Below are 72,089 nucleotides of genomic sequence, written 5' to 3'. Positions count from 1 at the left end.
CTTTTGTGAATACCATAGGAGCTGATTTCAAATGAAAAGGCAGAAATAGCAAATGAAAATTCTGACCACTCGCAGGAAAGCGAAGGAACTTCTGATGATCTTGCATAGAGGAATATTCAAATATGCGTATTGCAAGTCCAGCTTCACCATGAACTACTCGGGTTGTACTAGAGGCATGATCCTTTGCAGCCAGTCCAATTTGTAATCAATAGTTGACATCAACTTGTTGATTCCTTTCAAATTTAGCAGAGGACAAAAACCTCCTGCTGCTCTTTCCACTAGAAAGAGAATAATGATAAATATTATTCAATTTTATTTGATTGCATAGTTAATTAAAACCATTGAATACAGTTATAAATAAATACAAGTTCTTACAGTGACTAATATGCCCCCTTGCCTCCTGAGCACGCAAGGGTTTTAAAAATATATACCTAATAAAGGGGCATATGTAGGTAATTTCCATTTTGCGATTCTCAAATAGCGATTTTTAAGGAATCGCTATTTGAGAATTGCAAAATGGAATGTAAGTAATAAATCGCAATTTTTTTGCGAATCTCTAAAGTTCCTTAATTGCGATTAGCAAATTGCGAATCGCAATTAAGGAATGAGTGTCCCATTCATTCCTATGGGCCAAGAGGCCCGTAGGAATGAATGGGGATACATTCTTAAATTGCGATTTTCCATGAGAAAATCGCAATTTGAGAACCGCAATTCCAAGGGTGCCAGGGTGTCCAAAGAACACCTGTTGCACCCCTGGAATGTGCCTGTAAGTACTTGTGGCGCACATACGTGCCCTAAGGGCATGTCTGTGTGCCACATGGCACTTTGAATTTTAAAAAAATATGCATTTTGACAGGAAATCGCAAAATACCATCTACTTGGAGTAGGTGGTATTTTGCGATTTCTTAAGCCAAAATCGTAATTTGCGAGGCACCCCTACAAGGCATTTAAGGAATTGCAAAATTGTGATTCCTTAAATGCTTGAGCAAAATAAGGAATCGCAATTTTTGTGATTCCTTATTTTGCTATGTGGCCCATAAGTACCAAAACGCCGTTTACGATTTGTAAATGCCAAAATTCTGCGAATTCCAGCGTTTGCAAATCGCAAACGGCTTTCAACATATGCCCCTTAGACATTATTATGTAACAAAACCTCGGTGACCTTGGTTCTTGTTTATCTTAATTATAAAAGTTGTTTAACTAGTGCAAATACAAGACAAGTTTTAAAGTGCAAATGACTTGTGCTAAGAGAGTTCCTAAAAATGTTGCCTGGTCTTGCACCTTCTCTGTCCCAATGCCCCTCAGTTCCTTTGGAAGTCATTTTAGGATGCTTAAACTTTAGCTTTGTCCTCTTGAAACCAGTGCAAATGGATTTCCTTGACTGGTCCCTGGGCTTGTCCCTTCACTGGCCCAATGCCTCTCTGTTCCATTAAAGATAGAAGATTTCTTAAGATGTTTCCTGTTCTTGCACCTTTTCTGGCCCACTGCCCCTCAGAGCTTTTAGCAATAGTTTTAGGAATTGTAATCTGTGGTTTGTAGCATCCCAAATTGGTATAACATGAACTGTTGCTTTCAAGCGGGGGTAAAATCAGCTTGCAAATATACCTTGGGTTTCTGGATCTTCTTTGAATTAATTACTGTCGAGGCATGCCTTCTCATTGCAAATGAGTTTTTGTCTGTTATCTGCGACAGGAAATGAGTTGAGGAGTAGTTTACCCAGAAAAGGCTGCTTTTCCAATGTTAGTGGCCCACGCCTCCTGAATGCCAAGTTTCTCTATTGTCTGACTTAAGTATTCTCAATTCTCCCCATGATCCATTGTGTTTGTGGTTCTGCTGTTCCTTGATTTCAGTCCAACGTAGACTACTTATAGAACCACTCCCAGAGGCACACAATTGCCAGCATAATTTAAGGAAAGTGCACATTTTTTGTAGTAATTGATTTTTTAAACCAAACTCAAGATGAACATGGGCAAGAGATGCTGTTTTTTAAATGGAAAAACTGTAATTTTATACTTTTGTTTGAGGTTTTTTGAGTGTAGTTGTTTCTCTTCCATGCACGATTTCCATGCTGGAAGCCACCATTGGCATTAGCTGTGCTGACATTACGACGAGTAAATGGCTCCATGGTGGACAGCTGTGTTTCTTTTTCAATACTTTGATTTCGAATTTTAGTGTCTGTGCTCTGGCCTGCAGAGCAGCTTAATGATGTTTAAAAGTCATGTTGTGTTCCACGTTGATGACGAGGTATTTATTTGTGTCCAAAACCTCCACCTTTTGAATTGGGTATCAGGGCGCTTTACATAGCACCAGTTGCATTACATGAGGACACATATTCATTCTTGTTAGGCACGGGGAGAGCAAGTGATTTGCCCAGAATCACAGGATGTTTAGCGTCGTTACCAAGACTCGAACCCAGATCCCCATTCTTCCAATAAACGTCCACTGAAGGACCCGGTCGAAGGCAGATTTGGGGTCAACGAAACAGAAAAATAATTGAGTTGTTCTCCAGTTTGGCTTTCTTCGCTAGAATGCTTAGTGCTTGTAAGTGCGTAAGGGTCCCCATGCCTGGTCTGAATCCAAGGTATCACGGGCCTCATTTATGAGGCCGTGCGTCACTTTTACGCCGCTGATGCGTCACTTTTTGTGACGCACCAGTGGCGTAAAAAATATGCCTTGTTGCGTCATATTTACAAAGTGACGTATCTAGGTAGATGCGTCACTTTGTAAACCCCTGCTCTACATTATACCTGCGCCAGGTATAATGTATGCAAGTGGGGCGTATTGACGCAAGAAAGGGTCCTAGAAGTGACGCAGTGAAATCTATGAGATTTCACTGCGTCACTTTTAGGACGCTGTTGCGTCAAAATCTTGCGTCTGCCTCACAACAGGCGTAAGACTGTCGCAAGCCCTTTCACATGGGGCTTGCCCCATGTGAAAGGATGCATTGCTGGAGTTGCTTCACTTTTGTGACACACCCTAGCAATGCGCTTACAGATATGTCAGAAATACTGACGTATCTGTAACTCCTTGCGACATGATGCGTCATACATTAAATATGACGCACAGGAATGTCGCAAGGAGTGCGCACTGAGAAGGGACGCATCGCTGCTTTCACGCAGCGATGCGTCATTTCTCATAAATGAGGCCCCACATTTTTTCATTAACGCATGATCGTAAACACTGGAGTAAACAGGATGCCTACAGGTTTTCTTCTAGGTCAATGAGAGAAACTAACTGATAGTTGTTTGGAGAGGCTGTAAATAGGTTGAAAGATTAAATGAAATACCTGTATTTGTAAAGCCACAGCTACCTCCGAAGTGATGTCCCAGCCCTGGGGGCCATCTGGAAGATTAAGCAAGCCATTGCCCAGAGTCACATGGTGCTGGGCTAACCTGCCGCTGGAGCTGGGGATCAAACCATGAACCCTTTGGTATAGAGTCAGGCACCCTGGCCGCTGCGCCACACCTCTTCAAAAGATGTTATTGTTCCATGAATTTAGGATGATGATTGTGCGAAAGATTTAATTGAAGAGCGGCGAAAAATAATAAGCCCAGTAGAATATGCCCTTTTTAAAGAGGGCATTTGGAAGCCCACCCTGTCCTATTCCCCCTTCTACTTCTTCAAGATGTTTGCTAGTTGTTCGATTTCCCTAATTAAAACCGCTTTGTTCTGATGGTTACTCGTGAGGCTCTCGTTTTCCCAGGCCACCCTGGGTTTTGGATACTGATTTTGCCTTTTGTGTATCCTGGATTTCGGCTTTGCCCTTATGGCCTTTGTCCTTGCCTTTGATGGCTGGCAGGGCATACATTGCTCGAATGTGGGGTTACCAGACTTACCCAGCGCTTTCATGTCTAGCCTTCCCAGATGGCAGTCCATTTACCACATGCCAGAATCCTTTGCTGTTTATGCTCTTGCTGGTCCATAGGAGCTTGTTCCAGATGTCTTCTTCATATTTTCTTTTTGCTGTCCAGTAATCCTTTTGATATTGCGCTTTCAAGGTTCACAGAGTGGTTTTATCAGGTCGCTTCCCTTTCTCTGCATCTGTTGTTATTTTTCTCACTTCTATTGTGATTTGATTTTTTTTTATTGCGTGGTCCACAACTGTACTAGCTTTGCCTTCTTGAACCCACTTTTGTATTCATAACATGGGGGATCTTCGACGAATGTGCTCTGGATGGGAATTTTGTGAGTAAAGTCAAAATTAGTGTTGACCATGCATTTTCCCATTCACCTACTGTGCTTTTTTCTTCTTCAAGGTTTGCTGTTCCTCCTTTTACATCTTCTAACGTTCCTACAGAAAGGTAGACTTCAGCCATTATCTTCTGTATTCCAGGTCCATGCCATTTTAAACTTTTTTAGATTGTCAGTGATTGGGGTGGTGATTAGATCATTTGTTGAGTGCACCTGGTTAAACTTAAAACCTAACTGGAGGTAGATGATTACTTACCTTTCGTGGTATGATTTGAAATTCGCGCTCCAGGGGCAAGGCTCCCTCTCTTATCGGCATGAACTCAATTGTTGAACTTGTTCTTCCACAAAGTTTGGCGATTGACGCTGGAATGTCCTCCTTAGAATTGCCATTCAAGATCTTAAGAACTAATATTTCCATTTGCTTCTGTAGATTAAGGCCACCAAGTTGATCGCCACCTTTTTAGCTTCTTTGGTGTAAATTTGTGGTGAAGTCCCCAGAAATTATGAAGACTGAGTGCTGATGTTGATTTTTTAACTTCTTTACTAATTTGCACAGGATTGTCATTTTTTACACTTTCCTCTCTTTGCAAGGATGAATACAGACGTTTATGATGAAAAGTGACTTCAAAAAAAATATCTATACAAGCATACATAACATTTAGATTAAAAGAGTATTATTTGTATGAATTGCTTTTATGATTTTTAATATGTGAAAATCGAATAAAGCGTTGAAATTGAAATTGACTTCAAATTGGGCCTGTCTTTTTTGTGTACTCGCTTGGGTGCTTGTGTCCAATTTGCTCCACAATCAAATCTTCCTAAATCCCATTTAAACTTAAAGGAGAAATATGTGGCCAATCATCGCCCCCGATTCCTGGAAATTTGAGAACTTTTCAACTGGAATATGATGTTCCACGTAACCAACAATTGGTGCTGGTTCTAGGCTCCGGGACCACCAAAAACCCAGGCAGAGGAGAAACCGCGTGCAGGGAGATCTGAAAAGCACGCTAAGGTTTTTATAGGATTGTGTATATGATTGTGCCCATGAAAATAAATATAGTGTTCAGAGGCTGGGTCAACTAGAGCTGGTGTCGTCTTGCAAATATTAATTATGAGCTGGGCCACTGGAATGATGCAACCGCAGAGGACCACATTATGCAGCAGAGCTCAGTAATTTATGTAGCAAGAAAAGGCAGATAATGCTGCACAATTTAGTGACAGTATTACTTGATTATTGCATGCTTTACACACATTTAACACTATCTGACCAAAAGTTACAACTCGTTAGTATGTGTAACACCTAAATAGAGCAATCAGCAACAGAAAGATGACCAGGTAAGATTTAAAAGGTGTTTACTTTGAGCAACAATATGCCTGGTAGCATTGTAGCACCTTTTGATTCATTTGAGCCACAAATACATTGTTTGCTAACATATATAAATTATGCAACAGACGATGAATTATGTGGCAAGTGTGGCAAGTCCATAGCTATACGGAAAATGCTGCAACTGTGTGATTGCATAATTCCACTAACTCTGTTTATCAGCCAAAAGGGGGAGTTGAAAGACAGTTACTTCTCTTTTCAGATCCGAAGAGACGCTACACCTGGGCCCTTATTTATGAGGCCTTGCGTCAGTTTTGTGCCGCCGGTGTGTCACTTTTTGTGACGCACCAGCGGCGTAAAATATACGCCTTGTTGCGCCATATTTAAAAAGTGACGCATCTAGGTAGATGCGTCACTTTTTAAACCCCTGCGCCACATTATACCTGCGTCAGGTATAATGTATGCAGAGGGGGCGTTCCCCCGCAAAAAGCCTCGTAATAGGGACGCAGTGAAATCTATGAGATTTCACTGCGTCACTTTTAGGACGCTGTTGCGTCAAAATCTTGCGCCTGCCTCACAGCAGGCGTAAGACTGACGCAAGGCCTTTCACATGGGGCTTTCCCCATGTGAAAGGACGCATTGCTGGAGTTGCGTCACTTTTGTGACACACTCCAGCAATGCGTCACTTTTGCGCTTACAGATACGTCAGAAATACTGACGTATCTGTAAGTCCTTGCGACATGATGCGTCATACATTAAATATGGCGCATCATTGGTGTCGCAAGGAGTGCGCAGTGAAAAGTGACGCATCGCTGTTTACACGCAGCGATGCGTCACTTTTCATAAATGAGGCACCTGGAATGTGTCTACTGAGTGAGTTACTGAACTCTCTGAGGGAATGAGAGCAAAGGAAAGGAAGAGGGCTGAGAGACAGAAAGAGAAAGAAAGTGTGATCGGGGGGGACGAAACTGAGAAAAAGAGAGGGACAAAAAGACTTGGAGACTACGAGAAAGGGAAAGTATCTAGAAGCAGAGAGGGGCATGAAGAGAAGAAGGAACAGGAGGGATTGTGTGTGAGAGAGAAATAACCTTACATCTATGTCTAGGTGAACGACACATTGTTAACGTTAAAACTGGGTCTAAGTGTAAGAAGATTCTTTGAAACATACCAGGTGACTCCGTGGCAGTGCTAGGAATGGGGAATAAGGCACTCAGAGTCGGACCAGCCACATTTGAGAGGGCTGGCGGAAAGGCTGGGGTGTGCTACAGAACATCGTATTTTATCATTCCTCGCTGCAGATATTATCTCTGTATATCTGTCTCTGTCTCCTGCCTATAGTCTTTATATAGCGCTTGCTACATCTGACTATCTAGCGCTTGCTACACCTGACGAGGCGTTGTAGCGCTTTGAGGGCACGTGGCACACTACTCCACTGAACACAACTCTTTTGTTTATAGTCTTAGTTATAAGTGTTGCAGGTAGTTGAATGCTATTCCGCATTCCTTTGTTTGAGTTGATATGCAGATTAGTTGCACGTTATATCGCTGTTTCCTCAATCTCCCTCCTGCACCTTTCTTTACTCATATTTTTCTCTTCGTTCGCCCCCTTCTCTAAGACTTTTCCTCACCCGCTCTTTTCTTGTCACACAGAGAGCTAGGAGCAGTGATGCATCATAATTGGCTTTGAACTTAAGACGTGGCAGGATCGTGAAATATTTCCATAAGGTCACACAAGGGGGCGCTGGAGGGAACCTTAACTGTTGCTTTTAAGGAATCTACCGTGCACCGGCACCCCATCCTTTCAGACCAATATGAGTTAGCTGTAACAGGATCATTTAAGCAAACACTGTATTTGCAATTCACAACATCCTAAAATTAGTGTAAATAGATTTTTTTTGGGGGAAAAAATATCATCTTGCATTGGCCGGGAATCGAACCCGGGCCTCCCGCGTGGCAGGCGAGAATTCTACCACTGAACCACCAATGCTCAGATGAAGAAGGAGCTGCAGAGGACATATACATAGATCTTGAAAAAGAGTGTGCACCATCATCGTATATCATTGAGATGAGAGAGTAAGAACAGAGCTTACATGCACCCTAGTGCCAGTAGAAGTGTCAACCTTAAAAGCAACAGGAGTGAACCACTAATCCTTAGCAGAGCCAAGGCTTTCACGTCTATGCAAATCCGCATCAACCTATCAGACCCCGAGAGTAGTCAATGTAGAGCTTACACAGAAAAACACAAAGAAACGCTAATGCTAATAAGAAGAAGGCAGCTACATGAGTTCCCCCAGAGAAGTGAATGGAGCACGGAGGCTTTATGACTGGAGAGAGCGCGTGCAGCTGAGAGGAGTGTTAGAAGCAGGTGTTGAAGGCATGCGCGCCTCAGGCACAAGACTTGTAGTGTCGTATACAGGGGGCCTAGCGGGACACAATGAACGCACACACTTTCTTGGTTAGTGGCCAGTACTCTGCTGAACCACGCCCAGGTCCCTGGGCTCTTTATTTCTTTGCTAACGTGCTGGCCAAGCACACGCTGGGCCAGCCTAAGTGGGAGACGTTGTGGGTGTCTGCAGGGACCACCCCCTCGCAACACTGCTTGGTGGGTTGGTCCACTTGGTACAACATTACATTCCTCCTTTACTAGCAGAATAAAAGAAAAGAACACAAAGGGAACATTTCAAACTTTAAACCAGTGACTATCAGTCTCTGACAGTGAAAACATTTTGGAACAATCTTACTTGATCAGCCAGGATCTTTCTCTGCGTTTTCGCCTCACCGGGGTCGGCAGCGGGCTACAGAGTCCTGGTACCTCTGGGACGGCTTGGGATGAGGCCACAAACTGTACCGACCCTGACTGCCTAGACTCGAAGGGGTCAGGGCCGCACTCAGTGGGTCCTCCTCCATGGGCGCCAACTGGCTGCTTGGGGGTTCTTGACCTTGGGATTCTTCAGAAGCGACGGAATTTTGGCTACCTTCTCCTTGAATGACTGAGGGCTGGCTGCTGCCACCTCCTGGCTCTTGATGGCTGTCTGGTTCTGGAGGGTGTGTCACGTCGGGTGTTGCGAATTCTTCAAAGTCGTCGGCGAGGATTTTTTTGAAGAAAGACACATTCTGGGTTACTCTTTCGGTACCCTGCGAGGCTACTATCATGGTGCCTTTGACTTCTATCACAGTCCACGGGTCCAATTCAAAAGGCATCCTGAACTTTCCTCCTGGGTGGCGGTCACGCACCAGTACTCTGTCCCCGACAGCTATGGAACTGTCTTCAGCTCGTCTTCGCCCAGACACATCCTGGTTGGTTTTGGTGCACCGCGCCATGGACTGATTCGGAGGATTTGTACACTGGGCCCACACTGGGTGATGCGGGATGGTATCAGTTACTGTTCTGCCAAAACAGAGACGGCTCAGGGAGATCCCAGTGGTGCAGTGCGGTGTGAGGTGATATTCTCAGAGGAACTGGTAGATTGCATGCTCCAGACTCCGACCATCAGACATGGCTATTTGGATGGTCTTGTTTAGTGTTCGCATCAGCCTTTCTACTTTTCCGTTCTCCTGTGGCCACCTGGGAGTTATCTGGCGATGCTTGATTCCAGGAAATGAAAGATACTCGGAGAGTTCTGCGCTAGTGAAGGGCGGTCCGTTGTCTGTCCTGAGTTCCTTCATCAAGCCGTGGGTTGCCATTATCTTTTCCAATTTTGGGATGACTTCTCCTGCCGCCGTTGAAGAGATGATTTCTATCTCGGGGTATTGTGAAAAGTCATCTACTACCACCAACATGTATTTCCACCCTGGGAGACAGCCAAAATCTGCACTGGCCCATTCCCATGGAAACGATGGACCCACTTCGATGATTATCGGTGCCGGGTGGCTGGGAAGGCCGGTTGCTAGGCACACCGGGCAGCATTGGATGATGGACTCCACCTGTTGGTCTAGGCCGGGAAACCACACATAGCTCCTTAGGCGGTTTTTTGACTTCACAATTTCCTGGTGGGCCCCATGTGCAAGGAGTGCTGGGTCAGGCGCTTGGGCAGGACAAGGCGAGGACCTCTTAGGAGGCAGCCATCAGGGGATGCTGACAGCTCGTTGCGCACTTGGTATAGGGCTTTTAGCGTGTCCTGGGCTTCCGTAGTGCAGAATGACAACGGGCTTTGGAGTGACTTCCAATCTCCTGAGGAGAGCGCTCTGATAGCCAACTGGAGGCAGTCATCATCTTTTGTAGCTTGTACGACTTCTTCTAGGGAGATGGGGAGAGGCCTGGACCTTTTCGACGATCATCCGTATGTATTCTTCCGTGGCTGAGGCTTCGGCTGCTTCCGGCTTGGTGACTGCTCGAGCGTGTCAGGACAAGAAGTCAGAGGGATTGCGGGTGTCCGGCCTGTATTCTACCGTGAATTGGAATTCCTGAAGTTGCAGCATCCATTTCTCAATCCTCGGAGGGGGCCGTGAAGAGGATCCTTGGAACAGTGGGATAAGAGGTTTCTGGTCAGTTATTACCATGAACGGATGTCCATACAGGTAGATGTGGAAGTGGCGACAACTCCACAAGATTGCAATGGCTTCTTTCTCGATTTGAGAATAGCGCTGTTCCACTGGAGTAAGGGTTCTGCTGGCGTAGGCGACAGGGGCCCACTCTCCACAGGGCTGCCTTTGGGCCAACACCGCTCTGAGGCCTGTGGGACTGGCATCCACCACCAGCTGGGACTCATGCCATGGGTGGAAATACGCTAAGGTGGTATCGGCGGACAGGGCTGCCTTGGTTCTCTGGAAAGCCTCATCTTGTTCCGCTTCCCATATCCAGTGGCTGGTGGTCTTGGTGAGGTCCCGCAGAGGGCCTGTCAGGTCCGCCAGATTTTTAATGAAGCATCCACAGTACGTCACCATGCCCAGGAAGCTGTGGACTCTGGACACGGACATCGGGGCAGGAGCGTTCTGAATGTCTGTCACTTTGTCTGTATCTGGCCCAATGCCTTTGTCTGAAAACTGGTACTCAAAGAAACTGATGTCCTTTCATAAGAATTCACACTTTTTGCTGTGGAGTGTGAGGCCGCTGTCTCGGAGGCGGGTGAAAACTGCATGAAAGCGTTGGATGTATTCTTCCAGGGTAGATGTGGGCACGAGAATGTCATCACTGACGTTCAGAACTCCGTCCAGCCCTTGGAGGACATTCTTGATGATGTTTTGGAATACCTCTGCAGCACAGGGGATCCCAAAGTTCAATTGAGTGTAACGCTACAGCCCTGCATGGGTGGAGAAGGTCGTGACAGGGCGAGAGTCAAGATGAAGTGGGACTTGGTGGTACCCAGAGCGGAGGTCCATTCACGAAAACCACTTGGAGCCTGACAGCTCTCCAATGATGTCGTCGACCGTTGGGGTCAGGTGATGTTCGCGCTTGATGGCGAGGTTGGGGACCCGCATGTCCACATAGATGCAGACCGCGACGGGTTGCTTTGGTTTCTTTGCAACGACGATGGGTGACACCCAGGGGGTGGGGCCACGCACTTGTTTATGATCCTGGCTCTCTCTAGCAGGTGCAGCTCCTCTTCGGCCTTGGGGCGGAGATGAAATACAATTCTCCGGTGGCGGAGCGCGAAAGGGGCAATAGACCGATCAATGTGCAGACGGGTTGCTAGGCCTCTCAGGCATCCGATCCCCTCGAACAGGCTTTCGAACCCGCCCAGCAGGCTGTCCAGGCTGTGGGCATGAATGGTGAATGCGAAGTGAATCAAGTTGTGGTCTTGAGCAGTTCTGCAGCCAAGCAGGAATCTGGACCCTTCCTGGGACACATACACTTTGGCATGCTGGTGGACGGCGTCATGGGATTGATCGGCCGGGAATACCCCACATAGCGTGAGTGGAGACTTGGTGCCATAGGCGTAGACTTGTACTCGGGTGGGGCGAAGCGCTGAAGGGTTTGATAGGCTTCTGTATACGCTAGCTGCCTTGAGGTTGATGGTGGCTCCCGTGTCTGTGAGGGCGGCATCTGACTGGTCTTGTATTTTGACGTCACACATTGGCGTGGCAGGCCGGGTAGCTGAGAGGGTGTTTAACATCCTAATCGTGTGCACAGTGGGGGCATCTGCATCATCGTCATCCATGTCACTGCTGGCGGGACCCTTGTGTGACGGTTCAACAGCACGTACTCTCCTTGGTGGGCCACCAGGTCTCCTCCTCGGCGTGGACCAACATACTTTTGAGAAGTGATTCACTTTCCCGCAGGCACTGCAGGGTTTCCACGTGCTGGGCAGACTCCGTCGTGCGGTGATGGGCCTCCACACCAACCACAGGAGCGACTGCGGGAAGTCTGCGAGTGTGCAGCAGTTTTCGCCCGGGTGGTTCTGGGCCGCTGCTCCTGGACATCCGTGCGGAGGGCGCACACAGGTTCCTCTTTGACAACAGCCGTCAGCTTGGGATCCAGGTGCGCAGCTCTGGCCTTCGACATTTCTTTGGATCGGCCAAGTCTCAGGATGTCCCTCATCGGCATGTTGTCCTCCTGCAGGATGCGTTCACGCAGCTTGACCGGCGCGCAGCCTTGGATGAATTTGGTGTGAATCTCATGATCTTCATCGGGAAGCATGCAGGTACTTGCTAATTCTTTCAACCTGGCATAGAAAACGTCCACAGACTCCTCAGGCAGTTGGCGGGCTTGGCGGAGTAGGAAGCGTTCGTAGTCGGGGCTAGCGAACGGCTCAAAATAACCTGTAATGGCGTTGCGCAGCGTGGCGTAGTTCCTGGGTGGGCCAGTCTCTCTGATGCATTTGGAGATTTCATGAATTTCAGCACCACCTAGGTGTAGCAGCATGTGTCTCCTCCGTGGGGCAGCGATCTCAGCAGTCTCAAAGAAGTTCTCGAGGCGTGCAACCCAGTCTTTCCAGCACGGGCCCAGTGGCGACAAAAGGTTCCAGTGGGGACATCGTAGCCATGGTGTTGATGGTGGGGCGTGGTCAGGCGGAACAGCCAACACGCTGTGAATGGTCCGCAGTGGGCCTTCAGGGTAGGCCCACCACTTAGCCGGGCAGGCTGTGGTGGCAGGCGGGGCTGCTGCAGGTGAGCGTGCACTGGGTGCAACTGTGGGTGAGGGCCAAGCACCCTGTGTGGAGCTTGGTGCAGGCTGTCGCTTATTTATGCCAGTGAAGAAAGGATGGGTGAAGGCACAGGTGATGCTTAAGAGTGTACAGTCTAGAGTGCACCGGCACCACATGGATGAGCAGACTCACTTGAGGTGTTGTGAAAGGCCTGGGGCACACCGCGTATTGCCGGGCACAAGCTATGGGTGAAAAGCGGAGAAATGCCCCAAATCGTCTGATGTGTCCTGCGCGCAGTGTGCACTCACCGGGTCTGGCTGCGAGCAGTCGGAGGTCGAGGCTGCAGCTGTAGGCCGTCGGCACAGGCCGCGCATGCGAGGCAGTGCACACCAGCGCGTAGGCCGTCGAGGTCCGCGCACTGCAGGAGACTCACACCGGGAACCAAGTGGCACTCCCGGGCAGCACTGGGCGACGTCAGGAGGCAAACCTCGCAAGACAGCAGGCTGAGGAGCAGCCACACCCACGAGGATCGCGGGCACTGGACGCCGACACCCAGGCAAGGCAGACCAAGCAGGAGGCGCAGCAGGGGCGCTCCTGCGGCGATAGTGCCAGCGGCTGGCACAGAGGTGGCGATTAGGTTCGGCGAGGTGGCAAGCAGACCACCTCATCGCCAATGTAGTGTCATAGGCGGGGGGCCTAGCGGGACACAATGAAGGGCACACACGTTCTTGGTTAGTTGTCAGTACTCTGCTGAACCACGCCCAGGTCCCTGGGCTCTTTAGGTTTTGCCTGGCGAAAGCTGCGCTCTGCGCAGCTTTTTCGCGCAGGCGAAAACCTAATGAGTACTGTGTGTGGGTTTGGGTCGGCCCTCGTCATTCATTGGCTGGCTCCATAAATGGAGCCTAGCCATTGGATGAGGGGCCTGTCCGTCAATGCCGGACCAGACACGGGGGCGTTCCCGAGATTCTTTGGCTTTTGCCGACGTCACGCGACGTCAGGCGAAAGCCGGGAACGCCCCCGAATCTGTTCCGGCATTGCCGGCACCCGCCTTCCGTCGTCAGCGTCTCTCCTCCCCCTTTCCCGCCCCCTCCCGCTTGTTTCCTAGTGCCCGCCTTCGTGCTCCGGCCTCTCGTCCCCCTTTCCCGCCCCCTCCCGCTTGTTTCTTGGTGCCCGCCTTCCCGGCCGTCGAATCTGTTCCTTCGTGCTCCGTCTCTCCTCCCCCTTTCCCGCCCCCTCCCGCTTGTTTCCTCATGGCCGCCTTCCTGCTCCAAGGCCGTCGTCGGCCGTCGTCAGCGTCTCTCCTCCCCCTTTCCCGCCCCCTCCCGCTTGTTTCCTCATGGCCGCCTTCCTCCTTCCCCGCCCCCGGAGCCCGGACACAGACTCAGCGCGGCGGCTGCACTCCACCCGGACCCGGCTCCTGGCCCCCTCACCCTACCGAAACGGTTCCAGCAGGTTTCTGGGGCCCAACACCCCCGTCCAGCAGGTAAGAACGGCACCCCGGGAGGGAGGCGGGGAAGAGACTCGACCCCACTTGCTTAATCTTCCCGACGGCCCCCAGCGACTAGGGACCCTTATGGGTAAATTGTGGACGCTTTACAAACGTGGATTATTATTTGGTATGGGTCGACTAGAAATTTCTAAAATGGTAAAGCTAAATTAGGGGCCTTACTGTCTAGTCCAGAGTTTAGCATTCCCTCAAGACTCACCCAGAGGAGGCCCCGAGCATTTATATATAGAACACGAGGACATTGCGAGTCACGAGAGCTGTCTCCGGTAAATCTTCGGCTGAGAAGGTTTGGGAGCCGCAGACAGTGATAGCTACATCTTATTGTGGCAGCCGTATGACTATAGCACAGAAGTGGGGAAGTATTGATTCCCCCCCCCCCTGCGATACATTTAAAAAAAAAAAAAAAAAGAAACACTTGTTTCCCATTCATGTTTTGGGAGCGAGCCTAGCGCCCCTCATCCGTCATTTCTCACAGCCATGCGCCTTCTCAATACAGGCATTCGAGACGGAGGTCGCGTGGAAGAGTGTCCCTGTGTGAGAGGACTACCCCCCTCCGGCGTCGCCGGCTGATGGCAGCGCCCAGCGCGCTGCTCTATTGTTGTAGAATGTGCTTTATTAGCCCCCTACCAGGTTTGTGCAGCACTACTTAAACACCAGCACTACACATCTGCAATGGGCAGAGATGGAATAATTAAGTGTCCGTAGCCATAGCGTGTCCAGTACAGCTGCCCTTCTAATGATGTTATTTGCACTACAGCATTTTTCACGGGAAAAAAAACTACAAACTCAACAATTCAATGAATAAATAACATGCGTGGGTTGTTCATTTACATACTGAAGCTGCATTTAACAGTTCCCGTTTGTTTTTGCCGGTGTTCTAAATCTTAATGTGGCCCATGCTGGTAGGAGATAAGTTTAGGCGCTTCACCACACTGGTGGTTCAAGCAGAGGGCCTCTGTAAGAAAATCTCCACCCTGGCCGAAATCAGTCAAAGATAGGCCAGCCAGTGGGCCTTCCTGCTTGAGGTTGTAGGAGCCCTATGTGCTACTAGTTTTACTCACCGTGGTCTCCTTGCCTTTGTTTAAAATGTCAATAACAGCCTTTACAGTTACCTCATTTAATGATAAGAGTGTAATATTGGTATGGAATACATGTTCTATCAGGAGAGAACGTGTCGGTGGAGTGCCTGAGTGTTCTATCTGGTGAGGGATAGACAGAATACGTGTGTGGTGCTTGTGGTGTCCGTTCATGTCATCACGCATCTCAAGAGCACATCAGGGTTTAGCAGTCAGTGTCGGCCATCTTGGGGGAATAATGAAAACAAAGTAGGTGCAAAAAGAGGTATTCCATTTCATCCAAGTGCTGGTAGAGGCTCCAAATACACCATCTATTTTCACTCACAAACTGTTTTTATTTTGTAGTATTATTTTTAAATATGTGAAGTTCATACCTAAAGGACCTCGGCAAGGTTTTGCCTTTTCAGGTCTCACCTACATACATCTTTACATGTTAGTACTCTAGTACCTACTAGCCACAATACAATACAGAGTGGGCTGCGGTTCAGACACTTGGTTAGGATTGCATGGTTTTCTTGTCTATCTCGAATCCCTGATCCATATTCTACGCCTTTCTTCCCTTTTCTTATATCTGTCCGGCCCCAGGAGCAATTCTGCTTCACTGTGTTTTAAGATGGAGGACTTGCAACCTTCCACTGTTGAAGTGAGGGGACGAATATTTTTAGTTGGGTTTCAGCACTTCATGCGAGTGCATCACTTTCTCCCCCCCACATGCCCACTCACTACCACCTACTACTCTTTCAGTGCTTCCCGACACTACTGACAACCTGCTTCACTAATCTATCTATCTATCTTTTCAGTTTGTGCTTGAGCTTCAGTCTGGCCCAACTGAATGCGAAAAAAGGCTACTCGAATTAAAAGCAAAAAAAACAAACAGTCAAGCAAGCACTTGCTCAATAGACAATCTTCTTCACAACAGACAAAGGGCGAGGGACGGGTGGGAAGAGTGTAGTGTAAGAGGAGGAGACCGTGTGGGAAGAGTACTAGGGGAGGGAATTGAAGGACGAGAGTGTGCATGAAGAGCAGTGCTTGAAGAGTGCCAGGGCATTCCCCGGTAAAGCCAACAATGAACACTGAAGCAGACCCTATGGGGCACTCTACTTCCGTCATTTGCCAGCTGAAAAACACGACCTTCTCGTATGTCACAGGCTAGTGATGCAACTCGATGTCACCACAAGTGACCACACATTCATTTCATTATTGATACTTCTGTGAAGCGCTCTGACACCTTCGGGTAAAGTCCGCGCTATATAAAGTTGCATAAATAAATAGATAAAAACACAGGGACTGAGACAGGCGGCTACGTGTGTTTACCATTGGTGTTCCAGGGCCTAAAGCATTATTTCATGGCAACTGAATAACTAATGTACTCAAACTTTTAAATGCCTCATGGCGTAATTGCTTGTGGTCCTGCGTAAAGGTGCTATGTTTGTGGTAAATCCATGAATATTTGGGACTTGCATTTTTTAGGTTTTGCCTGGAGGGGGCTCGCAGTGTGTGTGGGGGGCTCTGTGTGGGTGTGTGGGGGGCTCTGTGTGGGTGTGTGGAGGGCTGTGTGAGGGGCTCTGTGTGGAGGGCTCTGTGTGGGTGTGTGGGGGGCTCTGTGTGGGTGTGTGGGGGGCTCTGTGTGGGTGTGTGGAGGGCTGTGTGGGGGGCTCTGTGTGGGTGTGTGGAGGGCTCTGTGTGGGTGTGTGGAGGGCTCTGTGCGGGTGTGTGTGGGGGGCTTTGTGTGGGTGTGTGTGGGGGGCTTTGTGTGGCTGTGTGTGGGGGGCTTTGTGTGGCTGTGTGTGTGGGGGGCTCTGTGTGGCTGTGTGTGTGGGGGGCTCTGTGTGTTTGGGGGGGCTCTCTGTGGGTGTTTGTGTGTGTCATTTGCGAGAGATAAAGCTAGTGGCATTGTAAATGACAATGCCATTTATTTATGTTAAAAAACCCATAAATAAAAATAATGTCAAGAGCAATGCCAATAGCTCTAACTTTAACAAAGGCAAAACCATTGCATTGTAAATGCTTGTTATTTCTTTGCTAACGTGCTGGCCGAGCACACGCTGGGTTAGCCTAAGTGGGAGACGTTGTGGGTGTCTGTAGGGACCACCCCCTCGCAACGCTGCTTGGTGGGTTGGTCCACTTGGTACAACATTACAAGGCTCAGGTACATCAGGCCAAAAACTCTCCACCCTAACATGGGCGTTGCCTTCTATTCACTCCAAAGAGCCGCGCCATGCGTCACAGGTGCACATGCATTTAAAGTCTAGCTAAAGGAAGTGTTACAGGGCGCCCTGTCACCATCGCTGTACTAGCATCTCTCTCGAAGCCGACAAAAGCAACTCACAAAATGGGACACATCTGTATCTGTAAGTAGGGGTGCTGTGGCCCGTCCATATATCTCTGATGCACCCCAGGTCAAGAATTAACAATAACGAGGCCTACAAACGGTGTCCTGACAGGCAGTTTTGTGTGACAAAGTGCTGCTAATTATTTTATCACTGGTCGCTGTGTTTACTAATTCTTTCTGCCCGTTTCCGGTATTTTGTAATTTTCACAAATTTTACTCTTTCAAGGGTTTTGCTGAGCGGAGAAGGCCACAGTGTTCCAGAGATTTGCTAGCACATACAAATAAAGACATGCTTGATTTATAAAGCAAGTCAGGTGATGTCTTAGCCAACACTCACTCGTAAAATTGTTCCAGCACCGCTCTCTGCACTGAACAAATCCTGAGAAAAAGTACCAAGTTGCAAGCTTCACACCACCTCATATGAGACGGTGAAAGCTGGCCTCCGGGGGGCAAGGACGCCCCTGCGTTCAGACGCCAGGGCCTTAGGGTCTCAACCCGAGTCAAGAGTGGTTCATTCATAAGAACCACGAATGACGCCAGGAGTCCTTCTTCTGTGTTGTCTGCCTAGGGCACCTGGCATCCCTTCAGCTGACATCTCCTGTCGCCTCTCCTTACAATGACTCAAAAGGCCCTGAGATGGTTTCCTCGAGATACCAATGCTGCCTCGAGATATTTAGTCCTAAGACCCTACTGGACACATGTTCGCTGCTTTACACCGCCCTAGTTGATTGTTTTTATTTTTGGAGCCAAAAGAAGTGACCACATCACACCCTTGTTGTCTTCTCTTTGTTGGTTTCCCTTTGAGCCAAGATCAATCTACAAAACTGCCTGTATCACCCACAAAGCCTTGCGCACTTCGTCCCCTCGCTACCTGGGGAATAAACTGAACATCTCTGGAGGCTCTAGACCATCTCGTAATGTGGAAAAACTACTTCTTGAGCCTCCCACTTTTAAAAGGGAAAGATCGATGGCTCAATCCTTCTCTGGCAATGCAGTGAGAATCTGGAACTCGCTTCCGGCACAGCTACGTACCACCACCTCTACCCGGACCTTCAAATCTGACCTCAAGTCTCTTCTCTTCCAGAGACACTTCCAGAACTAATACACGCCCTTTCAAGTCCCCCAAGGAAGTCCTTTCACTTTTGTAAATTTGTATTATTTCCCTGTACAAGTGTCCTCCTAGTGTGTTTGTGAGTGACTGTCATCTATTGCTTTTTTTATACCTCTTCTTGTAACTCGTTTACCTTTGCAATATGTACTTTTGTAACACTCTTATGTATCGTAACTGGTCCTTTTTTAAAGCGCTCTGGCACCTTTGGGTAAAGTCTGCGCTATATAAAATTGCATAAATAAATAAATAATTGTTTACATGGTTCCCTACACCTTGTGTACTATAGGTATTTATAGCGCTTACTACCACAGACGAAGCGCTGAATCACTTTGAGGAGGTTAACATTCTACTCCATGGCAGGCCAGTGTTGGCGATTTAGCCATGGTTGATGGTTATGATTTGTGATGGTTTGTTATGGTATATTACACACTTTCGTGCATTATTTACTCATGGAAGTTTACTGGGAAGTTTTACAGAGAAGTGATTTGGACAATAAGATATTTTGTCACATGGATAGTTTTACACGTAGTTGTAGTTTTTGCACGAGGATATTACCGCTGTGTTGATTAAAGTTTATTTCTCATGCTGTTAACTAGAAATTTTGAAACAGTCATTTTTAGGTTGGGATTCGGGGTTAGGTAAAAGTGAGACTTCAGACATTGGGGAAAGCGTGTTCATAAGGTTATATTGTGATTAATTACCTCATGCAAGGAGTGTTTTATGTGGTTCTTTTAAGCACAACCTCTCCAAGGCATAACACTGTCGCACAGATTCCCAGGTACACATTTAGCTGCAGGGTTTTATAGGGTATGCAAAGGTACTGCTGATCCAATGACCTTCTATTTGCTTTGATATTCCTTGCAGTGGGTCAATGTGTCTTCTGCAGTTTTTTGTGTGCCATCTTAAGGTTCTAGCAGAAGGTTGTGTCTCCTTTGTATGGTTGTATGCTTCTATTTGTGTTGGATGGTTCATATCTAGCAATTGTGTTAGCACAGCATTGCTGACACCGTTCTTTGACACTGAGGAGGGTCAAGAAGTTTCTGAAACTTTGATCTCTCTCGCTGTTAGCTTGTGATGGGTGTGCTGGGCCATTTCATTTTGTCACTGTTGGCAGCATTAGGGTCTGGCCCCGGTAGACGTCTATATGGGGAAGTAGCAGGCGCCACAAAGAATGAGGGGGTTCTGTCTCCCATTTGGAACTCCGCAAGGTACATACCAGCCCCCCACACCCCCTGGTTATGAAGTCCAGATTTTGGACCAGTACTCCTGCAAGAACTGGTACATTTTCAGTTCGAATTGTTTTACTGTTTGGCTGCAAGCCTCAGTATCTTCTTGAGGGTGCACAAGGATCCTTCGAATTTTCTACCCTGTAAGTGATTCTCCTGCAGTGAATTCTGATGGATTTGAAATAATGCAGAAAGTCACCACCTTGGATCTGGTCCCCATTGCCTGGTTTAATTTCTTGGAGGATGTCAGAGTTGAACTATGTCTTCTCTAGATTTTAGAGCAACTCCTTAGTGGAAGTTGGTCTAACAGAGTAACCCTTGGGTACCTGAGGTCTGTCAGGGATGATCACCAAGCATTATGTATTTGAAGGCACAAACACATTTAGTGTGGCCAAAAAAGCATAATTAACCAAGGAACTTAAGAATTGTCATCTATGTCAATGTGGGATTGCCTAGCTGATGTGAATAAGTGCCTTCAATCAATTAATCAAACAGGATTTGCATAGCGCTGCTTTTCACCCTTGAGGGTATCCAGGCCCTGGGGGCCTTGTGTTTTTATTTACAAAATTCCTAATTTAATGTAACCTTCTCAGACTTTGACTACTGATGAAGTGAGCAAAGCAACATGGTCACTGCTTAAGAAATATGTGTTGCACTCAACCAGGTCCATTAGCCATTACACATTTGGTAAAACATTTGCAGAATACAAAGATTTTGCCAAGTAAACATATCTCAGCTGATAGACGGCACTAACAACCTCATGTCCCTAGGCCGCCCTTCGCCACCAGCATTGATGTGTGCCAGTGAGCCATGCACATATCACAACATCTCTCTCCTACCTCTTTTCACACACCACCTCTCCTGATATCTCTCTATATATATCTCTCTCTCTCTCTCTCTCTCTCTCTCTCTCTCTCTCTCTATATATATATATATATATATATATATATATATATATATATATATATATATATATATATATATATATATATATATATCAATTTAAACTGCAGGTCATACCCAGCATTTTACATCAGAAATGTATAGTTTTTTGGCTTCTTCTGTCTAAATCATTCCTTACCTCCAGTACAATGCAATGACTTACCTGCTGGTCAGACCTTTCAAATCAGGGCACATAAAAATGAGTGTAAAATGCTGGCCAGACCCTTCAATGAACCTGGCAGGCCAGCTTTTTACAAACATCTCATGTCAGCCCTGAAACAATGAAGGAAAATGGGCCCAGATACCTGTGGTTGGGCAGTAAAAAAATTGGGCAGTAAAAAAAACAACATTACTGGGGTTCAGTGGGCCAGTAGATGCAAGGGTTGGTGTGACCTCAGTTACTGAAGCCTTGTCCAGTTAGGACAGTTTTAACATCCAAACTCCGCCTCATGCTCACATAGTTCTACCCGCCCCTTCGGGTCATCATTTCCTTTGTGTTGAAGCCCTTTTCACTTCATTAACACCATGCTCTAGGTTCCGCATCGAGTATATTACATTTTCATAAATACAAGGCCACACGTCCATTGTTACTGAAGAATGCCATCATGCACATTAAATCAGACAATAGTACCTGGGCAGCAGGGTGGACTCTGATGCCAAGTTTATCTTTTCACATTCCATCCAGACCAAACTGCAAAAGTTAAGCCCCACAGTAACCCTGTAACGAATCCTTTGGTTGTTTTTGTTCGTTTGTATGTATATGGTATTTCTATAGTGCAAACCATGCTGTTACATCCCTCCCTCTTCCTTTTCTCACTTATTCAACGTGTCATGCATAACTCCTTCTTTCCCCTGCCTCTCCTTTGCCCCATCTTCCTCCCACAGTTTTTCCTTTCCCCTCCCATGCCTATTCTACAACCCTTTCCTCCCCACTCTCTTCACCCACTCTTTCTTCCCTGTGCACAGTTAGTATTTCCGCCTTAAAACTAGAAAAGTGAAATGGGAAATAGTGATAAACCCCCTTTGAAGAAGGTGGAAAAGATTTTCATGAACAGGCCATTAATTCTGCCTTTTCAAAGACACAATTGGAGCATGCTGAAAGTTTCCCTATGGATGCATGTTTCCCATTGCTTACCATTGGCTTTGTGTTTTGAAACTCACATTTGCTTGCTTTCTATTTGCTGGTTTTGTTTGTTTTAGGCATCCAGCACATCTTTGTCCCTCCTGTGGAGCATACCAAAAAGCACAAAATTTCCCCTGGTAACAAAATAAGCAACCAAACAATCAGTCATTCATCAAACAAAACAACATATCTAACCCAATATCATGGAAGTTTGACAAAAAGAAGCACTTTTTTAATAGTTTTCTTTAAAAACAAAATCTTATATTTAAAAATCTCATTGCTCAAAAACACAAATACACCAACACAACACATATACAAAATATATACAATACAAAAAGGGGAGAAATTCCAAGGCAGTCCTAATCGCCTTTTACAATAGACGCACTTCTACTACTTGTGTTACTGGTACTAATTAAGTGCAACCAATTCTCAGGCAGTGTTAATAACTGCAAAAATGACAATACAGTTAAGCAATACTATCATAAAATGTGCCGAATTATGCCACAAAATATGCCTTTTCCTTATACATAATTCACTCATTCCTGCTTCATAATGTTACCCTCCCCTGCCACATAATTCCAGTGGCCATGTTTATTGCTGTGCTGTTCCCTTTTTGGCAAGATTAGGTGTATTCTCAAGTAAAAACTGCTAGACACCAAAAAATTTTTTTATTTGTGAATATTTCCTGAGAGAAGGGAGGTGCCGAGACACCTAAATGCAGACACTGGAAAATATACAGCCTTTGTACCAAGTAGCAGTGTAATGAAGTCCTGCTAGCATGTGTAATCCAGTCCTGGGTCTATTAATTTAACAAACTGTTTGATCCTGGGCAAATAACACTCTCTTTGTGCATTGTCCATTGATCCGACAGTACAGCAGCACTTTGAAACAGACTTGATATGAGAAATAGAACCCAAGGGAGCACTCCCTGGCTCTGGCTCAGCTCAAAGTCCAGTTTGAACCACAACTCCATAAAGAGCCGAGCTTTTATGTGGCTTCTGCCTGCCACCCTCCACATAACCAGGATGTGGCATTACGGCTAGAGCTGCCGACTTTGCAACTGGAGAACTGTCATGTGTTCAGTGTATGGCCTATTGTAGTTTTTCCAATTTTATCCTAACTGTGCACGATATAAGCCGCATTTGCTTTGCCCACGTTACTATATAAACATGCTTATTTTTGTGCCACATTGTATTTTCACACAGAACTTGCAGTTGTTTTTGCATTGTGTTCTTTCCTGGGCTTTAGTCTCAACACAGTAGACAAAGTCAAACAACAATGGGGCATATTACCAACAACTAGCGATAATTATCGCTATGTTGGCTTAACGGCAATATTTTTATCGCCGAGTTGCGGTGATTTTTATCGCTTAGGAACCTTGCTATTATCAAGGTTTATCTCCTAAGCGATAAAAATCGGCCGAAATGCATGAATATCGCTGAAAAGTCCGCGATATTCATGCATTACTGAGCTAATGCTCTTAGCCATGTTATCCACCTACCATTGGATAACATGGCTAAGAACTGCTCAGGGGCAGGTGTTAGCTTTTGGAGATAATCGCGCTTAGCGCGAATATCTCCAAAAGTTGGTAATAGGAGAGAGCGATGTTAGCGACTGTTTCCAGTTGCTAACATCTTGGCACGCCCACTTTGCATGTCATTAGTGATAAATTTCACTGACATGCAAAGCGGGGCCCAAGATGGTCGCTATCTCCTACTAGCTGTCGCTAACTGGTGTTAGCGACAGCTAGGTAATAGGGAGATAATTTTATCTCCGCTTTCTTGGCTTTTAAAGCCAAAAAAGCGGAGATAAACCCCCTTGATAATATGCCCCAATGTCCCTTGTTATTTTGTTCTGGTCAGGCACTAGCACCTAGATGGAATTCATGAGTGCAGCTGTTGTTGGTGAGCGCAGGAGCCTTGTCATAAAGGTGTGCACAGTAATGTAACACAAATAGAGAGCGAGACTTTCTGAGAGGAGGTCATGGCTGAACCTGAGATGTAGAACGTCCACCTGTGTATGCTAAGGTACGTGTCCGCTACAAAATCCAGCGATCTTTGTTGTATAATCATTCTGCTTCTGTAGTTGGGCGGGGGGGGGTTAGGCTGATCTGTCTTATAACATGACAGGACTTTTCATTCTATGTGGTTTACTGACTTTGCTGACTGTATTTCCGTTAGGCATTTCTTTCTAATTGTGGCACAAATACTGCATTTTAGAGCAGGATAGTTTAAATAAACATTTCTAACATCCTTTGTGTCTCTGTTATATCTTATTGTGGACAAGTACAAGTGTGAGAACGAAAGGGGATGTCCTGTTACGGTGATCCCTGAGGGGGTTGGGAGTGTTGTGTTCTGGGGTGACAATTCTCTTGTCTCTCTGGATATGGTTAGGAGGGCAAGTGAGACACTATTTCTAGTTGGACTGGGTCTCACGGTTACTGAGGTGGTATGATGACTCAGTACCTGCCTACTGACGTTCTGTGGTTCCAATCATAGTTCTTTTCCAGAGCAGAATCCCTGCAACAAAACCAGGTTCCAGTCTCTGTGTTAGTTCACGAGCCTGTGATTTTTGGACTAATCACTTAATCTCCTTATGCCTAAAAAAAATACCTTCGGGTCGCATTAGCGCTATACAAAACTGCAAAAAATGGGTTTAATTCCTAATTCAAATCTGTTTGCATCTAAGATTTCTACCTTGCTGTGTTTCTACCTTGTTCTGTTTCAATTCCACAAAAAATAAGCAAAAATAGACAAATCAACTAAAGCCGTTATTTTAGCCCTTATCTGTACATAATAAAAACAGCAAATATAAAAAGAAAACACATTTGAAAGTGTTCCAGAGCTGCAATCAATCCCTGAGTAATAATTGAGGTAAACAAAGACAGAAAGCATTGTCTGGTCTTTGCAAACTCCTAAAACAACAACAAATGGCCTGGATGTTTCTCTTGGAAAGGCAGCAATTATATTTGCATCCCAATAGTTGATGGTGACCCTGAACCTGTATGGCACAGGACGTCCCCCTCTCAGACACTGACCAGCATCGCTTTCACAGCTCAACAAGGGCTGAAAGAGTAAGAGTTGATTGTCATTTGAAAGAGACCCTTCCCCTAATGCTGGCAGCACTACACATGCCTGCGAGGCCCAGGCAAGAAGTGCCCCTCCCCTGGCATCACAGTGATGGGGCATAGGTGGGAGGCCCAGGTCAGCAGAGACACTGGCACGCTGTCTCATGTTGGTGGGATGAGCGCGCTGGCCTTGGGCACCTGACTGAGCTAACAGAATTCTGAAATTTTGCTTTTATTTATTTTCATTTTTTTGCAAGTGTATATGGTGCGGACATGGGCTGAAGGCATCAGAGCGCTTTACAACAAGCAGAATACATGGGTTGCAGCGGTTTGCTGTAATAGTAATTGAACTTGGATGTTTACATTGATGGATTTGTGGAGGAGTTACCACAAGAGACAGTTACAGCGGTTGGACATAGAACATACACAGTTAAAGCATCGATTTAGATGGTGGCGGCTTATAACAAAGGTGGTTCACATCACTTTGAAGAGATACTTATGTCTGATTGTGGGTGATTAAACAAGATGTCTGTCAAATAGGAGAGCTTGAGGTCCTTTACACAGCCAGAAAGAGAATGCAAGCCAGCTCTGGCAAATAAGTCGTACTGGCGGGGGTGGGTGGAATTTGGAAACACTGCTGCTGCTTTTGTTATTTTGTTACATGGGGCTGATATTGCAGAACTGCTGCAAAACTGGCCCCCAATAACAAAACAACAGGCCCCAATGCACCAAAACTGGTCCCTCCCTCCCGACTCACCGGGAAAATGCCTGGTGCTCGCCACAGCCAGTCAGGCCCTGGTCCTTTTTGAAGATGATTAGGCAGGCGGTTAGATGGAGGGAGGGAGTTCTAGATTCTTCTAGTTGAACTACCAGAGAAAGACTGGTACATGCAGCATTCATGACTGGAGGTGACAGGTTCTAGGAGCAGGAATTGGGCATTTCTGGAACGCCTATGTGCTCAGGAGATTTTCAGTTTCTCGTTTAGATAGGATGGTGAAGAGGAGTGCAGGGCTCTGTGGGTAATACAAGTGATTTTAAATTGAGCCCATGCTTCAATGGAGAGCCATTGGAGGGTTAGCAGGGCAGGGAAAATGTGGTCAAATTTCATGAGACCTAAAATGGAGTGTGCAGCAGCCTGTAGTGTTGTTCTCAGTCAGCCTAGGTGAACTTTGGGAATGTCTGAGATATGGGTAATTCCATAGTCAAGTCTCGAGAGAACGAGGGACTGCACCACTGTTTTAAGGTCTTGTTCCGAAATCAATTGTCTGATGCCCCAAAGTTGCCTTATTTGGTGTTGTGTGCTGTTGGCCACGGCTGCGATGTGGCTGTGAAAATTGAGGTGATTATCAACGGTGATGCCGAGTGATCATACACACTGGACAATGGCGGGGCAGCTATCTAGGGCGGGAAGATTAGCCATCCATTCTTGTACTGGAGGTTTTGCTTTCAGCGGTGAGATAAAAAAATTCTGTTTTAGTTGGTTTGAGTTTTAAATGGTAGTTGGATACCCAGTTGTGAATCTTTAAGAGCGTTTTTGAAAGCAGGGCAACATCTTCCAGGGATGAGATTTTCATGTATATTTGGGTGTTGTCGGTGTAGAGGTGAAACAGTATCCCAGAGTTTCTGAGAATGACCATTGTGGTACCAGGAAGAGGTTAAAGAGGGTTGGGGAGAGGATCGAACCTTGAGAGACCCTTTGGTGAACGCTTACTAGTCTTGAGAACGAGTTGCCCATTTTCACAATTTGAGATTTCGAGAATGGTTGGATGGGTTTGAGGAGAACCAGTTGAGGACGGTGGCTCTACAATGGCTCTACATCCCATGTGTCATTTCAGAGTACAAAGGAGGTCCAGATGGTTGACAGTGTTGAATCTAGCGCATAAATCCAAAAGAACCAGGAGGCAGGAGTTACCGGAGTCAAGGATTCTGAGGGAGTCATCGACTATTTAGAGGATCACAGTTTCTGTACTGTGACCCTTGCGTAAACCTGATTGGAAAGAGACTAGGAGGATGTTTTTTCAAATGTGTGAGGTGAGTTTGGTTGCTACACAACTTTTGTTGATTTTGTCTAAAAATGTGAGTATGTAGATTTGCCGTAGTTGTTTTGGCTCTCTGGATTGAGATATTATTTTTTCAAGAGAGGAGAGATTTGTCCCACTTTTAGTCATTCTGTGAAGAGGCCTTGCTTGAGTGGAGCAAAACTGACACTGGACACATCTAAAGCAAGAAGGACCAAACAGTGGATGTTTATAGGTTTTAATATGACAAATATTAAGTGCTGGGCCACAAACCTTTCCAAAGAAGCTGGCACTGCAGAAGGTTGCGGTCATGAATACCAAAGCTGAATAATTTTGATTCCCCCTTGTGCATTTTATTCCATCACCTGACACTCCCTAACCATCTATCTCACTTCTGCACTTTATTTGTCATCCTTCTTTTCTCCCTTTGTTACCAGTTTTCTGTCTTATTCTTTCTCCTTATTTCTGACTTTTCTGTTTTTCTCTCTCTTGTTCTGGGTCAAAGTCTGATGAGGGAAAGTATGTGCCAAAGCCCAAAAATAAGTGCTGGCTCGGATTAAGCACTGGTGTTTATGAAGCATCAAATTAATATGAAACAGCAAACGATTTCATAAATATGAAAAAAGAACAATTCACAGCAAGGAGTCTTTCTCTGTGGCTTAGTCTCTGTATCCCTTCTTTTGACCGAAATGCTCACACATAAATACAACGGTACTGTTGAAGCTGTTCAGTTGTTTTCATCTGTAAGGTGACTGTAGTGCATTAGCCGGTGTTTTCCAAGTTAGCTGAGGTCTACTGTGATAATGACACCTTTGGACTACAGTTGGAAGGGATAACCAGCAATGTAAAATCAAGAGTTGGGCTTGAGCTGAACCAATGACCCAGATTGTTCCTGAGACCTTAAATATAAGCTGAGCCACCAACATATTTGGGATTTTAATCATTAAGCTCACATCCAATACATATGTGATAAAGACTCTTCAAACTTCAAAATATTGTATTTCTTTATAATGCTGTTTATTTAATGTAAGTAAATTAGATTAAATCATTGCATTGACTGGCAAAAGTTAAAAGTTAGAGATTCTAAACATAAATTTAGGATCATTCATGGCCCCAGTCCCACTTCCCTGAAGATGAATCCATTATTAAACCAAGAGGCAGGTCAGTGGTCTTCTGCCCTCTATATATGGCACAGTGACCTCTATTAAACCATATACAGGAGAGACTTTTGTACAGCGCTGACACTGAACTGATATAGTTAAAGATGCTTTCATGTGATGACGAAGGAAAAGTTATGAATAATATTGCCTAGGATCACATAATGTGGTGAAGTGGAAGCTGGGATTAATGCAAGATTTCCTAGGATCACGGGGTGCAGTTCATCCACTACATAATCTGTTTTCCTCCCCTGTTTTACATCAAATCCTAATGATTTGTGTTTAGTTCTTGAGGTGCTAAAACAGTGCAACGTGCTTATAAAGTACACATGTTTATGTTAAATCAAGCTGACACACGAAGCTGAAAAAATATAAGTTAAATTAAGGCAGGATACTCTATTATAATGTTGACATTACCAACTTCCCTTATTTTCCTAAAGAGACTAATTTGCATGCAATTACACCTATTAGTAAACAAAAGAACTGGACAACGCAACAGGGTCACATGTCAACACAAGTGAAGTGCAGGGTTTAGATGCAGACAGACTCACAAAGACTGGCTCAGACTGAGGTGGCTTTATGGCACGTGTATTACCCCCTGAGGATCCAGGGGTGGCAGGATCCTTTCTCTGAGACCCTAGAGCAGAGACGTTTTAATGCATGGGCAAAGTGGGCCCTGGCCCAGGGCCCCAGCCTTTCAGGGCCCCCCTGACAGAGCAGCTGTGTTCTGCAGAGAGTCTTGCACTGTTGACCTTGAATAATTCTTAAACAGATTGTTTTAAATACACATTTCCTTTAATGTATTGTAATGTGGGTAAAGTGTGAGAGTCTATTGCAGACATTTTGCAGTGAAATGGGCTTATGTTTCATGCATAATCTATTTTAAAAAGTTTCCTTTAGATGACAGTAGGACCTCACTTATGAGAAATGGGAGGGTGTCACAGAGATTATTTCCAGTAACATTAGTGACCTGCTGCTCTCCTGCAATATTGAAAACACATCACTATCCCTAAATATTACCTGTAAATACATTTGGAATTTGAACTAGAGCGCCTGTACAGTGTTAATGACCTGGCCAAAGAGCGCACGAAATAGCTGAAATTGAATCATAAATTCAAAGTTGTTACGAACAGTGGCCCCCCAAAATTAATTCGACCCAGGGCCCCCAAAATCCTTATGATGCCCATGCTCTAAGTGCAGTGAAAGTACTTGCATGGGGAAGTGGGAAAGGGGGGCGACAACAGTCCGATTTCACAGCACATTGAAAAATCACTACCATAACAAGCTCTTTGTGGTTTTCAACATTTTCCAGTGTGGAAACAGACGACAGCTCAGCGCTGGGCAGCACTTTCGCTGTCCAAGGATGGGTGGGAGGGACCTTGGTCAGTGAGACGCTGGGAAGTCTCACCTCGTCAGTGGCGTAGCAAGGTCAGGTGGTACCCGGTGCGGACAATTTCTTGTCACCCCCGGCTTGACAAAATGGCAAAAATATGTATTTAAAACACATCTTTTTCCATTTTGACCAGCAGGGGGTGACAAGTATCATCACTGAGGGGGGTTTAAAACACATATTTTTGCCATTTTGTCACCCCCTCAGTGATGACACCCGGGGTGGCCGCACCCACCGCACCACCCTTCCTACGCCCTTGCCTCGTTTGGGGCTTGAGATTCCGAAATGCTCTTGAGCTGAGCCCGAGCTAGGCTCCAGCCTACAGTGGCGCACCAACGTTATTTTGCACTTTAGTGATAAAATTAATGTGCATTCTGTGCTCACTGGTCCTCCTATTCCTAATACCATCTTATTGGGCAACATGCACTCTCACTGGCATGGCATACATATATGTATTATAAATATGTATTTATCCTTTAAAAAAAGACAACTTTTGACGCCATGTTTCAGCCTTTTGTAATCTGTTTCCATTTCTGGCGATCTGTGTTTATGCCTTACCCTCCTACCTCAGTCTATGGTTACAAACTAGGGGGCTGATGTACAAGCCTCTAGCCCCACCCGTACGTCACTTTCCCATGTTAAAAATGATGCAAAAGTGGCGCAAGGGGCTTGTAAAAAAGCCCCCAGATCTCTACTCACTACACCATATTTCCGTTTTGTCCTCTTCACCCACTATTCTTGAATGCCATTGCAGTCTCTGTGGCCCTTACTACAGGCTAAAGCCACTGTGCAATGTAAAGCCTCTATGAATGTGTTTCTTATTTGATATAAACATCAAATTAGCGACTACCCATAACCATTTTTCAGCAAGGAGGGTACTGTCCGGTACTGAGTACCTACACTTCTTTCATTTGAAAGGGAGGGTACCATGGATGTCATTTGGGGTAGTCAGAGATAGCCAAGAGTAGCAGGGAGCAAGCTAGAGGTCACATCAGCGACCCCTGACTACCTCCGAATGACGTCCAAAGAGGGTTCCTGCATTTCTCAGCATTGCTGCAATACATTTAATGGGAGAGTGCCAGCACTTCGTAGGAGAAAACATGGTCTCTAAAGAGAGAGTACCTGCACTTCTATGTTTCCATTTAAAACACTGGTAAGAAAAGGCTAGACTGTGTGGGCTACATTAAGTAAGGGGGCTTGCTCGTCACTATATCACGAACACTTTCTTACTTGCTGTGGGAGGCATACCTGAGCCTGTGCAGAGAGCCAGTGCACACACTTGTGTATATTTCAATAAAATTAAAATTAATCAGATGTACTCAAATGTTTGCAATAGCAGACTTTTCATTCTAAATACTCTGCTTGCTTGGCTTTGATCATCTCTTTGTGACCAAGGCATGACAGGTCCCTTTCTCAAGGTAAATTTTGTGAAAAAACATTTTTTTTATAAATTACCTAAACCTTAGAATATTTATCAATGTGCTCCTAAAGTTAAAAAAAAAACCCTTCGAATTGGTTTAGCCTTTGCCTTGAATAGCATAAGGTGTTTTTTGTGGCATTAAAACTGCACTCAAATATACTTCGCCAAGTAGCAGGTACGTTGTGTGTACTCTAAACGTGTTCACGAAACATTACATAATATGGAGAAATGGCTGTTAACAGAAGATATTTATTTTCTTCAGATATATGTCACTTTTACAATACAGAAGAAATATTAACAAATGTAAAATAGGTAAAAAGAAATATACAAAATGATATCACAAAAAAGAAATATAATACTAATATTATATATTATTATAATAGGTAAAACGAAATATAAGATTATTATATGTCAAAAGAAATATTAACAAAGGTAAAGGTATAAAAAGCAAATTTGACCCCGACGTGATTTGAACACGCAACCTTCTGATCTGGAGTCAGACGCGCTACCGTTGCGCCACGAGGTCTTGATGATATCATCTGCAACTGACCAATAAGGAAATACACCGAAGAAATGGTGCTCGTGGAAGTGTCAATAATGCCTTTATTAGTGAAAGCCAGAAATTGGGCGGGGAACTCGTGGAATATCGGTTGCTACTTATCCCTTTTCAGCTCAGTGACGTTTCCAAGCACAAATGTGTTTGATACCTAGTGGTGGAGCGGCGATTGCACGTGTGAGGGATGTCTAATCTCAAGTGAACATATCGACTTGTCTTCCGCTGCTTTAAGTGAATTCAGTGCCTCTTCTCAACAGTTGAATGTTGTTACTCGGCGATTGCCTCCTAGTGTAATGATTCCAAGGGCTGCCTGCGCGAAATATTTTCAGCCTTCAGTTCCTCCTAGTGCGAGTGCTGTGCCAGCTCTCAGCAATCCATGTCATCGAGATTAGAGACTATATGTGAGTTTTCTTCAATTCAGACGTGTTTAGAGCAACTTTCGGTCGCCCAGCAATGGGATGTGAAATAATTAGCATTCCCTAGTCACTGAGCACCGACACTTTAATCTCAACTATGTGTCAACAAAAAGAAGATGTCATTTCAGCTAAGCATTGGTGGTTCAGTGGTAGAATTCTCGCCTGCCACGCGGGAGGCCCGGGTTCGATTCCCGGCCAATGCAGCTTCCTATTTTGTAAATTTCAATAATAGCATGTTCATTTAGGTATAATTTGCAAATTCGTTTACTCATCTAGAAATGTTGAACTCGGGGGATCTAGCACATAGTACATATATTTATTTTATATGCGTTTGAAAGTGATTTTACAGGGTGAAATGCTTTCCTCAAAGAAACCCTAAGTGCCCCGTGATCACTCGACTGTACAAGTCATACCAAGTTTAAATAAAAGTATGTGCAAACCTGTTGCCTCCTGCAAAACCCCCAAACTCCCCCGGGCTGTACACCAGTCAACCTTCACAATAACACAACAGAATTTATTTTTTGTGGTAAAAGTAACAAGCATTGGCATAGCCAAGAGGCTTCGCCTTTTGGACCTTATACATGTTTAGCCAAGCAGCACATTATCCTGTATGTTGTGCCTCCAGGAATTGTAAAGCTATACAATTCTTACACACTGGGTGTGAAAGAAAGTGTGGTGAATAATGTTATGGCTAAATATTGTTTGTATTGGTTTTTTTTATTTGATAAATGGCAGAATTACTTTATAATCTGTTTAAGGTAGGTAAACCCCGAGGTAGACCTTAAGCTAGACAGGGTGAATTAGGTGCAGAAAGATCTCGCATGTGCGTTACACCTAGCTAATTGCTGTAACTGGGGTTTGAATATGTACAGGACCTTTTTTTTTTATCATACTTCATTGATTTTTTTTTTACATTTGTATATCTCATACCATCACATTACATATTTGTAGCATCAGTAATCTTTTCTTTATATCAATTGCACATATTTACGACATATTCCTGCTGGAGCGTAAGTAGACATAATTCATCTACATAATAATTGCAGCAAGTCTAATTTCTTTTAGGATAGTAATCGCAAGTGATGGTAGTGCACTATCACGTTAAGACAGTAAACAGTCATGAAGCAACAACAACATATCTGACAACGCAGATTACGGTGTACCTGGAGTTTTTCTTGCATTCACAGTGGTTCACTTCATTGTCCCTAATAAAGCCTTTTCTAAGGTGAAACACGTTGTCTGGCTTGTTTGGAAACATGTATTAATGAAAAATTCTGCATCAACACTCAAGACTTACGATCAGCTGTCTACTCTAAATATATTCTCCTGTTGTCTCTCGATTTGTGCACTTAAATGTTAGTGACGTAATCCTTGATCGCAGTACGCTACCTCTAGGCTCTAAACACATTTCCAGCCTCCCAATCACATTCAAAGTCCGCCACCAAGCAAAGCAGCAGATATTTTCATGCTCTTCTTTGGAACTTTGATATTCCTTTTAGAGCATGTTTAAACATTGTGTAACAGTTTTGTTATCAGTGTATAATTTTGTTAACAAAGTAAAAGAGGAGTTCTTTTTACAGTGAGAAATCTGGTGGGTTAATAAAGTAAAAAAGAACAGCGTTTGGAATTGAATGACTGATTTGAATTTTTTGTTTGTAAATTGCCATGAGATGCAGATTGCACATTGTAAAATGGACACAAAAAAGTGACACACCACTACCAGTCTAATCGAGGCAGAAACACAAATGACCATCACAGAATATATATAAAGACATTAATGGTCCTCGTGCCAGCTACCCTCGCCTGGGAAACATCATTTACAACGATGTCTTTTCCACGCTTGACGTTTTTAACGATCCACTTACCCCGCAAACGTCTCTTCAACGAGGGAGCCTTCAACGACCGTCTTGACCACGAAAGTACATTCAGCGTGGGTTGGGGGGAGACGTGGTATTCCGTCCAGTCGTGCTGGGGGGGGCTGGGGGAGGGTTGGGAGGGGGGCTAGGGGGCTGGGGGGGCTGGGGGGTCTCCCCCCAAAAAATAACAACAATTAAGGAGCGAGTTAGATAAATAAAAAAAACGCTCTGTGGTATTAATGAAGTAAAAGGAATGACCCTCCCCCAAAGACGTGCAGTGTACGTAAAAAAAACAGTCCTTTTTTTATTTTAGAAGACGTGTTTTGACGCTTGTTTCCAAGGTAGATGGAAGTAAGGGGCTGCTGGAGAATGACGTGCAGGTAAGACGTTTCTACCGTGGTACAATCCTTCGTTGTAAATTCCAGCGTGGTAAAGCCACTTGCGATGTAAAATTTGCGTGGTAATGCCATGCGTGGAACTTGTAATAGTTGAAAAATCATATATTCCCCTCGCCTATCACTTGGCTATGCATCTGTTAGCACACTCTTTTTGCCTTCACTTGCCTCTTTTCTCTTTTGCTTGCTTTATTTCTGCTCTGCCTCTCTCCTTCGCCTCATTTTACCAGTGGGTACCCTTAGAATCCCCATCATATTGGAAACAAAGGATGTAAGTTTGGCATGGAAAGTTTTTTGTGGAAAAAAAGTGAGAAAGGTTTAAGCGGTGAGCTACCCCAAATATCCAAAGGAGGACTTCACACAGGTGGGAAGGAGTGGGGAGGCCTGAGAGTCAATAGGGTTAACAAGCCTTGATAGCAAGGGACACAAGTAATGTTGCACCTTGTCTAAACAACCTAAATAAGTCATGTAATATACCAAGACATGTTTTGCTGAACTGTATGCCTTATAGAAATGTTCTTCCATAAGGTGAGACTATAAATGTTTGTTAATTTATTTATTTATGCATTTTTATATTGCGGGTACATTACCCGAACATGTCAGAGCGCTTTACAATAGAACCAGTTACATTTTATAAGCACTTCAGAGTACATGAATTACATAAAAGCTGCAAATAGAAAACAGACTCTAAACTCACATGAGAATGGTAGTGAGCACATAAGTCTGCTACAGGTACTACTAGTTAGAGTTACATATATACAAGATGTAACTTCACTCAAGATTACATTTTAAGAAATGTTGAAGTTATTAGGGTTGGACAAATATATATAAAATAATTACACAGCATGATCTTCCTGCCATTGCTGGGGTTCCTGCGGTGCTCTTTCAGCCAGGCCTTCAGGGTGCTGTTGCCGCTGAAGCTGCTGCAAAACGTGCAACTGATGCCAATGTCAGAAAATGCATCCTGCCAGATACCCCACTAAATGAAGAGCAACCGGGTGCGAGCACCAAGATGTACACAGCGAATTGTCTTAAGATACTATAGGAACACAATTTACAACGCCATTGACATGCAGTGAATGTATGAAGAGCTTGATAAATATACAAGACTTTGATTTAGAAATTCCAGAGTGAGAGCTTTTTGATTATTGGTTTACATGCAGAAGGCCAAGCTAAAGCGTTGAATTAACTGTTCCCGATAACCCACAACAAAATGGATGGGTAGATTGAAGACGTGATCCAGAAACTTATGCTAGGCCTTCCTGTTGTTATGTCTGGATGGTGCCAGCCTCTATTCTTTTCTTTTAATTTGGCTGACACTGGTGGTGTTTTTAATAAGTGTGGGTCGTGGCAAGTAAGTTCCAGAGACTGAGATCTGGATTTTGCAGCAAGGAAACTGAATAAGCAGATAGAATTACACAGACACTATAGTGCCATATTTATGAGGCCTTGTGACAGTTTTGCGCTGAAGTTGCGTCACTTTTTTGTGACATATTGGTGGCGTAAAACATGTCTTCTGTCGCGCCCTATTTACAAAGTATATTAACAACAACAAGGGACCCCAATTCAGTCAGCAGGGGACCTCGGGGAACATACTTTTTAGAACAACAGTGGTCCCATGCACTCAAAGATATATAAAGCAATAAATATAGACAAAATCAAATCTATATTTGGAGTGACATGTCCAGCTGGACAGAGGTCATTCCACTGAATAACCTCTGTCCGGCTGGATATGTCACTCCAAATATAGATTTGATTTTGTCTATATTTATTGCTTCATATATCTTTGAGTGCATGGGACCACTGTTGTTCTAAAAACTATTTACAAAGTGACACATCTAAAAAGATGCGTCACTTTGTAAACCCCTGCACTACATTATAACTGTGTCAGGTATAATGTATGCCAGGGTCGGGTCCCCAACCAAGTAAGCCTCATAGAAGTGACGCAGTGAAATCTAGGAGATTTCACTGCGTCACTTCTAGGACGCAAATGCGTCACAACCTTACGCCTGCCTCATGGCAGGCATAAGCATGACGCAGTGCTATCTCCATAGCCCTCACCCCTGCATTGCTGGTGTTGCGTCACACTTCCAACACAACTCCTGCAATGCATCCCTTTTGCGCCGATAGATACAGAAGTAAAACTGACATATCTGTCATTCCTTGCAACATGATGCTTCATACAGTAAATATGACGCATCCATCATGTCGCAAGGAGGGCGCAATGAAAAGTGACTCATCTCTGTTTTCACGCAGCGATACATTCGTTTTCATAAATGAGGCCCTGGGAATCTGTCAGATGAGTCTCAGTGTGACCTGAGCGCCACCCTTCTTCTAGATGGCGTCTACTGAGAGGACTGAGTGCATCTGATTCGTGGCCCAGCAGAGACTGTTCAAGTACCACACACCTTTTGATTGAGACTAGGTTACAGACTCGGAGGCATAGGTCGGCCCGGGACCAGGGTTCAATTCCCGACGCGGCCGGGTGCAGGCCCAATGTCAGCGGGCCCGATAAATCTCGCCTCGGTGCCACTCTAACCATGGGGTCCCACGCTGCAACTCTGGGCAATAGCTTGCTTAATCTCCACTCCAACCCCATCACCGCCGGGGATGCCTGGCTGCACCTTGGGGATTCCCAGTAAAGGGACCATCTCACAGGGAAAGCCAGGACGGGTTCCCCAGTAGTACAGCATTGGGACGCCTCCGGGTAACCACGCGCTCTATAAATCCAACATTCATTCATTCATCTCCAGGAGTGTTCACTAGTGAGTGGGATGTGGACCTTATAAAGACTTTTCTCACAGAATTGCAGCCTCACACTTCCATGCATTATGAAGACCACATATCACAGTGAACAACTAGAAACATTTTTATTACTATAATCAATATGCCGATGGTTCTTGCATGTGTCTAATGCCACAAGCACAGTGTTTCTGTATTTTCAGTGGGAACAGTGGGCCTTTTCAACATCGGAGAGTGGACATGAATATGTTGCAAAAGTCCTATATTTTAATTTTCTAACAACATATAGATTTAACTCCAATAGTTACTTTTAGAACTGAAATTACACAACTATGATGTATTTATTTCCAGACACGAAATTATTTAGTCACTTGTACTTATGAGTGAATATAATATGGAGGGATTTGTTGCTTTAAATCAACATGGGGAAACCCGGGCTGACAGGTTTAGGCATCGGACTGATATTGTTTCCTGATTGTTACTTTCCTATCCATTTAAAAATTATGAATGGCACTGTCCAACAAGCAGAGAGAGACTTGACTGCTTTTAATCTAGTCTCTGTGGGGCATATTACCAAGCTATAGCGATAATTATCGCTAAGCTTGATTAGCGGGTATTAAAATATCGCCGCGCTCCGACGATTTTTACCGCTGAGATACCTTGATATTATCAAGGTTTATCTCAAAAGCGCTAAAAATCGTGGGAAATGCATGAATATCGCTGTAAAATCAGCGATATTCAGGCATCATCGTGACAATGCTCTTAGCCATGTTATCCACCTTCCATTGGATAACATGGCTAAGAACTGCTCTGGGTAGGCGTTAGCTTTTGGAGATAATCGCGCTTAGCGCGATTATTTCCAAAAGTTGGTAATAGGTGATAGTGATGTTAGCGACTGTTTCCAGTCGCTAACATCTTGGCATGCCCACTTTGCATGTCATTAGCGATAATTATCGCTGACATGCATAGTGGGCCCCTAAATGCCCGCTGTCGCCTATTAGCTGTCGCTAACTGGTGTTAGCGACAGCTAGGTAATAGGGCCATAAAATTATCGCCGCTTTAGCGGAAAAAATTCCCGCTAAAGCCGCAATAAGGACCTTGGTAATATGCCCCTGTATCCTTTAAGGAATGGTGTCAAAGATTCTGACCCACAGTAACATTGTGGCATGCTTCATCACTGAATCCTCACCCAGAACGTAGATACATCCTGATGGGCTCAACCTCATCTCTCCAGTAGAAAGGGGTTCTTAATATCTTGTTCTCAAAATGGGATCTTCTAGGATGAAGCAATTAAAATTGCCTAAAGAAAAGTCCCATGGCAGGAAGTTTATTCTTAGAGTCCTTTGTTAAATGTTAAAACCAGTATTAGATGTCAATAGAGTATGTTAGCTCTCCCGCATCTATAACTGTGGTTGACATGTTTCGGCCAGCTGTTTGTGTGCCCATCCGGATCAGCCGGCTTTCTTCAGGGCCAGGAAAAGATCCCTATTAACTGTTATACGGTGTATGGCACCCTTGCTTGTTTTTGGGAGCACTTGCAGCATTCATTCATTCACTCATGCAAATCATACAACCTGCTAGACATTTCCAGGTTGGTATCTGTGAAAGTAGAAAAATCTTTTTAGGCCCTTAGAATACAATTCCTGACATTTGTGTAATCCTTTACTCAGTTTTAATTGCCCGCTAGCACGCGAGATTCTGTGAACGAACACATCGGCCACGATAAAATGAAACCTGCTATTGGTTCATTTTTAATCTCTTCACTACTAAATGTTTTATTTTACCTATTGTTCGCAACCATGGGGCAGATTTACAAGCCCCTTGCGACACTTTTCCCAAGTTAAAAGTGATGCAAAAGTGTTGCAAGGGGCTTGTAAATCTGCCCCCATATGTTTAAGCTGCTAAAGATGATTAGCACATGGGTGACAATAGAATCACCCACCCCTTTATAACTCAAATTACTATTGGCCCCTAACGTACTCTCTTTACCCTCTCGTAAACCGTAACCTCAATTTTATTCTGTTCAATCAACTCTGATCGTTTGGAATTACTGTGATTGGAAAACTGCAAAGAGAGAATTTCTGCTTGGGTCGGCAGGCTGTGGGAGAGACTTAAAATCGAGGTCCCCTTTAAATTATAGATTGAATATATGAAGGATTAAAAACAAAGTTATATATTTGTCAATAAAATGAATCATCATTGTTGCTATTTAGCAAAATGAAGGAAGGAAAAATATCACTGCGTTGGCCGGGAATCGAACCCGGGTCAACTGCTTGGAAGGCAGCTATGCTCACCACTATACCACCAACGCTTGGATGTGAACGATGGGTTTTTACATCATTACATGGATACACAAAAAGGTTAGGGCCTGGGCACTGTGTGTTGATTAAGTAGTTTTGGCTGCTTTTGCAAATCCCGTCCATGCAACGTTTTAATGGGTTAGTGTTAGTCACTGCTCTTAATCTCTGTACTCGCAATCTCGAAGTCCCTCTTTTCTTTCCTCGATTCTCTCCCCGTTCTAGTTATTTATGGCATTTCCTGCTTCTGTTCTGGTGGGTTTTAAGTGTGAGGGGCTAACGAACCCCTCGGCAGCACAATATGATATGCCATCGAGCCTCATTCTGCTGTTAAATCCATATATTACATTAATAACGAGTAAACAGCAGTGTTTGCTTCCACTACAAACAAAACATCTGGGGCGCCTGCTGCAGTTACCCGACTCGTCCCTGGTACTAAACATATTCCATAACTCCTAAATTAACGCTTAAAAATAGAAGCGTTATGCTTGTTTTTTTCTTATATGTATGCCCATTCTAGAAAAATAATAATTTCCTAAATAAAAGAATTGTGACCCCGACGTGATTTGAACACGCAACCTTCTGATCTGGAGTCAGACGCGCTACCGTTGCGCCACGAGGTCCCATATAACGATATGTTCCCAGTGTTTGTAATGAAGATCAAGTGGTGTGTGTCATGCTCTCTTATTTTTTGGGACCAAATAGCACACACATTTGCTGTTCCTTGTATACACGAGTTAATGTGTGTTCTGTTCCTTCTCTCTCAAAGGACTGCATTTATTGCTGTTACAGTCTCTCTCCATAGCTGTTACAGTTCCTCTCCCTTGCTTCTCTCACAGTCGAGCACTATGATTGGTAGGTAGTTCATGCCTGCTGTATGCGGGCTGTGCCTGCTCCCACACTAGCGCTGCTGTCATTGGTGGTTCAGTAGCATCTACATCCAAGAGATATTTCCGCTTACACCGTTCAGCATTTAAGCTGTATTCAGTGACCCAGTGGGAGCAGCATGTTACCGAATCTGCAAAGCGCCTTCTGTCATTGGTAAGCCACCGTAGCGCATTTTTGCTCTGGGTTCACTTGTTGTATAGGTGTTTGTTTGTTTTTGGTAGCATGTGCACACAGTGAAGCATTCTTGCTTAAAACATTAATTTACCTGGGGTTCGTATTGCTGAATGTGAAGAAAGAGGGAGGGTGTCCCATTTCAGCAGATGATTAAGCCAGATGATTAAACTGGCTTTTGTGACCGTGCCACAATCTCGCTAATTGGCTCTTAACCTTATGGCATCTTTGGACCCCCGATGAATCACTACTGGAAGGCAGAGACCCCTGTTATTTGAACATCCCAACATTACAGAAAAATACATAAACAAGTATCCATCAAACACATACACAAATGAAGCCACATTTAATTCACGAATAAAATTACACATTGGAGCCACCAATCATCCATAGTAGATTCTGTTTGTTGTACTTGTACTTCTCCAAAAAAAACAAGATAATTATATGAAATTAAGCTTTAGATTCCAAATCCAAATTCCTTAATATACACAGAGCATTTTAAAAATCAATTCAATTCAAAAGTGCTTTATTCGAGTGTATACTCATAAAAGCAAACATACACAAAATATTGACAGTATTAAAATAGAATTAAATCTACAATCAGACACATTTACAAAGCACTACTAAATACATACAATACATTTGGTTAGAACAAAGTCTCTCAGTATTTATAATTTTTTTTTTAAAGAATTCATCAGAGGTTTGGTTTGTACATTAAAAAGAGTATATACAATTTAAAAAGCTAGCGGTGACAATTTCAGTAGAACATTTCACATACAGAGAATAGTTAATTAACTAGCAGTCTCTGAATATCTATCAAGTTCATTATTTATCTGAAAGCTAAAGAAAATTTTATAAAAACAAGTTTTTCAGGCAGAGAATAGTTAGATAACTAGCAGTCTCTGCCTGATCACACAGAGAATAGTTAATTTACTAGCAATCTCTGACGGATCGCCCATGCCCAGCTAATATATTTAGCTGTCGCTATTGATATCCATGATAGTGGGCTTGAGCATATAATGCGCAGAGCAACGGAACTGCAAGTAGTACCAAGGTTCCTACACATAGGTGCTAACCAAACACGTCGAGGGACACAATATGCTTTACAAGCGAACAGAAAATGTCCAAGAGTTTCCTTCCCCGTTCCACAGGCTGGACAGATGTCACTCCCCCCTGAGCCCCATCTGGCTGTCAATGATTTTATAGGGAGGGCGCCAGCTCTCAGTTGGAATAGGAGCTTCCTGTCTCCCGGTTTAGAAACAATGTCCCAATACGACTCTAAGACCGGGTACAGTTTTACCTCAAGGAAACCAATGGACATAGACCCGTTACTCAAATTACTCAAGCTCTTATTAGCAACATGTTCCCAGAATATAATGTTTAGGGCTGATTTGGTAGGAAATGATGCACCTGTTGGATCAAGCCATATAGAACTTAACCCAAGCTCGTACAGTATTGCCTTCAGTGAATTGAGCCAACTAATTCTATGAAAACAGTCCGCCTTTATGACATCAATAAAACCTTCGGCATAATGCGCAAGCTCGGGGTAGTCCATAATCTTCGCCAGTATAAAATTGGACGTAGTCTGGCTAGATCCTTAATTTGCTTCCTACCAAGCTCATATCTTAGAGGCAGGAGAGGGGTGCTTTTAGGGGTACCCGTGAGTAATCTTAAGAATTTATTCTCAGATCCTTGTAGTAAGTTCAAGTTTTCCAAGCCCCATATCTCCGCACTATAAAGTGCCGACCCTATAGCCTTCGCTTCGTAAACCAATAAAGCTGGCTTAATAGGTTTGGCCAAAGATTTCCTATGTTCCATATTAATGGCACCCGACAATTGCTTATGTCGCAGAGTGGCGATGTTAATATGCTGGCTCCATCGACTGTTATCTGCAATGAGAATTCCTAGATATGTAAATGAGTTTACCACCTCAAGAGGCCGCCCACTCATGATGATGTTAGACTTACAGCTACAATGTGGTTTAAAAGCCATGAGTTTGGTTTTAGTGGCGTTCACCTAAAACCCATGCTCCTCACAGAAATTCTCAAAAATACACAGAGCACGCTGCAAACCACTAGGCGTTTTTGACATAATAAGCGCGTCTTCCGCAAACGTTAATATAGGGATTTTTAACCCTGAGAGAGAGATGGAGCGTCTACAGGAGCTGTTACCATACGGGGGACAACGCCATTTATGTACAGAGTGAACAAGGTTGGGGCCATTGAACACCCCTGTCGAACCCCCCTTTCAACTGGAAATTCATCTGTGACCATGCCCTCCCCACTGAATTTTGGCAAAAGTAAGCTCGTGTAATCGCATTATCAAGGTCAATAATTCTTTAGGGACCCCCAAACTTTGTATAACTTGCCACAGTTTTGCCCGTGGGACCAGGTCGAAGGCAGCCCTCAAATCAACAAATGCTGCATAAAGGCTGCCTCCTTCCAGCACCACAGTCTTCCACTGAAGCAGTTGAAAGCGGAACACTTGGTCAACCGTGCTAGTTGCCCTTAGAAATCCTGCTTGGAACGGTGATAGGATATTGTTGTCCTCTGCCCAATCTAGGGGCCTATTTACCACCACACGGCCGACTATTTTTTGTACAGTGTCAATAAGGCTTATTGGCCTATAGTTACCCGGCTGTGCACGGTCTCCCTTTTTAAACACAGGGATAATCACCGCACCTCTCCAAGAGGCAGGGACATCAGCACCCTTTGCAATAAAATTGATAAGCATATAGATATATTTACACCACCGCTCTTTATCATTTAAAAAGATATCTGCAGGAACACCATCAGATCCTGGTGCGCGTCCTCTGTGCGCAGCATTTATAGCAGTCAAAACCTCTTTATCATTAAAAAGATTACCATGGGAAAAAACATATTAATACTGTCCTCCCCTCTAATCTGTGTACTGAGAGCATACTGCGAGCTAAAAAATTCTACCCAAGCTTCCTGAGGTACGTTATTATTAGGGGATTCATCTACTCTCTCGCTACCCCATTTAACGATATTCCAGAATGCTCTGGAATCCTTTCTATGACTTGCTTTTTTCAGTTTACACCAGTGCTGCTCATCCCAGTCTCTTTTAGCCTTCACTATGCAGTTTTATAATTCTTTCTGGCTAGACGAGTGTTTTCAGCCACCCTCATTTTAATTGCCTGCCCTAGAGCCAGACATGCAGCCCTACATTCGGCATTGTACCATTTAGCATCTTTACTAGCTCTTGCCCCATTTCGCCTAACAGGTTTCAAGAAATGTTTTTTAATCTCGGCGAACAGGGTATCATGTATGTTAACCACTTCCTTCAGGCCAGTGGGGGAAACACTAATTGATTCCAAAGCAGCTATGGCTTGGTCAGTTTCATAATTAATATTATCAATAGCCTGTTGATTGGTCACAATACTGTCCCATTTAAGCCTACGCATGTTATTTTCTGGGATAAGCGAGGGCGGAGCAAGAGTATTTAAAGAAGTAGGATTTGTCCCAACCGCCCACCATTTGTGCTCCACACATAAAGGATTCTGGTCGCTCTCAGGTCTCATAGCGACCTCCATATCACGGACAGATGACCACAGCGATAAGCTGCAAATAACATAATCTATCCTACTTTTATGTCTTCCATTGTCAAAAGTCATAGAGCCTTTTCTATCCAAAGCTGTACATCCTTTCAAAGCTCTCAGACCTTTTTCTAAACACAGTGCATTCAGAGCTATAATTTCATCAGTCCAACGGGTAACTGGCTTCAAATCTAGAGCAGGAATGCCCCATTGGGAGTTCTGCTCCGATGGAGACTTCACCTAAGACCAAGGGCTCAAACGTCCTATTAAAATCGCCTGCTATCACCACCTTATTATCTGGGGAAAATGTATCAAGGAGGTTTCCCAATGCGATGAAAACATCAGATCTAACACCCTTAACATTCCTAGCATATATATTATATATATATCTAGTGACCCTGTTTCATCACTAGTTACCCTAACTAACTGTATGTCGTTATGACTAGTCTCAATATTTGTTATTTTTAGTTTGAGGGTTTGTCAGACCCAGATTGTTAGACCCCCCATTGGCCTTCCTTTCGGGCCCTTTACAGCTGGCACAGAAAAATTTAAATATCCCAGCGCAAATACAGGTTCACATGCCACGTCTCTTGAAACATACACACATTATACAAGTTAACAAAGCCAAGCCAGTCCCCACAATCTAATTTGGAGCATAGCCCAGCCAAGTTCCAAGAGATAAGATTCCCCACCCGGGTAGGACAATCAAGTTGAGCATCAGGAATTGGAGTCAAGGAAGAGGACACTCTGTCACTGGTACCACCGAACTTGCCTGCGCTGGAGTACTTGTAGAATTCAAATGGACAACCTCATTACCTTTACGGACATTCAGGGAGCATATACTCTGGGCTTTTACACCTGATAGTACTGTACATTTACCCCCTTGAAGTCAATCACAGTCATTCAAATTGGGGAGGGCTGAAAACCTGTTCTCAAGATTTATTCCCCACTCAGAGGATTTAGCAACATTCTTCCCCTTAGCAGAGACCACAATCCATTTTGTTCTTAGTGTGCACCGATTAGAACCCCCCCCTTTCCGATAGTAAAAAAAGTCTAGGGTAAGCGGGACAATATCAGTGGACCTTCGCTGTGGAGGTAGGAGATTGGGCAAGATGTTGATTAACACCTAAGGGTCTGAAAAATTCAAAACAACACAGTCACCCCTGAATCTTTTTGGGCTGCTACCTATCCACTCTACCCTCCTAGCCATAACTAGTTCCTCTGCCAGTTGTTGCTTACCCCAAGGGGTTATTACCATGTTGTTAGTTAGCCAGTATAAGGCTTTAGACAGCAATGAAGATGTAGTTTCGTCCTGTCCTGGTTCCAATTTAGGAACATTAGCTAGAACAAGGACTAAGGGGGAAGCCTCAACTATAAGCTCAACTGTGCATTTCGCATGTGCCTGCTCTGGAAAAACAACAGGAGGGACAACTACCTTTTGTAAACCCTCCCCTGACACTACTTGTGAAGCCACAGGGTGATTAGACAAGGGGATTACTCCTCCCTCACCCCCTCCCTCAGGGCTTGATGTTCCAGTCTTTGTCTCAATCTTATTTATCATTTCAGCAGGCAGTTTTTCTACTTCCTCCAAAGTTTTGTTCAAAAGACCCCCTAATCGTTTAACTTCGTTAGTAAGCTTATCTATCTTTCCCACCAGTGGCTTTACAATTCCCTGGATCTTGGTGTCTATCATAGCCAGCAACTTCCCAAACTGCTCATTGGTTAAAGACACACCAACTGCGTCAAGTAACCCTTCATCCTCCACCACAATATTACTTGGTGGGGAAGCAGGCTTCTTACGACTTGAGCGAAGCCCTCCCCGCTTTTGCTGGCCCTTTTTTGCTCCTCTGGTAGTGCGTGGCGCAGGTACTGGGGTAGGGGCTTTTGCCTCCTGAGGGTGTGGTTCAGCCTCATTTTCACTATCACTAACCTCAAGTACACAATTAGTCTGGTCCAAGAGAGCATTGTCATCAGATTCAGGTAATACAACCGGAAGACTACTATTAGCTAGGTTCGGGGATTGAACAAAGTCAGGTACTGGCAAGATTGATGTAGGAGACTTAGGAGAGGCACCCAGCCCAAGTGAGGATCTCCTCTCACTATTAATTTTGGCAACTACCTGCACTAAGTAATTGTCCATGGTGTTTTTTACCAGGGAAACTTTTTTGCTAGGCATAATACACCAGTAAGACAAACAACAGAACCCTCCCCGAAACACAATACAAATACGCTGAAAGTGTATACCTAAGTCTCACTAATCAAATTAGGCACAGAGCATTGAAAAGCAATGCCTAATAATGTCCAGGATCCTCCTCAAGTAATGGGACAGTCGCACCTGTAAATAAAACGAGCAGAGTAACTTGCCCAGCCCAGTCTCTGCCTGTCTCGGACTGTCTTAGACTGTCCGCCCTTGGTCCGGGCTTCGTCCCGCGCGCGTCCTCGCGGGACGAGGGACCTGCCGTAGCTTTAAGCGCCTCCTGGAGTGCTGTTTCTTCACGTCGTCGTCGCTGGCCCCCTAGGGATGCTGGGGGATGGAGTCCGGCCGGCGGAGCCAAGCCCGGCCGGTCGGTTTCAGCAGGGGGTTGGCGGAGCAAAGCCCGGCCTCAATGCAAGCAGGTAATGAGCCTCAGCAGGACCTCCTTTTAGTCAGCAGGGGTAAAACAAACAAAGACTGGGAACTCGGCCCCTGCCATAGCTTTAAGCGCCTCCTGGCACGCTGTTTCTTCACGTCGTCGTCGCTGGCCCCCTAGGGATGCTGGGGGATGGAGTCCGGCCGGCGGAGCCAAGCCCGGCCGGTCGGTTTCAGCAGGGGGTTGGCAGAGCAAAGCCCGGCCTCAATGCAAGCAGGTAATGAGCCTCAGCAGGACCTCAGTGTGTTGCAGTCAAAGAAGCAAGATCGGAGCCAGCAAAATATTAAGCAATACAGCCCAGGAGAGTTGCAACTCGTGCTTTCACTGATACACCCGTAAGTCACAGCTCAACATCCTCAGATGCAATGCTCTCTTCTAATCTTTAAATTAATTTTTTCACGTATATGAACTTTTTTATTATCAGTCAAACTTCTTCATAATAAGACAACCCGCACTCCAGATTCCAAATTGAGATGTAGTTTATTCGTGACACGTTTCGGCACAATCAGCATCTTTGTCAAATACCCATACTCTACAGGTGAACATTTGTAAAGGATTCTTAAATTAGAAATAACAGTAAGACTTGCACGTCCAGCATTGCTAAGTCTGTGTTCAATAGAGTTTATATGTCCCTCATAATCAATACGTCTTGTATGATTCTGCAGATGCTTTGGAGAAGTCACAAGTATAATCACCACATAAATATAACATACAATAAAAACCCAATCCACTTGAAAATATATTTCAGATCATGACCTGCTTCATTTCACCAGAAAATCAATCCTAATTATCGTAAACATAACAAGTTCCAATAATTGTGTCAGTTTTTATAAACATGAGTGGTCTGGCCATAACATGGTATGGGCTCCCTCTTACCACCATACAATTATCACACATAAATAATAATTCCAAATAAATTAGCAAATGCAAAAATCGTTCATCACTTTTTCCTCACATTCATACATCCATGGTAGTAAAAACTACTTCGCATATATAGTTCCAAAATTCATCCACATGTTTCATGCAGCAATAATATCTCTTAGCAGATTATCTATACATCACCTGTGTATACCTCATACTCATTCATGACACAGTGGGCTTAAAAATATTGGCCACTATGTTGCGGTCTCTGAGTGGAATGAATTACACAACCATTTAATTAAAGTTTACAGCCACCAACATGTGATCTGAATTACTGAGGGGCTCCCCAAATGTCCTTCATGCCCCTGTGGGTAATAGAATTGATATACAAAGAAAAACCAAAGGAATTGATGGACGGAGCGTTGACAATACAAGCACTCACCCCCAGTCAACTGATCTGGGTTTAATCCATCACCGTTCTTTAAGCCCACTCTGCCACCCCAGTTCAGACATGGCCATATACAAATCAGTCTTACCCTGTGCCTCATGGGAACAGTCCAGCCCGAACTGCCAAGCCATGCCTTCCCTGGACCGGAAACAAGCTACAGAGGACCGGTTTCTGGCATTTCAGCAGTCTTCAGCCCGGCTTGCTTGAATCCAGTGGCAAAGTGAGCAAGGGACTCAGGTTTGAGCATACCGTGTCAAAGGCAGCCAAGAGGTCCAAGAGGAGTAGCATAGCAACCCCATTGCGGTCTACTGTGTTCTTCAGGTCATCCCAGATGGCAAGGAGGGCAGATTCTGTGCCTCTTTCCGGACGGAACCCTGTGAGGAAGTTTGAAAGTATGGCATTCTCTTCCATGAATTGTGACATCTGGGCGAACGCTGCTCTTTCTATCACTTTGCCCAGAAAAGGTCCATTTGTAATGGGTCTGTAGTTGTCAGGGTTCAGCGGGTCCAAGTTTGTTTTCTTCAGCAAAGGGCATATGTATGACTTTCTTAGTTCTTCTGGAAATATTCCGGGAGTTAGGGAATCGTTGATTCTTCTTACTGGAGTGGCAGCAGAGGTTGTTAAAAAAATGTTGTCTTGAAAGTTTGCGGTGGACAGGGATCAGAAGCGCTGCCAGCATGCCTGCTTGCTTTGACCAGGTCCATAAATTAATTGTGTGAGATGTATTGGAATGAACGGAGAGGCTGGGTTAGAGTGTTCTTGGATTGTTGTTTTGTAAAAGGGTTAATGCTGGTGCTTTGCCTCTGTCTGTGAAATCTTGAGTAACAGGATGAGTTCCTTCTAGGCTTTTTGGTTTACGAAATTCATTGAGTATTTTATAGAATTCTTTATTTGCACATTTAGCATTTTGAATTCTGTCTGAACAGTACCTGTTCTTAGCTTTTTTAATAGCCGACTTGTATAATTTGTTAATTTTCTGTAGGTGAAGTTTGTCTTGTTTGGCGTTTGTTTTGAACCAGGTACGTTGCATCTTTCTAATTTGTTGTTTTTTATGTCTTTCATCTCTATATTTCTCCAAGGAGCTTTTTTCTTTTGTTCTGTTGTGTGGTTTTAGTGGTATCAGGATGTCAAAAGCTTCCTGTAGCAACTCATATAGTTTTTTAACACAATGTATTGTTTCTATAACTGTACTAGATGTTGGTGTGTTTCTAAGTGTTCCAAATTGTGTTTGTTCCATGGTTGATAGGTGGATGCATGTAAGGCAGTTTTAAGGTGAATCGCTCAGTGTTTTATGTTGGAACCCAAGCAAATTGTGATCTGACTGGGTGACCGGAGTTATAGTTTGAAAAGGTAACTAGCTCGTTATGAGCAAAAATGACATCTAGGATATGTGCGGTGATGTGTGTGGTTTTGTGGTAGCCCCGGGTGCCATACTCTGCTCTATCAGCAGAGTTGCGGAGTCTTACTAACTCTGCGCTGCACAGGGAAGTGAAGTTGCCGCTAAACTCCAACTCTGTGGCAGAGTGGAGTACGACGCCAGCCCCCTTACAAAAAAGTTTTAAAAAACCACCCACTCCTTGCTCTGCCCACCATTGATGCTGTGGTAGGGCTGCATTGGGGCTGATTTTGTGCTGCTCTGGTTGTGGTGCAATGATGTGGAGGTGATGCTGTGCTGATGCTGAGATGGTGCTGTGGTGGTATTGAGTGATGCTGAGGAGATGCTGTGCTGGGTGCTACAGTGGTGCTGAGCGATGCTGTGCTGGGGCATAGTGATGCTGAAGTGGTGGTGCTGTGCTGGTGTTTAGGAGTTGCTGAGTGATGCTGAGTTGGTGCTGTGCTAAAGGGGTGTTGTGCTGATGCTGGAGTGGGTCTGCATTGATGCTGAGCTGCTGCTGAGGAGATGCTGCACTTTTGCTGAGTGATGCTGTGGTGGTGCTCAGTGATGCTGTACTGGTGCTGAGTGATGCTGTGTTGTTGCTGAATCATGGTGTGGTGACTCTGAGTCATGTTCAGGTGGTGGTGCTGGTACTCAGGTGGTGCTTAGTGATGCTGAGTTAGTGCTGTGCTAAGATGATGCTGTGCTGATGCAGTGCTATGCTGATGCTGTGGTAGAACTGTGCTGGTGCTGAGTTGGCGCTGCACTGGTAGCAGTGCACTGATGCGAAGGGGGTGCTGTGCTGATGCTGAGGTGCTGTGGTGGTGTTGATTGATGCTGAGTAGATTCTCATCTGGTGCTGAGGTTATGCTGAGTGATGCTGTGGTGGTGCTGATTGATGCTGTGTGGGTGCTGCACTGATGCTGAGGTAGTGCTGCACTGGTAGTGAGGTGGTGTTGCACTGGTGCATAGATGGTGCTGAGGTGGTGCGCTGGGGCTGAAGTGGTGCTTCGCTTGAGCTGAGTGATGATTAGGTGGTGCTGTACTGCTGTTGGTGCTGTTGGAGTGCAGTTTTGTGCAGTGGCTTGGCATAGATGACTAGCTTGAAGGCAACTCTGCTAAAAAAACTGTGTAGCTTTGCAGAGAAGTGCTTTTCTTCTATGATATACCATTACAAAACCCAATGGAAAAGTGAATGTAGTAAAAAAAAAAGACCTTCACACCATTGCAATGCACCATGCAAAGCATTTTATTTTTTCAAAGTAACATTTTATTTTGCCTTTGGAGCACTCCCCGCGTACTCAAAATGCTTTTTCTCACTTTTATTGTTAACTGTCATCACAGCTACGCTGCTCGCTTACCTTGCACTCTGAAAAGGGAAAGTTTGAAAGTCAGCAAATGGCAGAGAGCACTTAATTTTTTAGAGAAGGGAGATCTTATTAGACATTTCTAACACTGTGTCATTTTATATACGTGGATTACATTTGGTTCATGTATAAAGTATAATCATTTTGACCTGTATTTCATTGGATAGTGTACTAGCGCATCATGGGTCACAAAAAATTGCTACAACTTTTCATACCATCATAAATGTGGCTTTTGGCTGTGTTTAGAATGAAATTTTTCTTTGCAAGGAAACAACGTTTTGGTTTGATCCTTTATTCTTGGCAACATTCATATCGTACAATTCGTTTTAACTTATAATAGCAATAAAGAACAGCAAATGTGGCTTGCTATGTCCAACCAATAACTTAGCAGTATAGGAAGTAGGTTCAGGCGGAGGAGCGTTGCTCAACTGGCTCAGAGCCAACAGGTGAAAAATAAAAACAATATACTATAATTGTTTACTTTTTCATTTGCTGGCTTTGAGCCAACGTGCAAAGGGAGGGGCTGGGCCAGGGCAAGGGAGGGGGAGGAGGAGGAGGAGTGCTATGTGCACTTCTAAGTGTGCATGTGTGTTTCGTCTGCCATCGCAGGCCGGCCAAACAGTATCCTCAACACGGCTGTATTGAACAGGCGGGCAGGAGAAACAGCAAAGACTCCCTGTCCTGAGAGGAGAGTCTTTTACAAAGGCAGGACCAGGACTCTGGTACCCCGCTGAGTATGGCAGTCGCACCAGTCCCCTGGTGTGCAGGCGGGAGGCAGGGCAGCCGCGCACAGGTGTGATGCATCAGGCTCCCGCCCCTCGCCTGCGATGATTGGATGCTGAGGCCGTGACCCGGAAGAGCAAGAAGTGCTTCCGGGACAAGAAAGCCAAAATGTGGCCGGGAAGTCGGTTCTAACCAGCTCCCTGGCCAATTTGGCAATAAAAAGGCAGGGGAGCGGTGAATCGGCCTCTTTCTTTGCCACGCTACAGCCTGAACAGGACACAAGGTCTCCAGGACTGAGATCTCTTGGAAGAGAGCATTTTTCCCAACCCACCATCCCCTGAGGCAGAGGTTTTTAATGTGTTGTTCTGTTTCTCTTGTTTTTTTATCCTAATAGGTAATTTAATAGATAATGTAATAATGCAGTTTAATCCGAACTTTTCTTCTAGGGCGGCGTCTTCTCGTATTTTATGTAAAGTTAAGTTGTTTTCTTGGTGAGGCGGTGAGGTCATGGTAGGTGGGTATTGTTTATGGTCCTTAGCAGGCATCACCATTGTCAAACAGGGACGCCTGAGGTGGGGGGTGTGGGGGGGGGGGGGGAACAGATGATCTATCATGGAACTCCAGGGGCAGTTGTAGCCGGTAAGCTGGAAAGGTTCAGGAGAGGGGAGGTTCCGCTTCCGGTAAGCTTTTTGGCCACCCCCGCACACACACAAGAAAACTGGGCAAAAATGTACAGCCCCTTATGGAGATAATGTTGAGGGCGTAGGAGGTGCCGGGGGTGAGGTAACCTTCCGGGAAGCTGGGCCTCTTGCTCAAGGTCACTCTGGTAGGAGGGTGGGACCTAGCGTGATCTTGAACTCGGACCAGTCATTGACCTTGCCGTAGGCTCAAACGGGGATACGCAGAAAGATAATGTTTCTGATCGCTTCGCTTATGATAGGAATGGCTATGTATTAGAATCATATTAAGGATAGCTAAATTACATATTGTACATATCAATGTAATGGACCTGACTTTCTGCGTATTGTGTAAAATGGTGTAAATATTAAAACAAATGTTTTTTTTAATCGTTATGAATAAAATAGGGCTTGGAGTTCTACGACCCTTAACCCAAGCTTTGGTGTGGTGTCTGCATTGTTGCCTTGGGGGAAATTGGAGGAGGATCTGTCTGCTCTACAGGGGCCCCAAAGGTTGAGGTAAAAGGGGGGTTGTGTGACCAAGCGAGGGGGACTCTGCAGTACCTGGCCATATCAGCCTGCTCAGGCCAATCCCCGCGCTGCTCTCCTAACATGAGAGCTGTGTGGGGATTGCACAGTGCCTGCGGGCACCAGGAAGACCGAGACGTGACGCGATGGCAGCTCCGGGTAAGTGTTTTTTTAGATTAATAATCCCCCCATGCACGCTCCTCCGCCCCCTACCCCCACCCCCCACCATCTCTTCATTGTGTTGGTTGCCACTGAGTAGGTTTTAGTCTCAGTGGAAAGCCTCACAACCAGTGATTTGCATGTTTACATGCCAAGAAAATCACATATTCAGGTCGTGGCAGGGAGAGCAATCTTTACAGCTATGGTATCTTTCTCTTTCATAAAGTGTAGCTATCATCTTTCTAAACCAACTACAGAGTACTCAACCTTCCTCAGCCACTCCAAACACCTTGTCAGACCCTGCTTGCTTAAAAAAAAAAACCAAAGGTGTAAGCGCCTTACAATCAGCTTACATCCTAAAATAGCCTAAAGCCTTTAAAATATACATTTTACCTTTCATGCCATGTGCAGTAACATTGTTTTTCCTCCCAAGCAATACCAAATCAGAGACAAGAAGTCTGGAGTGGCGTGAAAGGTTTAAATAGTCTTTAACTTTGTTAAGAAAGGAAACCGCTATGCTAGACTAAAGAGAGAATTAGCATAGCTGATTTGTGCTCCATATTAAAAATAAAAAAAACCTTTAAAACCTAAATATGAAATTAAATAGAAAGCCAAGCTGCCTTCTGAACAACAAATAAGCACAGAAAAAAATGTTACTTCCACATTTACATTTTTAAAACGCTGTAACAACTCTTCAGTTTGCAAGCAAGGCGAGAAAGGGCTGCAAACAAGTCATGGAAGAGGAAAACAATATACAGATGTGTGCTCCATATCAGACATAAAGAAACTTTTTCAAATCTAAACCTAACATTTAAATAGAAAGCCAAGCTACCAAACAGCTCAAGAATTGGTAAGCACTGCAAGAAACAGCTGCAATCAAGTCAAGGACGTGAAAAAAAATGCCAAACTCACATACGCTCAAGTGCACATCTTTCCAAAATTACATGGCAAGCCAAAATAGGAAAAGAGTTAGTGGAAAAACAAATACATCCACACAGGAGAAGGAGAACCCGGAAAGTGCCAGTTGCCATGGGCGGAATGAAAACACCATAGGCTGGAGAATTGGGATGCTTTCCTCACCCAAAAGCCACAGAGTTTAAAAGACAGGCAAACACACGAATGTAAAGCAAGAGGCGTGGAGGAGCGGGGTGAACGCCCACAGAGCAGATACTCCATGTCTCAAACGAGACAGCGAATGTGCTGCCTAGGCGAGACCTACAAAGCACTTTCTGACCACCTGCACAGCGGTCTGATCATAATGGGCTGGATGGAACTGCAGACTCATTGTCGAACGGTCACCTGCCTAATACCATGGAGGTCGACTGCCGTTATTAAGAGCCATAGTTATTGAATGCCACAAAGAAGTACACTGAAGATGTCACACATGAACAATCTGAAACCTTGATTGCTATGTTTAGGAATCCTAAAAAACATCACTTTTCCCCATCTTTTAGTCCTGTTCTCCTTGTAGCCTTCCATGTAGCAGCTGATATGACTCCTCTACTCCCTCTGTATGCAACAAATCTCTTTACAGGACCCTGTTGACCTGGTTTAGAGTCTGCCAGGTGAGTGACTCAGTCACAGACATCCTAATAGGCATTATGTCCATTGAAACTTGTACTAAGGCGGACAGGGGTCCCTCATGTTTGTGAGGAGCATCGCTCCACCAAACTCTACACAGACCTAGAGTCTGTTTGCAGGAATTCCTGTTTTGGCCGCTCCTGTTTATGCCTCTGCAAATTCCTTGCAATTGGGTATCTTCCAGGAATGCATTCCAGCAGGGACAAACATACCTTTGTACCTGAAATTTCAGAGGTATTTTCAGTTGAAAATGCCCTTTTTTTCCTAATTAGATTAAACCAACAATTTGTATGAAGTAAGAAGAATTTGGATGAAGACAGAATAATAATCTACCAAAAAAATATCTGCGACGAGGGTGAGATTCGAACCCACGCGTGCAGAGCACAATGGATTAGCAGTCCATCGCCTTAACCACTCGGCCACCTCGTCTGGTGTAAACATTAGTTTTTCGGACAAACACACAAAATTGTGAGAGAATGTCATTCTCCTTTCTGTTCCATTCATTTCCTCTCAAAGTCTCTCCTTTCTTTCAGAACCAGGTTCCACATCGGAGAGAGAACTTAAGCTTGTTCTCCCCAGCTATGTTAGCTTTCCTCGCTGTTTGCATCATCCATGTGAACGGTGACACATTTGGTGTGTCTGCACATTGGCGTCCTGCAACTCTTCCCGCCTCTGTTTACACACCCACCATGAAACTTCAAATCACAGAAACCTGGGGGCATATTACCAACATTAAGCGATATTTAACGCTAACGATGCTTAGCAACAAATTTTTTAACGCTAAGCATCGCCGGAAATTATCGCAGAGATAACTTGCTATTAGCAAGGTTTATCTCAGAAGTGATAAAAATCCTCACGCTAACTGCCAATTGAGAGATTATCGCTGGAAAACCAAAGATAATCTCTCAAAGTTTGGAGTTAGCTTGATGATAGGGGCTCACAAACTTAGCCATGATATCCACCTTCCATAGGATATCATGGCTAAGTCAGGAAAATACCAGGTGTAAAAAAAGCAGTGCTAACCACAGTTAGCGCTGCTTTTTTTTATCACTGACAGGGTTAGCAAAATCCTTGATAATAGGAGAAATGTCGCTTAACAACATTTCTCCTATTATTTTTGTCTGGAACGCCCCCTTTGCATCTCATTAGAGATGCAGGGGGAAGTGTAGAGAAAAAGGGTGCTAACATGCAAATTTGCGTGTTAGCACCCTGTTGCTGATAGGGAGATAATTTTATCTCCGCTTTCTTGGCTTTTAAAGCCAAAAAAGCGGAGATAAATCCCTTGATAGTATGCCCCCTGGTGTATGAAAGGCGCCTGTTCTCTTCCAAAGGCTCAATCTTTGGCGCCTACTAAGGTTTACCAGGCACTACATAAATGCAACTGCACAGAGCCCGCCTTTGTTAAGATAGCGCCCTGGGCGGAGAGAAATGTATTGCCTTTGCAGATGCTTGCAGATTACATGAAGCAGCGGAGGGTCTCTTTTGTGTTCACTGGTCAGGCCCTGGCTGAGCAGGGACTGGCCCCTGCACACAAACATCCCCAGACCCCCTCCCCCCCCCAGCCCACCTAAATCAACAATAGCTTAGCTGCCTCACGCAGATGATGATGCAGATGATGGTTTTGCTGGTGTGTTTCAGCAGGGGTCAGAGGGTGAAGGGAGGGCAAGGGAATTCGGTGTAAAGACACTGCCCAAAGTATGATAATAATGGACCAAAACCACTTACTGGCGAATCAGACAGAACCAAGCACACAGGGACATCGCAAGTCTGGAGCAAGTCGACAGGGGTGCTGCTGTTAGTATTACCTTAATGTAGGCCTGGGCATAGTTTGTGGAGTTATTCTACACGGACCTCCGCAAAGTTACAAAACAACTCTGCGAAGTTCCACGAGTGGCGGAGTGCAGTGCGAACTGCAGTTTGTGCTGGTATTCCTGCTGCTCGGGTAGAAATTCTACCCGAGCTGCAGCTCGCGCTCGCAAACTTACCGTTTGCGCTCGCAAACTTACAGTTCATGAGTGCGAGCGGGAAAAAACTCTGCTGCACATTGTGAAGCAAAGTTGCTGAAAACTCTGCAAACTCCGCAAACGGAGCGAAGGTCACCGCCCAGGCCTACCTTAATGCACACCGCACCGTGCACCCCTCAGAAAACTGGCGATCTGAGCCGGGCCCAGCTCACCCATGCTAAGGGCCAGCCCTGCACCTGCAAATCAGTGGAATGCAACACCACCCTTTTCAAAAAATGTAAACATATGATGGGTGTGATTGCTACAGTGCCCACTTAATTCTGGGTTATGTCCACTGTATGCTTCCACGTGTATAGCGCAACTGACCTAGTTCAAATATAGACGCTCTTTGATGACAGAATGTCACTCCACCAGTATATGGTCTGTGCATTGATGACTTGGCATTTGATTTTTTTAAACTGGCAAACACCTTCAAGCAGGGCACAAGTCATAAAAATAGAAGTGGAGGACTAACCTAGTTAGGCAGTATGCAAGTGACATCATGGCACATGACATCACAACTCGTGACATCAGGGCACATGACATTACGGTGCATGACATCACAGTGCATGACATCATGGTGCATGACATCACAGCACATGGCATCACAGCACATGACATCACAGCACATGACATTATATGTGGCATTACAGGAATTTACTTCTTTGATGTGGCTGCACACTACTGTCTTTTAGGGAAACTTAATGTGAGTTAGTTTGTGCTCCTCAGGTGTACTCCCTGCACTGGAGTAAATACTGTGATCAATTGGGGTTGCACCTACACAAACAGTGTGAGTGTCTACTGGGGCACAGAGGTGTGCGATATATCTGCTGAGAGATTTCTTCAAAATTAGACGAACAACACTATGGAGTGTGTCTTCAGAGTATTTTAATCATACTTCATTTATCTATTTCATATATTTCTCTTTAATTTCACGAATAAACAAGATTTCTAGTGATCCAAAAATGAACTTCGATGATCATCATTCCATAATTTTCATATTAGCATTCCTTTTCATTCCAATGCATTTCGGCAATGAACTTGCCTTCATCAGGGAAAGCTACAAAAAACAATGAAACTTTCTAATATTTTACCTCTAGAATAAAGAATAAAGAATTCTAACAGGGGCAAACATACCTTTTTAACCTGAAATTTCAGAGTTAACTTTATTTGAAAATGCTTTTTTTCCCTAATTGAAATAAACCAACAATTTGTAAGAAATAAGAATTTGGATGAAGGCAAAAAAATAATCTACCAAAAAATGTCTACGACGAGGGTGGGATTCGAACCCACGCGTGCAGAGCACAATGGATTAGCAGTCCATCGCCTTAACCACTCGGCCACCTCGTCAGCTGTGTCAGTGATTCCGGTACACAATTAAACAAAAGTGTGCTAGATCATCATTGTTCCCCTTTCTGTTCCACTCATTTCCTCTCAAAGTCTCTCCTTTCCTCCAGTTCCAGGATCCACAGCGGAGAGAGAACTTAAGCTTGAACTCCCCGGCTATGTTACCTCTGCTCGCTGCTTTGTAAACAATGATACTTTCAGTGTGTCTGCACCAAACTCTGATCAGGCCCAGAGTCGGTTTGCAGTAATTCCTGTTTTGGCCGCTCCTGTTTATGCCTCGGCAAATTCCTTACAATTGGGTCTCTTCCAGGAACGCATTCCAGCAGGGGCACACTTACCTTTTGACCGGAAATTTCAGAGTTAATTTTAGTTGAAAATGCAACTCCTATCCGCCTCGGTTTATACAACCACCATGGAATTTCCAGTAACTGAAACAAACCTGCCGTATGAAAAGGCGCCTGTTCTCTTCCAAACGCTCAACCTTCGGCGCCTATTAAGGTTTACCAGGCACTACATAAATGCACCTGCACAGACCCCGCCTTTGTTAAGATAGCGCCCTGGGCGGAGAGAAATGTGACACCTTTGGAAATGTTAGAGAATTACATGAGGCAGCAGGGGGTCCCACTTGTGTTCACTGGTCAGGCCTTGGCTGAGCAGGGACTGGCCCCTGAACACAAACATCCCCAGAGCGCCCCCCCCCCCCCAGATCACCTAATTTAGCTGACTCATGCAGATGAAGGTTTTGTTGGTGTGTGTCAGCAGGGTTCAGAGGGTGAAGGGAGGGCAAGGAATGGAGTGTTAAAACATTGCCCACAGTATGATAATGAGGGTTTAAATCAATTTACTGGCAAATCCGACAGAACCCAGCACACATGTACATGCACAAAACTGGATAAAATGAGAAGGCCGCTGCCTTTGGCAATCCCTTAATCCACACAGCTCCATGCGCCCGTCAGGAAATTGGCACCCTGGGGCCGGGCCCAGCTAGCCCGTGCTAAAGGCCAGCCCTGCACCTGCAGATCAGTGCAATGGAACACCAATGTTTTTACACATGTTAAACATATGATGGGTTTGGCGGCTACAGCGCCCACAGTATTCTGGGTTAAATCCTCTGTAGGCTTCCAAGTATATAGCGCCAATTTACCTAGTTCAAGTATAGGCGCTCTTTAATAACAGAACGTCACTCTACCCGTTTGTGCACTGTTGACATGTCATTTCATTTTTAAAACTCCCAAACACATACAATAGGTGCCTTGACGCTAACTAGATTTATTAAGCGCCACCGCGTTGGGAGTTCTGCTCTGACTGCAAACGGGGGCCCCATAATCCTGACTAAATGATATATTGGGGTGCCGGCGTGCCGCCCTAGGGGACCACCAGCTGCACTGGCATGTTCAGCATGCCGCCAGCGGCCATAGGCCAAACTTCACTTGGGAGACTATGGGGGAGACTTACTAAAATTTTGTGCCGTAATTGCGTCACAAAAGTGATGCCAATTTGCAGAAAATATTTTTTTCCAATTTACTTTCCAGCGTTCACCTTGTTAGCACCTGAAATAACAGAAAGGTAACGCAAAGCAGCGCATTGCGCTACTTCGCATTTTCTCTCAGGCATATTAGTGATTACGTTCCCAGTGCTCTATGGTTATGCAGTTGGTAGCCTGGACATTCTGTTTGTTTGTCTCCGCGCCTTGACGCCCTTTGGGGCTAAGTTTGCGCGTTACAAAACGCCTTCATTCATTCATACTTTGCGCCATGAGGGCGTACCAAGGAAGGAGCTTAGGTGTTCCCATGCAACGACCCGTTCCTCACGCTAAACCCAATTTACTAAAAACAGTAGATTAGGTTTAGCGTGAGAAAACTGCGCCCTTTTCAACTAGGCGCAAGGAAGGAGAAATGCTTCCATTTTGTTTTTCCTTTTCTGACTTTGCATGTGGGCTGCTCTGTACGCAAGCATACTAAGAGGGAAAAGGTTTGAAATGAGCCTCAAAATAGTATTTTGTACTGGAAGGGCACACTTACAGTACAAAACCTATGCCAGGCTCACGGAGACACCGTTGCACCATGGCGCAAAGGTGTCTCGGTGGTGCACGGCAGCTGATGTCAGCGCTGGCGTTAGTGAGTGGGGTGGAGAGTGCCTTATTTTTTTAAATAGGGCAATCTCCTCTGCTCTGCTTTTCACGTAGCGCAGCGCAACGCAACATTAGCTGCTGCTGCAGTGCGCTATCTGAAAAGTAGGTAAATCTCCCCCTTAGACACGGAGCATAGGGGCATAAGATGTTTGATATAGTCATCAGCTTAAACGCAATACGTTTTAAGAACAGACGCACATTGAAGACAGAAGGCGCTGTTTTAAACGGAGAGGGATACATGATATTCATTGGGGGAAAAGGAGTTTATGGACATATGGGGTTGTTTCTTAAAACCCCAAAAGTTGGTCACATATTTGTTTACAGCATCTAATGCCACTGCTGCACTAGGGTGACGCTCACCAGTCACCACTAGGAAGTTGAGGACCTTGCAATGAACACCAAAGGTAAACATATAACCCAATTTAGATAAGAGAGATGGCATACCTCTGCAAGGCCCAGGAGAGGAAAGGGGAGAAGAGGGTAGTGAGGACATGAAATGAAAAAGATGGGACCTGAGTAGACTTGTTTTAGTGTGAAATGTCTGCTTCCATTTGTTCTTGGACACATGGAAGCATTTTGAGCGAAAGTTTTGAGAGAGACAAGAGGATCAGTCTTTTTGGCACCAGCGACCTGCCCAGAAGAGAAATTAAGAACGCAATGTCCTCGTCCAGCGATACATCCACAGTGGCATGTCCAAGGAACATTGGGCTTCATGCCTTTGCATTTTTTTAGAAGGTAAAGAATACACTGGTGCTCCATTGTGTCTAATGTACATATTAGTTTCAGTTTCATTGGTCTTTATTCGGATATGCATTATCCATAAAAGTACAAACATTTATCATAATCATTTACATAATCCATCATCATTAACATTTTAAAAACTGAATTAACTATGGAACTAATCAGTGAAGATATTGCATAATTGTCACACATATTCGAATAGCAGCTTCAGTACTAAAGTGCAAATGTACAAAGTGCAAATATTTCAGAAAGTAGCAGCAAAAATAGGCAAATTATTAGATTACATTAGAGTTACATATAGCAGCATCGTATAAAAGTGCCAATGTGCAAAGTGCGAATGAGGACTAGAAACACAGCAGCAAAAAAAGGCAAACTCATTAGGTTCTATACATAGGGTTCTATACACCCGCATATTATTCGTGTTACATATTACCCTGTTTAAATATACAATCCTAAAGTGCATATAGTGCTTTCTAATCCAAAGTTCAGGAGTTCATAGAGAAACGCGAATGAATAGCCATTTTTAAAAAGGTGCAGACTCGGTATGTTAAATCATGATCCTTAAGCTGGAGTATAGTTTTGTATGCAACCTTAAAATACGTTATTCCCTTTGTCCTAAAAACGGTATCAATAGCTGCATGCTATATTTTTGATAAAAGGTACAGAAAAACAGAAAATGCAGCATAGGCTGTTTTCCTAAATTGCCACAAGGGCAAGCCGAATCCTCAATATTGGGTTGATAACCGAAGGGAAAGCACAGGAGATATTTTATTGTACCCGATCTAAGGCGAAAAAGAATGTTTCGCTCCCATCGAGTGATGTCTCTTAAGAGATAAGTAACGGGTAGACTAGATGAAGGTTTGCCTTCTTCTGCCATTAATATATACTGTCCTACTGTCCTATTGTGAAAAACTATCACTCGGAGAAGGGGCATCGGCTCCTGACGCCGCACCACGCCGTGAGGGAAACGGCAGGGCAGAGGGAGACGGAGAGCACCGGGAGACTTCCCCACAGCCTACAATCCCCAGCAGCCTCAGCAAACTCGGGGGCGGCGCGGTTGACAAGCGTCAGCACAGCGCCTGGAGGCGCTACAAATCACCGAGCGCCCACTCGCCCAGGGGGACCTATTGTGAAAAACTATCACTCGGAGAAGGGGCATCGGCTCCTGACGCTGCACCACGCCGTGAGGGAAACGGCAGGGCAGAGGGAGACGGGGAGCACCGGGAGACTTCCCCACAGCCTACAATCCCCAGCAGCCTCAGCAAACTCGGGGGCGGCGCGGCTGACAAGCGTCAGCACAGCGCCTGGAGGCGCTACAAATCACCGAGCGCCCACTCGCCCAGGGGGACCTATTGTGAAAAACTATCACTCAGAGAAGGGGCATCGGCTCCTGACGCCGCACCACGCCGTGAGGGAAACGGCAGGGCAGAGGGAGACGGGGAGCACCGGGAGACTTCCCCACAGCCTACAATCCCCAGCAGCCTCAGCAAACTCGGGGGCGGCGCGGCTGACAAGCGTCAGCACAGCGCCTGGAGGTGCTACAAATCACCGAGCGCCCACTCGCCCAGGGGGACCTATTGTGAAAAACTATCACTCGGAGAAGGGGCATCGGCTCCTGACACCGCACCACGCCGTGAGGGAAACGGCAGGGCAGAGGGAGACGGGGAGCACCGGGAGACTTCCCCACAGCCTACAATCCCCAGCAGCCTCAGCAAACTCGGGGGCGGTGCGGCTGACAAGCGTCAGCACAGCGCCTGGAGGCGCTACAAATCACCGAGCGCCCACTCGCCCCGCGAGTCGCACGCGGGAGAAGCCCGGGCAAAGGGCAGGCCCTCTTAGGCCCTCAAAGGCCGGATAAGGACGGGACGGGCCACCCCCCTTGGCTGCCACATTGTAGCTCATCAAGAAGGTAAAGACCTATTCACACCCATCTGTCTATATCCCCTTATCATCATGACTTCTAAAGTGGATTACTCAGCCAGCGTAGCAGGAACTGAGCAAACGTTCTCTTGGTTAAACGAGCTAAACCTCTTATGTCAAACCACCTATGCTATATCAGAAACTCCCCTTCCGCCCAAAAGCGATATCATACAATCAGATAAGTCCACACTTTCAGAGTACCCCACATTATTCAATAAAACTTGCAGTCTGAACACTCCAGGTATTGCACCCCCTCAGGTTTCATCTGTGAAAAGGATTCAAACACTGTCCCCAAGCTCACTCATTGTTAATTCCCCAATGAATCCACCGATCGTTGAGCTCCCAGATCCCTTAACCCCTCCTCCACACCTGCATATATTACCGCTCATTGAACAACTGCTTAGTTCTCTGATAGCTCAGTTGTTGGAAAAAATTAACTTTTATGGGGATAGGCTCACTGGAATAGAGTCAGCCATCAAGTTAAACCTGTCGGCTGACAAATGCTGTGACACATTCAACCGCCCAAAGTCACCTCCTACTCATGAAGGCTCTAAACCATCTGTGCGGGATAAAAGCTGCCAAATACAATTAACTGGCCCTAGTACAGTAGGGCAAAAAGTAACTAAACACCCTCCAAATGTCTCCTTTCCCCAGTTGACCGCTCCTTCAGTAGTTCATGATAAGGCTAACTCTATCCATTTACCACCGGAAGCGGCCCCATACGTGTGCATTCTTGCGGGCGTCCCTGCTCTTCCACCTGGAAAAATTGAGAGTCAACATGACTTAGTTAACAAAACCAAATTTTGGCTGTCAAAAAATAGGCCACTGCCTCGTCACTTATATGGAGCAATAAGGAGCGTCAGGAGGGTGGACTGGTTGGGTTCTCTTCCTAAGAATGTTCCTGGGGACCTGGTACTCGTGAGATTCAGAGCCAGAAACATTGTCCCTTACTTGAAAACCTGGCCGCCACAAGAGAGAGACGGCCCAATATCTATATGGGACTTATATGACTTCTATCCCTCAATTCCTTGTTTTCCCCCTTTTCCGAAATCATACCTTACATGGTCGGACTCATAAAATAAATCATGATCTTTCTGGGAAACACTTGGATTCTTAATAACTAACTTTAACCCCTATGTTACCATCTCTATCCTGGGGTGGAAAAGAACTAATTATGTTTGGGATCCTGCCTTACTGTATTTGGTTGTTTGTAATGCTGTATTTGGTTTTTAAGCTACTGTATCTAATCCTAAGAAAATAACTTCTACTGAGGTTGCTCCCAAGTCTAAGGCTGCTAAACCACCCCAGGCTAAGAAAAACCCCATTCCCCCTAGTAATCAAAATCAAAGCTTTGGCCCAAAATCTAAACCTATTCCAAGGAGACAATGCGTGAACCTTCCACCAGAGTCACAGCCGTATACCATCATCTTAACTGGCGTGGCTCCTCTTGATGATGGGAAGAGAGAAACGCACATGGACCTATATAACAAGGTTATTTTTTGGCTTAATAAAAACCGCCCTCTTCCACCTAATGTAAAGCCGGAAATTCTCAATGTAAGAAGAGTGGAGTGGGTAGGCTTTAACAAGAAAGATCTTGAGGGGGATTGTGTGGTAATAAGTTTTAGAGAGCCATGGGTGGCAGAACTTATTTGTAGAGAACCAAGATTCGGAAGAGTGGGGGATGTGCAAACCCTATTGTTGAATTATTTCTACCCTGCTTTATATTCAACTAGACCCCAAACTCCGTTTCATTATCCTAATAGAGACAGGCAAAGAGAGAGATTCCCTTTTGACACTTCTATTTTTCCACTGTTTCATCCACGTCTTACAAATCGGTTCGCTCCACTGTCCGGCCTGGAGGGCGTGGATTGACTTAATAAAGAACCACCTGCTCGGGGGTTGACGGAGGATGTAGGGAATCACCCTACTATTTTTTCTTTGTCTCCCAGGGCAGAGATAACTTTAGGGACCCGTAGAAACGCTCAAGCGGTGGTAGGAAGGGAAACACCCCAAAATTTATCTACAAGACTCTCTACCTGTGGAAGAACAGTGAAATCCTCTATCAATCTGTTAGCAGATCCCACTCACTCCCTTGAAGTCTTGTCATGGAATATAGCGGGACTAAAGGGGAAAATGACTGGGGATGACTGGGGCTCCTTTGTGGATACCTATGATATAATTATTCTGCAGGAAAGTTGGACCACCGAAGCCATACATCGGGCTGGTTACCTTAACTATTATAAACCAGCATGCAAAGGTCCCAAAGGACGTCCTTCTGGTGGTCTTGTCATTTGGATTAGACAATCTCTGGCAATTACAATTACTACTGTTCCTACCTCCAGTAATGATATTTTGGCTTTAAAACTTTCTGGTAAAAACAACCCGGATCTTTTTTTGATAAATATATATGCAAGAGGGCAACCTGGTGGGAAACCCATGAAAGCGGCTAGTGACCTGGATTCTTTACTGTATGAAATTTGTAGAGAAAAGTGTGTCATGGTGGCAGGTGATTTTAATTGTTCCTTCGAACCTTTCCCTACCCTTGACAAAGATGGGTACGGGGAAATTGATTTAATTTGGAATATTCCATATCTATCTATTCCCCCAATCAAAAAAGTTACAGAGGCCGCTATGCAGTGGTTAGGCCTTTGCCTTGAATGGGACTTGCGAGCTGCCAACGGCAGAACTAAATCTGACCAGATGGGCAAGGTCACTTTTGATAACTCTATGCACTCTAGTCGTATTGATTATTTTCTAATCAGTATAGAGTATTGGAAAATCCTAGAGGACATGGAAGTAGTTACACGACCAGAAAGTGACCATAATCCCTTGGCAATAAAATTATCATTGAATGAGGGATTGAATGGGGTCTTACCAACATCCATTACCACAGCCGAGGCCATTCTTACTAACGATTGTAGAAGGGTTCGATGGGCTAGGTTTTTAGATAATCCTGCCACCATAGACGAGATTGCAGTAGAGGTCTTAGCTGCCACTGATTTGATGGTTCCCATACTTAATGTTGGCACTTCTTTAGAACGAATAGGGACGATTCATGACTCCCTTTTTAATAAAATTAAAACCTTTTTTAATAAACCTGTAAAGGGGAGAAATAATGGCCCTGCTCCAAAGAACAAATGGTATAATAAAGCCTGTCGCACTGCCCATAGTTCCTTGTTAGACGCTATTAAATCCAAGTCGGTCACTGACATAAGATTAGCTAGGGTTAATTATAAGAGAGCTCTCAAAGATGCCAAAACAAACTGGGACGATCAGCGTTGGTCGGACCTATACCAAGCTAGCTCCTCTTCCAATCAACAAAAATTTTGGGAGGTTGTGAGATGGGGAGGATCTGGGGACCAGAAAATTCCAGTCAATCACGTGCCAGCCGAACAATGGGTCAAGCACTACGCGACGCAGTTCAGTAACACGGAACGGATCTCCCTATCTAGGGAAGATGCCAGTGTGCTGACTGCAAAGCTTTTGCCCGATCACATTGTCTTCACTGAAATGGAAGTTGTTGCTGCTCTAAAACGAGTTCAGAATGGTAAAGCCCCCGGCATGGACTGTGTCCCAGCAGACCTTTTTAAGTACGATCAAGTGCACTGGGTTCTGTATATAACTACCCTGGCTAATGCAATAGCAAGAGGAGCTAGTATTCCAAAGTCGTGGAAAGGGGCAGAGATCCTGCCCGTGTATAAAAAAGGGGATAAAACTGATGCGGGAAATTATCGCCCCATCAGTCTTATTGACGCCTTACAAAAAGTAGTGGCCAGAATGTTATTGGGGAAAATTGAATCATGGATGTTAGGAGCTGATATTTTGTCTCCAATGCAGGCAGGCTTTAGGGCAAACATTAGCACTGTGGACCAAATATTAAGATTTGTGATGATTTATTGGAAAACTGTGCTCTTGGGGGGTGGCAAGATATTCGCTGCATTTGTAGATCTCAAATCAGCGTTTGATCTGGTCCCCAGAGATAAGATGTGGGCTGCTCTGAGACGGATGGGTGTTCCACCTGCGCTACTTGAACTTACCATCAGATTGCACGAGGGGAACTTTGCCAGAGTGAGATGGGGTCGTCAGGGCCAGGTTACTGAATCCTTCCCAGTAACCCGTGGAGTGAGACAGGGCTGTGTCCTGGCCCCCACTCTTTTTATTCTCTTTATCAATCAGGTGGTTAAGTTCCTGTCAGCTATCCCCACTGATGCCCCATCACTGGGGGGGACTAAATTCCCCCTTTTAATTTTCGCAGACGATACACTTATACTGGCCAAAACACAGAAGGGACTGCAGGCAGCTATAAATAAATTTGTGGACTTCTGTAATGAGAATGATCTAGAAATTAACATTAACAAGACCAAGTTCATGGTGTTTACAAAGAACAAACCGTTGAGGGGTCATGTTACGATGAATGGGTCTACTTTAGAGCAGGTTGAAGTAATGACTTACCTTGGTGTAGTAATGGACTACAGGTTACGCTGGAAAGAGCAAGTTGCGGCGTTAAGTCTGAAATTTGCTCGTTTGTCCGGCTGTTTGGTGAAAGAGCAGCGGTGTTCTTTGACTAAAAGAGTTTTGCCTGCACTTAAAATTTACAGTGCAAAAATTAGATCTGCAATATTATATGGGGCTGATATTTGGGGTTGTGTGGACCTGGTTGTCCTTGAGAGGATCCAGAACAAATTTCTCCGTAACTTAGTTAATCTTCCCCCCTCAACACCTGTATTACCACTCCTTATGGACATGGGCTTTTATTCTATAAAATTCCAAGCTCAGTTTAGGATGGTGGCGTTATGGAGGCGCATTTGGTCTACCCCGGATCTTGCTATGTTTGTTCAAGAACTGCAGGACGTTAGAAAGCAACCAGGGGCAGCTGAAATACCATGGCTTAAGCTAATCAGAAACATTCTTATTGGAATGGGTCTTCCCCAGTTATGGTCAGATCCGGGTTCCCATATCTTTCCCTCAAAGAAAGATTTCAAACTACTCTTTTGGTCCATGGTGAAAGAAGAACACATTGCTCTTTCAGCAAAACCGAATCTGACTGGTCAGTTTCTGCTCTACAAAGCAGTTCCACATACTGAGACCTATTGGGATGTAATTCCTAAAACCTTAGACAGGAAACTCTACCATCAGTTTCGTCTAGGTACACTACCCTTAAGGGAATTCACTAGTGGTTGGTTGAAATCAGAGTCATCCTGCTGTCCTTGCTGTATTGGACACATAGAAACAATAGGTCATTTTTTGTTCGTATGTACTGCCTACCATGAACCACGCCATAAGTGGTTAAAGCCCATCTGTACTAGATTAAAAACCAGGGTGAGCAAGGAAGCTTTATTTATCCTAAAAACCAACACCTCCGACTGGCTATCTATTGGTCTAGCAAAGTATCTTGGATGGGCTTGGTTAATAAGGATCAAGTCAGTTTGTAATACTATAGCTTTAACTTCAACCTGAAACTGAAAAGGCATGTTAATTTTATCATCTCCTGACCAGTATTGTTGTTGCCGCTGTTGTATTTATAATCAAATGTAAGGAAAATATTATTCCATAGGTCGTCTTTATTCGCATATTTAATTGTGGATTTTAGCAAATCTTTTTTAACCAAATTTGCACATACCTTCTCTTTTAAGTTATATATATATTTAGGATTATGTCACTCTGATTACACTTATGTTAGTCTGATCATATATATTTATGTCTATGTTATGTTATCCTGATGTACGTACATACTTTGTCTTTTATGAAGAAATTTCGAAATAAAGACGTTAAAAACTGAAAACTGATAAGGCTAACTCTATCCATTTACCACCGGAAGCGGCCCCATACGTGTGCATTCTTGCGGGCGTCCCTGCTCTTCCACCTGGAAAAATTGAGAGTCAACATGACTTAGTTAACAAAACCAAATTTTGGCTGTCAAAAAATAGGCCACTGCCTCGTCACTTATATGGAGCAATAAGGAGCGTCAGGAGGGTGGACTGGTTGGGTTCTCTTCCTAAGAATGTTCCTGGGGACCTGGTACTCGTGAGATTCAGAGCCAGAAACATTGTCCCTTACTTGAAAACCTGGCCGCCACAAGAGAGAGACGGCCCAATATCTATATGGGACTTATATGACTTCTATCCCTCAATTCCTTGTTTTCCCCCTTTTCCGAAATCATACCTTACATGGTCGGACTCATAAAATAAATCATGATCTTTCTGGGAAACACTTGGATTCTTAATAACTAACTTTAACCCCTATGTTACCATCTCTACCCTGGGGTGGAAAAGAACTAATTATGTTTGGGATCCTGCCTTACTGTATTTGGTTGTTTGTAATGCTGTATTTGGTTTTTATTAGATTGGCCTTTGCTATCAGGGAGTGATATTGAAATAAGCTTTTGTTTGATAATTCCCATAAATATTTAAATTTGTCGATCAAATTTAGGATAACTTTGCAAGATCCTACCTAAATATACTCCTCTTTTTAGACTTTTTTAATCTTTTATTAAGTTGACACTGGTCCTTCTGATTTTCCTTTTTAAATGATAATCATTCTTTCTTTACATATACTCTTCCATACTCATTTATTTGAATGAAATTGATTAAATGTATTGTTTTAATTTTATTCTGTTATTGTATGCTTGTATGATATTCTTTTGTAATATCGAATAAAGCTTATTTTGACCTTTGATCTACTGTCCTACGGATACTTTAGTAGACTCCTGTGTGTGTCTTATATCCCCATAATATTTATATAAAGCTTTGCGGGTGGTCTTTCTATCAATTCCATCTAATTGGTCAGGTTTATAAATAATATGGCCAAGGTTAACTGCTGTCAAATATGCCCGTACTTCCGCTAGCCACGGTATGTCACCACTCCTGTCACATTTTAGACAGTCAGCCAAGATCTCCCTTGTTAATTAGGCTGCCGGGTTTTGCCAGACCTTTCGCCAGAACATGGCGGGTCGGAACCTAATATAATCCTCCAAGTAAGGTAGTCTTAACTCATTATGACAGATGAAGGTAGATGATGAAATTGGTAGACCCAAATTCTCCTGCAAAATCTGTTTTCCTCGACCTGGACACTGTTCAGGTTTATGAAACCCCGAATTTCAGCCCCATAAGTCATAATTGGTACGCATTGTGTCCTATAGATTTTAAGTAGGGACAATACTACCTCAATTCTTTTTGGTTGAGGGAGGCTTATTACTGAGTTACTTGCTTTTAAAAATTTGGTCCGTCCATATGCCAGATGCGGTGTCCAGGACCCATTATCTGAAAATTGTAAACCTAGATGCGGGAAAGTGCGAGTGCATAGCAGGGAATCTGAGCCCAAGGTAATAGTATTAATAAGACGTTTTTAGGACCACAACACATTAAAATGGATTTCTTAAAATTTGTGCAAAGATTCGGACTATTCATAAACGCTACAAAACCACTTACTAAAATTCGAAGAGCATTGGGTGTACGTCCCATTGAAATAGCATCATCTGAGTATAGTAGGGCGGGCAGTTTGTTACGATTAATTATTGGGACATCTGTAGTTTGGTTGGACAGTACATTGTGTAACTCATTGACATATAAAAGAAATAAAAGTGGTGTCAAGAACGCACCCTTGCCTGACGCCTCTATCAATTACTATGTCCCCTGAAACTGCTCCATCCATACTTGTTCTCACCTGAGCCCTTATGTCCCTATGTAAATACGCTAAAAAATGCACCATGTCTTTGTCCAACCCAGAATCTAAATGGCATTGCCAAAGCCTGGATCTATTAACAAAATCCAAAGTGGATGTAAGATCCATAAATGCCAGTAGAGGGGACTGTGTCGGGCGATGGTATATTTCCCTAAAATTAAATTAAGGTTCAGACACTGTTCCACCATTCCAAGATTGCTTCGGAAACCTACCTTGCATTTATTTAATATGTTTCCATCCTCCGCCCAAGTTCTGATTTTGTTAAATAAGACCCTCCCCAGTATATAAAGAGTGTTATCGATTAGAGAGATTGGCCTGTAGCAAATCCGATTAGATCTATCTCCCTTTTTAAAAATGGGAATGATTATGGATGTGGACCAGGTGTTTGGAATTTTAGTTATTGTTAAATTATTAAAAACATTCAATAGCAGGGGAGCCCAGAATTCTGGCATTGATTTTATAAGGCCAATAGGTAGCCCATCCAGGCCTGGGCTTTATTTCCCAGGCTCTGGTTTATTGCATCCTCAACTTCTGACAGAGATATTTGGATTTGATTTCACATTGAGACGTGGAAGCATATATTTTTGAAAAATTAGCTACCCATGCTTTGCTTGTTATATTGCAGCTTAACGGGGTGGATGTATTGCCAAATGCTCTCAATGACTTAGTGGCTAACCAAAAACCATTTGTACTATTAAGCTTAGCAGCACAGGCCAGGGTACTCCAATGCTCTTTTAAAACCACATCTTGCCTATGCTTTACTACGCTCTTATAAGTGTGCCTTAACATTCTAATAAGGTTGGGGTCTCTGAGTTTCCTGTTTGCCTTAGAACAAATGTTATCGAACCACCTAGAGTCAGGCTTAGGTGTAGCTACAGGTCTAGAAATCAATTCTTTAATACCTGCACATAGTAAAACAAAAGCAGAGACCGCCTCTGGGTTAGGGTTGGTCAATATGAGACAAGTCTCACAAAGTGATGGATAGGTTTTTACCATCTTTTGAAACACCTTCGGGCAATCCATGCCCTTCCATTTAACTCTTAAGTTATCGGTGGAGGGTTCTATATTACCACCCCCTAGCTCCTTTCTAATGTTGGGTCTCCGGTCAGCCCTAAAAGAGACTGAAATTGGATTATGGTCCCCAAAAGTATATGCCCTACCCTCTGCCAAAAGTAGGTGGCCTTCTAATGATTCTGATATAAAAACATAATCTATGGTTGAGGCTCGTCCAAAACCTCTATAAGTAGGTGTTGGATTATCCTCGTCGTTTACAGCTGCGATGTCCATAACATTTAAAAGACTACTATTTGATAGGTGGTCTATTAATTCATATTCTCTCTTTCATGGAATGACTGAATTATGCTCGTTGGGGCTCACAGTATTTCCCCCTGCAATCTTCGCATTAAAATCGCCCCCAAGCATATCCCTACCGGTTTATACTTTCCCAGCAAATTATCCATATCCGAAATAACATTTAAAAGGTTAACGAAATTAACATTAGGTGTAGTTAAAAAATCATTACTATAAAAATTTATAAAACAAATAGAGACCCCGTCTATACATTAATATTCGGAAATTGGTGTTGCTGATAGGAATTGATTTAACTATACCACCCGATGCAATGCTAACCCATATTGATAGTCCACCCGAAGGTCTGCCATGCTTAGGATGGGGAGGTATAATATTTAAACACTCATATCCTTTGAGATATAACTCTTTGGTTGCCCACGTCTCCTGGAACATAAGGATGTCATATTTATTTATCATGTTGACCCATTCTTCGTTATTTAGTTTAGAGGCCAAACCAGCCACGTTCCAACTCAGCACCTGTAGTAATGAATCAGAATGATCATTTAGGGAGATATTTTCGAACTCGGTGTCGGTATTAGCCTTAAAATTATCCATGGGTGCCGTGAAGGCAGATTCAGTCGGTTGAGATTTAGATAGAGGTCAATCAAGGGTATCTAAATCGGAGATGGCAGAAAACCTATTTACCGACTGCTAAAGTGGGCCAATAAGTGAATGCTGTGCGGGTGGTGGTCTATAGAAAAAGCCACGGGGAAGTGCACAGATGTTTTTGGGAAGGGACAGTTAGTCTCTCTAACAGCCAGTATTGATCTACCGATGCCTGGT

At 44.4% G+C, this 72,089-nt stretch overlaps 7 non-coding genes across 7 annotated transcripts; 1 reads left to right on the top strand and 6 right to left on the bottom strand.

The window, feature by feature from the left end:
• Nucleotides 1-7,430: 7,430 nt before the first annotated feature.
• On the bottom strand, nucleotides 7,431-7,501 carry TRNAG-GCC (transfer RNA glycine (anticodon GCC)). Its single transcript has one exon. It is a non-coding gene; the product is annotated as a tRNA-Gly (tRNA).
• Nucleotides 7,502-31,362: 23,861 nt separating this feature from the next.
• On the bottom strand, nucleotides 31,363-31,434 carry TRNAW-CCA (transfer RNA tryptophan (anticodon CCA)). The gene has a single exon. It is a non-coding gene; the product is annotated as a tRNA-Trp (tRNA).
• Nucleotides 31,435-32,012: 578 nt separating this feature from the next.
• TRNAG-GCC (transfer RNA glycine (anticodon GCC)) lies at nucleotides 32,013-32,083 on the top strand. The gene has a single exon. It is a non-coding gene; the product is annotated as a tRNA-Gly (tRNA).
• Nucleotides 32,084-39,112: 7,029 nt separating this feature from the next.
• TRNAG-UCC (transfer RNA glycine (anticodon UCC)) lies at nucleotides 39,113-39,184 on the bottom strand. Its single transcript has one exon. It is a non-coding gene; the product is annotated as a tRNA-Gly (tRNA).
• A 537-nt stretch (nucleotides 39,185-39,721) lies between these two features.
• Nucleotides 39,722-39,793, bottom strand: TRNAW-CCA (transfer RNA tryptophan (anticodon CCA)). The gene has a single exon. It is a non-coding gene; the product is annotated as a tRNA-Trp (tRNA).
• Nucleotides 39,794-54,481: 14,688 nt separating this feature from the next.
• Nucleotides 54,482-54,563, bottom strand: TRNAS-GCU (transfer RNA serine (anticodon GCU)). The gene has a single exon. It is a non-coding gene; the product is annotated as a tRNA-Ser (tRNA).
• A 2,842-nt stretch (nucleotides 54,564-57,405) lies between these two features.
• Nucleotides 57,406-57,487, bottom strand: TRNAS-GCU (transfer RNA serine (anticodon GCU)). The gene has a single exon. It is a non-coding gene; the product is annotated as a tRNA-Ser (tRNA).
• Nucleotides 57,488-72,089: the final 14,602 nt, after the last annotated feature.

Source organism: Lissotriton vulgaris, chromosome 12, assembly GCF_964263255.1.
Source record: "Lissotriton vulgaris chromosome 12, aLisVul1.2, whole genome shotgun sequence".
Classification (NCBI taxonomy): domain Eukaryota; kingdom Metazoa; phylum Chordata; class Amphibia; order Caudata; family Salamandridae; genus Lissotriton; species Lissotriton vulgaris.
The sequence above is the reverse complement of the archived record's forward strand: the minus strand, read 5'-3'. Positions and strand labels throughout refer to the sequence as shown.